Raw genomic sequence first — 72,089 nt, forward strand, 5'->3', positions numbered from 1 at the left:
CAAGGCTTGGGTCGAATACAGGTGAAATGTGGGCCCCATGGTCTCCTCCTCTAGGCACCTTACAGCAGTCTACACAGCACACAAGCATTTGCAGGTAAGTTACACAGCCTCCCCCACTCTTGCTCGCTCAGAGTTCAGAAGATAGGACGAGCAGGCAGAAGGTCCTGGCTGGCTGGTCACGATCACAGACTGAGGACATGGACAAGGGGAATATCCAAGGGGAAGGAGAAAAGCTGGAACCCTTATTCTTAAATGTACCTGTTTCTCTGATTCTAAAACTGGGACACTTGGCAAACAGAAATGTAAGGAAGAAAACAAAATGACTCAATTCTCAACACTATCGTAGTCCACATGTCAGTGTATTTCTCTGTAGAATGTTAGTCCGAGTCTGACAAAGTCTATGAGGTTTCAGAAGAATGAGTTTGTCCATTCCCTGTGCAATGAATCCTGCGCTGGGAACGACCATTGTCAGGAACAGACTTGTCTAGTGAACTATGGGCTCGTGGTTGCCAAGAACAGATCAGATTGGTAAATGTCAGGTATTTCTAGAGCTCACTGGTTTGCATTGTGAGGATAAAAGATTAGAATAGAGTTTGTATACAGTATCATACAAATAATAATTTCACAGGGAAACATTGAAATCATCCTGGGAAAACATTTTTGCTAACTGCTGACCCCTAGTGGTGAAAAGTGACAGGCCTGACGGAGAAGCTACCTCTGCACCCTGGACGGAAGACACTTCCTCCCATGTGATCTTCTCTGGGGACAGCAAGCCGCGGCCCCTGCAGGGCTCCTCCTGGACACTCGCTCGCCCTCTGCTCTGGGTATTTCCATCCTATTGCAGCCACACAATGTGGCCAACGACAGCTACTCAGCTGGCCCGTGTCCTTAGCTCTGGGGGCTGACCTCGGGGAGGTGAGACCTTGCAGCCAGTACATCTGGGCAGGGTGGGGTGGGAGTGGCCCAGGCCAGAGCCTGTGGGGGAAGGAAGAAGCCGGGACAGGCCTGAGCTGGGCGAGGTGTGCTGTGACCCAGTTCACCACGAAGTGACTTGGGGACAGCGGTGTGTGGGAGCCTCTGGTGCCCCCCGCAGAGCCCACCACATGCGTCTCTTCCCACCTGCGTGTTCAGTGCCCTCACACTGGGGGCTTGGAATCAGCCCTGGTGGCAGTATTTGCATCCCAGGAAGCCGGTGCTGCAAATCAAGGCTTGTTTGCCCCCAGCGAGCTGGCAAAGCAGCCCACCCCTGCTCTGGGGGCTCAGGAGACCCACAGCCACACCTTGGGTTGTGGGAACCACCTTCTTACAAAAGGAGCGGCCCCTCTGACTCTGCCCTGTGCCCCGCCCCAAAGTGAACAGGCCAGTACAGCTGCACAGACCTGCCCAGAACTGTGCTGTTGCTTAGACCAATTCTGCCTCCCAGGAAGATGAGGGGTGCATGTCAGAATGGTGGGGAGGGGGTACAGGTAGATGTCACGAGTGCATCTGGTTTACTGTCACCACACCTGCCCTGCTGATCTGATTTTAACATCCGAGTTCTGGGAGTGGTTAAGAAGTTAGTCTGTTTTGATTTAGTTTTATTGTCCTTCCAATCAGATGCTTCATACACTGATATCAAAGCAGTTATTTTTCTAAGCCTAAGAGAGCACAGTGAAGGAAGGTGCCCAGGAACATACTGGAAAAGAGGACAAAGTTGGGAGTTTGCCCAGGATTAAAAAGTCACCACAGATAAACTGCATTTGCATCATGAAGAGTTGCAGCTCCTTCCCTGCTGGGTCTAAATGCATCCTGCCTTGTGCAGAAAGCCTTGTCCTCTCCCTGCTGCTATCTGGTGTCCCCAGATTCTGACAGTGCTTCCCAGTCAATATGCTGAAGTTCAGTCACTTTTGCAAGGAGCATGAAGCTACGTGGCCAGGGGAAAATGTTCTGGAAAAAGGGAAAGTAGAACCCAAGATTCACTGGGGCTCCAAAGAGCAATGCAGTTACCAAACGATATTCACTTAAAAGATATTCAATGTCTAGATATGCCAAGACCTGTTCTAGGTACAGGGGAGACCACAGCACCCAAGTGGCAAGACTCAGGCTGTAAACAAATAAGGAAAATGCCAGTCAGGGGTTGGCAAACAACAGCCTAGGAGCCAGTGCATGTTTTTGTAAATAAACTGTTATGGAACACAATCACCCCTTTCATTTCCTCTTGTCTATGACTGGTTTAGCGACACATGACCGTCATGAGAGAAAACACCTGGTCTATTACAGAAAGGATTGCTGACCTGGTGTAAGTGCAGGAATTCAAACAGGGTGAAATGAGAGAAAGGGGGTGGGGGGCTACTTCCCACTGACTGCTCAGGGGACCCCTCTCTGCCCATGACATTTAAACCAGCACAAGAAGGACAAGAGAGGGGAGGCTGCAGCAGAGGAGGGGCTGAGGGAAGGCAGAGGGAATAGTGAGTGCAAAGGGCCTGGGGCAGTAGAGAGCTGGGTGTGTCACAGGAAACACACCAAAAGGAAGGGGGATAGACCTGGCACCAGGGCTTGAGCATGGTGGTCTGGGGGGAGAACGATGCCTGAGGAGATCTAATCAGAGAGGTAGGTGGCTTGACAAACCTACATCAGGAGATTGGTTTGGTCCAGGTGTGCTCAGCAGGTGGGAGCAAGATGGAACCCCACTTAGGGAATTTCCCTCCCAGTGTGCAGAGACACCAGGTAGAAGGTCATTTCTGAGTTATGATAGCACTTGGATGGGGTTGTCCAGACTCAGTTACTTTGTGAGCCATGGGCAGGAATGCACACAAAGGCCCCCATTCCTGGGTAAATACTTGAAGTAGAAAATTAAAGCAAACAAACAGGGAAATAGCACATGTCCTGCCTCCTACTTATGCAAATACACTCTTCTGACCACCTGGAAGGAGGGACTGGCTTAGAATTCTGATTCCTCTTGTTCCCTGCTGCTCCCACCACCCCTGCCCCCAGCTCTTCACAACACTGGCAGCCACACCTGCAAGAGGCCCACAGCCATGGACACTCCAGCCTCACCTCTGCATCTAGCCACACCAGCCTGCCTGTGAGGGGCGGGTGGGGAAACACACAGGAGAATATTCTAAGGCAGGAGCCATCTTTAGGAAATCCATAGCCCCTGCTCCTTACTCCCAGGCGTTACTACAGGACAGCCTGCCATTCTTAAGGTTGGGCTTCATTTACTTGTTACTACTTCCCTGCCCTAAAAACTTTCAGGGAGCACTCTGGCCCAATCTCCAGGTTCAAATTAAATGCTGAAAGCTGGAAAAAGAATTTAACAAAAGCACCTGAGACCGGCGGTAAGGCCCACTTTAGCCTACCTGTAGGCTCCATCATCAGGCGCTGCAGGTCAGACATTCTTATCCAATGTTCTTTACAGGTGTATCCTACAGCCCCACCACCAAAGAATTGGTGTCCTCTGATCTTTTAAATTATATAGCCCATTGCCTCCACTTTAAAAATGTCCTACAAGAGTGGCACCTGGGTGGCTCAGTTGGTTAAGCATCTGACTTTGGCTCAGGTCATGATCTTACAGCTCATGAGTTCAAAACCTGAGTAGGGCTCTATGCTGACAGCTCAGAGCCTGGACCCTATTTTGGATTCTGTATCTCCCTCTCACTCTCTGCCCCTCCCCCACTCATTCTCTGTCTCTGTCAAAAATTAATAAACATTGAAATTCTTTTCTAAATATCCTACCAGGAGGGCTCTGGGTGTTTCAGTCAATTAAGCATCCGACTCTTGATTTGGTCTCAGGTAATGAGCTCACGGTTTCCTGAGTTTGAGTCCCACGTTGGGCTCTCTGCTGACAGTGTGGAACCTGCTTGGGATTCTCTCTCTCTCTCTCTCTCTCTCTCTCTGTTCCTCCCTTGCTTGAGCTCTCTCTCTCTCAAAATAAATAAATATACTTAAAAAATATATCCTACCAGCTGTGGAGAGAAGTTAAAAATAATGACTATTCACTACCACCCCCCCACTTCACAGAGGAAACAGGACTAAAATTCCCCTAGGCCCTCCTACAAATGATCTGCAAAAGGCCAATATTCAGGGGCTAATAGAAGCCATGTTTCAGTTGGGTACCCAGAAAGATGGCTTTTGTTTAAATGCTTTATACAGACTTTACAAAGGTACAAATCTTTTGATTCCCATGTCAGTGAAAAATCTTTTGATATAAAAACAAAAACAAATCAATTCATTAAAAAGATGGGCCAATCCATGGGACACCTGGGTGGCTCAGTCGGTTGAGCATCCGACTTCAGCTCAGGTCATGACTCGGGATTCATGAGTTTGAGCCCTGGGTCGGGGTCTGTGCTGACAGCTCAGAGCCTGGAGACTGCTTTGGATTCTGTGTCTCCCTCTCTCTCTGCTCCTCCCTCGCTCACACTCTGTTTCTGAAAGATAAATAAATGTTAAAAAGTTAAAAAAAAAAAAAAGATAGGCCAATCCCTTGATATTCAATCTATAATTCAGTTTTGGGAAATTAGAAACAACCATCTGTGTCTTCCAAATCTCCACAAGACCTGAAATACAACCCTAAAAACAAGTCCAAATCCACATATATTTACCAATCCCCCAAACTCACCTATTCCTTTCAAGATATGGATACTATAAAAGATCAGGATATCGGAACAAATTGTCCTGTACTTCAGAAAAGAAAGATCCATTTCCATGTTTTTGTTAACATGTATTTATTTTTGAGAGATAAAGAATGTGAGCTGGAGAGGGCCAGTAAGAGGGAGACAGAAGATCTGAAGCAGGCTCCGCACAGTGAGCTCAGAGCCCGACGTGGGGCTCGATCTCACAAACCATAAGATCATGACCTGCTGAAGCCAGAAGTCAACCACTTAACCGACTGAGCCACCTGGATGCACAAAGAAGGATCCATTTTAAACAGGAATTACTCTGAAACTCTAGAAAAATGTGTACATTATTTTCTCTCTCCTTACAATTATAAAACTTGTTTTAAAATGTAAAGACAGCCTGGATCATCTGAGACTGGGAGAAAAAAAAGAAGGGAAAGTGGCATTTCAAAAAATTTTACTTACTTACTTGCTTACTCACTTGATTTATTTAGAGAGCTTTTTAAAATACAAACTGCTAAAAGGGCTCTTGTGCCCAGACTCTACCACCTCCAATATCAGTAAGATATGCTCTTAATTTCTCCCTTGGAGAAAACTTAAAATACTCTTTCTGCAGCTTTGCGATATAAATTTTCTATCCCCATCTTCTCCAAACCTAAAAGCCATTCTTTGAAATGCAAACACTAGAGAAAATGGTGTCATCAGAAAAATACATGAGATATTTGAAAAATGGGACTTTAATGTCCTCTCCTGAAAGTTAATATTGTTTTTACTATCTCGTCTGTGTATATGTCAACATATGTTGTAAATGTGAGATGTTTTCTGTCCCCCCAGATGGTATTACTAACATTAAGGGGTGAAAGAGGTCTATTTAGTTGAAGGCAAGTGTTTGTAAAATTGGGCGTTCTAAAACTCAAAAGATAAAAACCACCTGAAATGTTTCCAAGTTCATGCGATCTGGGAAAATATTTGGTACTAAAGGTAATTTAAGTTTATTGGTTTAATTAAAACAGACATGTCTTTAGAATTATCAGCATTATTTTTTTATTATTTATTTATGTATTTATAATTTATTGTCAAATTAGTTTCCATACAACACCCAGTGCTCATCCCAAGTGCCCTCCTCAATGCCCATCACCCACTTTCCCCTCTTCCCACTCCCTATCAACCCTCAGTTTGTTCTCAGTATCCAAGAGTCTCTTATGGTTTGCCTCCCTCCCTCTCTGTAATGTTTTTCGCCCTTTCCCCTCCCACATGGTCTTCTGTTAAGTTTCTCAAGATCCACATATGAGTGAAAACATATGGTATCTGTCTTTCTCTGACGGACTTATTTCACTTAGCATAATACCCTCCAGTTCCATCCACGTTGTTGCAAATGGCATGATTCCATTCTTTCTCATTGCCAAGTAGTATTCCATTGTATATATAAACCACATCTTCTTTATCCATTTGTCAGTTGATGGACTGTTAGGCTCTTTCCATAATTTGGCTATTGTTGAAAGTGCTACTATAAACATTGGGGTACATGTGCCCCTATGCATCAGCACTCCTGTATCCCTTGGATAAATTCCTACCAGTGCTATTTCTGAGTCGTAGGGTAGTTCTATTTTTAATTTTTTGAGGAACCTCCACACTGTTTTCCAGAGTGACTACACCAGTTTGCATTCCCACCAGCAGCACAAGAGGGTTTCTGTTTCTCCGCAGCCTCGTCAACATCTATAGTCTCCTGATTTGTTCATTTTAGCCACTCTGAGAGGCATGAGGTGGTTTCTCAGTGTGGCTTTGATTCATATTTCCCTGATGATAAGTGTCGTTGAGCATCTTTTCATGTGTCTGTTGGCCATCTGGATGTCTTCTTTAGAAAAGTGTCTATCCATGTTTTCTGCCCATTTCTTCACTGGATAGTTTGTTTTTTGGGTGTGGAGTTTGGTGAGCTCTTTATAGATTTTGGATACTAGCCCTTTGTCTGATATGTCATTTGCAAATATCTTTTCCCATTCCGTTGGTTGCCTTTTACTTTTGTTGATTGTTTCCTTTGCAGTGCAGATGCTTTTTATCTTCATGAGGTCCCAATATTCCATTTTTGCTTTTAATTCCCTTCCCTTTGGGGATGTGTCAAGTAAGAAATTGCTGTGGCTGAGGTCCAAGAGGTTTTTTTCCTGCTTTCTCCTCTAGGGTTTTGATGGTTTCCTGTCTCACATTCAGGTCTTTTATCCATTTTGAGTTTATTTTTGCGAATGGTGTAAGAAAGTGGTCTAGTTTCATTCTTCTGCATGTTGCTGTCCAGCTCTCCCAGCACCATTTGTTAAAGAGACTGTCTTTTTTCCACTGGATACTCTTTCCTGCTTTGTCAAAAAGTAATTGGCCATACATTTGTGGGTCCAATTCTGGGGTCTCTATTCTATTCCAATGGTCTATGTGTCTGTCTTTGTGCCAATACCATACTGTCTTGATGATTACAGCTTTGTAGTAGAGGCTAAAGTCTGGGATTGTGATGCCTCCTGCTTTGGTCTTCTTATTCAATATTACTTTGGCTATTCAGGGTCTTTTGTGGTTCCATACAAATTTTAGGATTGTTTGTTCTAGGCTTTGAGAAGAATGCCGGTGCAATTTTGATTGGGATTGCATTGAATGTGTAGATTGCTTTGGGTAGTGTTGACATTTTAACAATATTTATTCTTTCAATACATGAGCATGAAATGTTTTTCCATTTTTTTATGCCTTCTTAAATTTCCTTCAAAACCTTTCTATAGTTTTTAGCATACAGATCTTTTACATCTTTGGTTAGGTTTATTCCTAGGTATTTTACAGTTCTTGGTGCAATTGTGAATGGGATCAGTTTCTTTATTTCTCTTTCTGTTGCTTTATTATTGGTGTATAAAAATGCAACCGGTTTCTGTATATTGATTTTGTACCCTATGACTTTGCTAAATTCATGTGCCAGTTCTAACAGACTTTTGGTGCAGTCTGTTGGGTTTTCCATGTAGAGTATAATGTCATCTGTGAAAAGTGAAAGTTTGACTTCATCTTTGCCAATTTTGATGCCTTTGATTTTGTTCATTTTGTTGTCACAGTGGTGAGAGTGGACATCCCTGTAATGTTCCTGATCTCAGGGGGAAAGCTCTCAGTTTTTCCCCATTGAGGATGATATTAGCTGTGGGCTTTTCATAAGTGACTTCTATGATGTTTAAGTATGTTCCTTCTTTCCCGACTTTCTTGAGGGTTTTTGTTAAGAAAGGATGCTGAATTTTGTCAAATGCTTTTTCTGCATTGATTGACAGGATCATATGGTTCTTATCTTTTCTTTTAATGTGATGTACCACATTGATTGATTTGCAAATATGGAACCAGCCTTGTAGCCCAGGAATGAATCCCACTTGATCGTGGTGAATAATTCTTTCTATATGTTGTTGAATTCGATTTGCTAGTATCTTGTTGAGAATTTTTGCATCCATATTTATCAAGGATATTGGCCTGTGGTTCTCTTTTTTTGCTGGGTCTCTGGTTTGTGAATCAAAGTAATGTTGGCTTCATAGAATGTGGCCAGAAGTTTTCCTTCCATTTCTATTTTTTGGAACAGCTTGAGAAAAAATAGGTATTAGCTCTGCTTTAAATGTCTGGTAGAATTCCCTGGGGAAGCCATCTGGTCCTGGACTCTTATTTGTTGGGACATTTTTGATAACTGATTCAATTTTTTCACTAGTTATGCATCTGTTCAAATTTTCTATTTCTTCCCGTTTGAGTTTTGGTAGTGTGTGGGTGTTTAGCAATTTGTCCATTTCTTCCAGGTTGTCCAGTTTGTTGGCATATAATTTTTCATAGTATTCCCTGATAATTGCTTGAGGGATTGGTTGTAATAATTCATTTTCATTCATGATTTTATCTATTTGGGTTCCCTCCCTTTTCTTTTTGAGAAGCCTGGCTACAGATTTATCAATTTTGTTTATTTTTTCAAAAAACCAACTCTTGGATTCATTGATCTGTTCTACTGGGGTTTTTTTTATTCTATAATGTTTATTTCTGCTCTGATTTTTATTATTTCTCTTCTTCTGCTGGGTTTGGGGTGTGTTAGCTGTTCTGTTTCTAGTTCCTTTAGGTGTGCTGATAGATTTTGTATTTGGGATTTTTCTTGTTTCTTGAGACAGGCCTGGATTGCAATGTATTTTCCTCTTAGGGCTGTCTTTGCTGTGTCCCAAAGGGTTTGGATTGTTGTATTTTCATTTTCATTTGTTTCAATATGTTTTTAAATTTCTTCTCTGCCTCATTGACGCATTCATTCTTTAGTAGGATGTTCTTTAATCTCCATGCTTTTGGAGGTTTTCAGACTTTTTCCTGTGGTTGATTTCAAGTTTCATAGCATTGTGATCTGAAAGTGTGCATGGTATGATCTCAATTCTTTTATATTTATTGAGGGCTGTTTTGTGATCCACTATGTGATCTATCTTGGAGAATGTTCCATGTGCACTCAAGAAGAAAGTATATTCTGCTGCTTTGGGATGTAGAGTTCTAAATATATCTGTCAAGTCCATTTGGTCCAATGTATCATTCAGGGCCATTGTTTCTTCATTGATTCTCTGTCTAGATGATCTTTCCATTGTTGTAAGTGGAGTATTAATGTCCCCTGCAATTACCACATTTTAATCAATAAGATTGCTTATGTTTGTGATTAATTGTTTTATATATTTGGGTGCTCTCATACTTGGTGCATAGACATTTGTAATTGTTAGCTCTTTCTGATGGATAGACCCTGTAATAATTATATAATGCCCTTCTTCATCTCTTCTTATAGCCTTTAATTTAATGTCTAGTTTGTCTGATATAAGTATGGCTACTCCAGCTTTCTTTTGACTTCCAGTAGCATGATAGATAGTTCTCCATACCCTCACTTTGAATCTGAAGGTGTCCTCATGTTTAAAATGAGTCTCTTGTAGATAGAAAATAGATGGGTCTTGTTGTTTTTTTTTTTCCATTCTGATACCCTATCTTTTGATTGGAGCATGTAGTCCATTTACATTCAGTGTTATTATTGAAAGATATGGGCTTAGAGTCATCATGTTATCTGTAGGTTTCCTGCTTGTAGTGATGTCTCTGGTACTTTGGGGTCCTTACAACATTTCACTCACAGGGTCCTCATTAGAATCTCTTGTAGGGCTGGTTTAGTGGTGATGAATTCCTTCAGTTTTTATTTGTTTGAGAAAACCTTTATCTCTCCTTCTATTCCGAATGACAGGCTTGCTGGGTAAAAGATTCCTGGCTGCATATTTTTCCTGTTCATCACATTGAAGATTTCCTGCCATTCCTTTCTGGCCTGCCAAATTTCAGTTGATAGGTCTGCTACTACGCTTATGTGTCTACCTTTGTATGTTAAGGTCCACTTATCCCTAATTGTTTTCAGAATTATGTCTATATCCTTGTATTTTACCAGTTTCACTATGATATGTCGTGCAGAAGATTGATTCAGGTTACATCTGAAGGGAGTTCTCTGTGCCTCTTGGATTTCAAAGCATGTTTTCTTCCCCAGATTGGGGAAGTTCTCAGCTATGATTTGTTTAAGTACACCCTCAAGCCCCTTTCTCTCTCTTCTTCTTCTTCTGGAATTCCTATGATACAGCTATTGTTCTCTTTGAATCACTTAGTTCTCTAATTCTCCCTTCGTGATCCTGGATTTTTTTTTATTGCTCTTTTTCTCAGCTTCCTCTTTTTCTTCTAATTATCTTCTAATTCACCTATTCTCCCCCTCTGCTTCTTCAATCTGCACTGTGGCCGCCTCCATTTTATTTTGCACCTCATTTATAGCATTGTTTAATTCATCATGACTATTTTTTAGTCCCTTGACCTCTGTAGCAATAGATTCTCTGCTGTCTCCTATGCTTTTTTCAAGCACAGCAACTAATTTTATGACCATTATTCTAAATTCTTGCTCTGTTATGGTGCTTAAATCTGTTTTGATCAATTTTTTAGCTGTCACTTTTTCCTGGAATTTCTTTTGAGGAGAATTCTTCTGTTTCATCACTTTGGCTAGTTTTCTGTCCCTTATGAGTTTTAAAAGTTTGTTATGTGCTCTGCACCTGTGAGCACTGATGTATTAAAGAGGAGTTATACACTGTCCAGGGCTGGGCCCTTCAGGAGGTGTTTTTTGGAGAGTGTTACTTGCTCTCTGTTGTTGTGACTTTGGTTATTTTATTTCCCTACTCATAGTGATGTTTTGGACCTTCCACCAGGTGTACTTTGATTTGTTCCTTGAAGTAGCCCTGTAAAGGAAAACAAACAAACAAACAGGAAACAAAAACACAGAAACACAAAAGCAAATATAACAAACAAACAAATAAAACAAAAAACTAAAAACAATCCAAAAGCAAAAAACCAGAAACCCCAGCTTACAAGTAAAGAACAGGATGAAGGCGGGTACTGATGGAAGAGCACATACAAAGAGAAAAATGATAGGGCCAGGGAAAAAGAAAAAATAAACATTGACCAAGCAGAGAGACTAAAAGGCTTAATCCATTAAAAGAGAAAAGAAAATAAGGAAGGAAGCGGGGAAAAAGAAACGAAGATAATGTTACCCAGACAGAGAAACTATATGGCTTGATTATTCCCGAGAGAAAGGAATGTAAAGAAGGAGGTATAGAACATGTACTAAGAGAATGGATTAAATATGTTTATTTAAACAAACCAATAACCAGAATAACCAGCCTAGAGTAGGGAAGAGATAAGAAGGAGAAATGGAGGGGAGACTATATCTATATATCAAGAATTGTTCTAGAATTAATCTAGGCAATGCAGCGGTGCTGGTCTGGAGGAGGGTTTCATCTGGTTCCACAGTGTCTATCCTGCCCCAGTAGACACACAGTTACCTGGCTCAGAGGGGTGTAGTTTGGTGTAGGTTGGTCCCACCTCCACTATGGGCCCCTCAGACTGATCCCTGACGCCCCACCTTGGTGGTGGTGGGGAGAAAAATGATGACCTCCCAGTCTCTTCTCCATGGCCCAGTGTCCCAAATCACTCCTTTGATGTCGTCCTCACTGTGCCATGGGCACAGACAAGGCCGTCTGTCTCACTCTGCCAACACTCTTCTGCCCTGGTACCTGGCTGGGAATTAAACTCCTGCTCTGTGCATCCCGGTACTGGGGAAGCATCTCCCAATATGAGATTCTGGCTGGTTTTGTCCTGTGCCACAGCTCTTCAGGGGAGGGGACCAGTTTCTCCTGCTGCGGACTGCACTCTTGATCTACCACTGAACCTGGAGGTGGCTCCCTTCCTCCCCAGATGTGTGAACAGGGCAGCTGCCCCAGTCCCAAGATGGGGTCTGTAGTTAGAGATCCTCTGACTTGCAGTTAGAGATGGGATCTCTCTCCATCCTGGTCCGAGGTTTTTTCTCTTGCCCAGATACAAGCCTACACTTCCCCAGCTGCTCTTTCTCTTCCTTTTGTTTCTCACCAGAAGGGGATCCCTCCCCTCCATGCCTATGTGGCCTGTTTTATCTCCCCCAGTTCGCAAGCATCCACCTATGGTCCCTCAGGTTGTTCCAGTTTCTCCCTGGTAGACTCAGTCCCTTTTCCTCCCAGACTTTTGGGGTTCAAAGTCCTTTGGCTTTAGCCCCTCTTTGTTTGAGAGACATGGGAAGTACGGATCCCCCTACTTCTCTGCCATGTTGGCCATCCATCCCAGAATTATCAGCATTAAATAGGAGACTTGTATTATTGTGTGTTTGCTAAAATTCAAATAAGTTCAGGCTAGCTCTATTGCAAAACTTGTCAAAAATGGTATTAGGATGGAAATATATATTTTTTATTAGAGAAAGAAAGTGGTTTGTCTCTTAACATGAGGCTGATTGTTTGGGGGCAAAAACAAACAAAAAACAACAAAAACTTAAGACAATATCTGAGTAAGAAGGAAAGTTATAAAAGGTTTATGGAAAAGGAATCTTTGGAGAGGAATTTATGTGTGGTCAATACTAGCTAAAATTAAAATGAACTTGGGACACCTGGGTGGATTAGTTGGTTAAGTGCCAGACTTTTAATTTTGGCTTATGTCATAATCGCACAGTTCATGAGATAAAGCCCCACATCGGGCTCTGTGATGATAGTCCTGAACCTCCCTGGGATTCTCTCTCTCCCTCTCTCTCTGTCCCTCCCCAGGTCTTACGCTCTCTTTCTCTGTCAAAAATAAACATTAAAAAGAACTAAAAAATAAAATTAAGATAAATTTAAGTAAGAGGTTTTTTTGAGAGAGAGAATGTGTGTGAGCAGGAGAGAGGGGCAGAAGGAGAGAGAGAGAGAAAGAAAGAGAATACCAAGAAGGCCCCACACATATCACAGAACTGGACTCGAAGCTTGATCCCAAGATGCTGGGATCATCACCTGAGCTGAAATCAAGAGTCTGAGGATCAACCAACTGAGACACCCAGGTGCACCAGAAATGAATTTTGATACTAAAATTACCCTGGTGCAGGGTCCTACTTTGGCTCAGGTCATGGTCTCACAGTTTGTGAGTTCAAGCCCCCATCAGACACCGCACTGTCGGTGGGATACTCCCTCTCTCTCTCCACCCCTCCCCCACTTGTGTGCACTCTCTCTCTCTCACACTATCCCTTTCTCTCAAACTAAATAAATAAACGATATTTTTAAAAAAAGAGAAAGAAAAGGCACTCTCATGGAAAATTTGTTTTCTCTTTGTTAAAAGAACAAAGTTTTCTTGAACTAATATTTGGCTGTTAATTAAAAATTACAAACAAAGGTTTTTCTTTACCTTTAAAGTTACCTGCCAAAAAAAAAGAAAAAAAGGATTCTATATATTGTGAAAATAATTTTTTATGTCTATCCAGTTTTTGAAAACTTAAAGAAAACTGAGTCTTTCTATTAAGGAGCTAAATTTTGCTCATAACTATATAACTTCTGATAGCTTTTTTTTTTCCTTTGGCATCTTTTATTATCACTGGTTAAATTGACAACTATTGTCATATAATGATCTATGATCTGGTTTAATCAAATGTTCCAATCTTTTGATATATATATACATATATATATACACAAACTTGATATATATATATATATATATATATATATATATATATATATCATGTATATATATATATACACAAACTTCCCAAAATAAATTTCTGAAATCAAGTCTTTTGACCACAATCTAACTTAAGATTTCCAGAGAGCTCATGGAACATTTCAAAGATTTTCTGAGAAATTAAATTAATTAGACTTTCTTGGTGTGTTAAAAATGACATAAGTTAAAGCACTGTTGAGTAAGTGATGCTAAATCCTGTTAGACTATAATTGTGTAGAGATGTTATTAAAATGAATGTTTCAAAAATCATATAAAGCCCACAGAGACTTGATGTCCAGGTCTGTTAGTATATTGAAGTGTTGTGTGTCACAGAAACAACCAAACGTCCTTGTCAATTGTCCTTGTCAATTGTATTGTCATGAACTCTCACCAGCTCTTTAACCAGTTTTAAGCTTTTAATGACTTACAGACATTTATGCTTCTACTCAAATACTTTTATAAAAGCTCCTGCCAATGTGTTTCATCTTCAGTAAGGCTCATGAAAAAAATAAAAAATAGAAACAAAACTCTGAGTGCAGATTTCTGATAACCTTAAGGTCATAAAACCGATTTATGTAAAAATATCCAGAACTAGTGGAAAAACTGGATTCGAGCAGAACAAGACTTAATAACATAGGACTGAATGAACCAAGGAGGATTGGTAACATTTTTATGACTTCATGCTCACTTAAAAAATGTTTTGTTAAGGAAATGTTTTTTTTTTAAGCTAACTGACTTCTACCAATTTGATGCATTACACTGTTGTAAGCAGGATTCAAACAGCCATCTTTTCTCCCCACCCGAACCCTCCAAAATTCAGAACTTGAGTGAGTAGTCTTACATTCTTATGGCAATATATTTATTTGCATACGTTCAGGGAGAATCTGTTTTCCTTACAACAGGGACACATTGGAAACACTGGTTACATTACCAAGGCTTTGACGGGAATGTCCTACCTGAGAAAGACATGCACAGACTCAGACCTGACCAGACAGCTTTAAGGAACTAAGGTTGACTTTATGGAGCCTATTAAGCCCCGTGAAGACATCAGCCAGGTACCTTGGTATAGAGTTCCCAGCAGCCTTACTGAGTAAAGAAGGTCACTTCCTGACAGGTACAGGAACCTCAGGATATTTGGGGAACCTTGAGTAGAGAGGAATCCCCCCAAATCTATAGGTATTGCAGGTGAACTCTGAGGGCAAGTAATTAGCTTGGCCTCTGGCCTTGAGAAGCTATTAAAAGTTCAATAGAGAAATTTCTATGAAAAGTTCCATCAAAGCAGCTTTTAAAGAGCCTACATGATCAATCACTATTTATTAAATTTTATTTTACTTTATTTTATTTTATTTTATTTTATTTATTTTATTTGAATTCAAGTTAGTTAACATACAGTGTAGTCTTGGCTTCAGGAGTAGAACCGAATGATTCATCACTTACATATAACACTCAGTGCTCATCCCAACAAGTGTCCTCCTTACTTCCCATCACCCATTTAACCCATCCCCCTACCCACCTCCCCTCCAGCAGCCCTCAGTTTGTTCTCTGTATTTAAGAGTGTCTCATGGTTTGCCTTCTCCTCTGTTGTTATCTTACTTTTCCTTCCCTCCCCTTATGTTATCTGTTGTGATTTCTCAAATTCCACATATGAGTGAAGTCATATGCCAATCACTATTCTTGCTACTCTTAGGTAAATAAACAGGACAAGTATTTTTAAAAACTAGACTTATTTTGCAAATAAATGAATGTTAATTTGAATATCTTTGGTAAAAATGAAGCGATTATATAGAGCATATATGTTCCAGTCACATGGCTTTGTAGATAGTAGATTCTAGTACTGATCATCATAAAAACAAGATTCTGATTTCTACAAATGTTTTCCCATGCCCGGCAACAATTCTCCAAACTACCATTTTAGGGACTGTGCCTAGGGTATGAACTTTGGGGAGGTGGTGGGAGGAAGTGTGACGTCCCTTGGACTGCAGCATAAAACATTATTGTCCTTTGCAATTCTCTTCCATTATCTTAACCAATTATCGGCCATCCATATTGGGTCTGGCACAGCCCTGCGGTGCTACGTGCTGTCTGATCTGGAGTCACAGCTTACAGCTACTGAGGTAAAATCCTGGCTCCCTGCTTGCTTGTTAAGGAAGTTCCCAAAACTCTCTAAGTTTTAGTTCATTCATCTGCAAGATTAGATAAAAGTTATTACGATGATCAAAGGCCATTAGTCAAAACAGAGTATTCCTGAGCAAACCATAAATCCCAGTTGTCTACTGGTTTCATGAGGCCACAAGGAAGTAGACTGGAATTTTGGATCCTTTTTTTTTTTTTAATCTCACCAGAACTTTGTCATATTTTCAAAATGATTATATATTTTTTTAATTAAAAAATAAACAGAAGAAATTGCTGGGAGGACAATGGCCAAGGTCCCTCTGAGAATCCTTTAAAAGAGCCCCTGCCAAGTTGTTCATGAAAGCTCTAATGGGGGGAAACAAGACAGGGAAATAATGCATTCCTGTCCCATCCCCAGGACGACCATGTAAGCAACATGTGACACTATTGCTCACGAGTCAGGTCGCTGGTTTGGTTAGTTGTTTCACTTGATAATTAGACATTCACATACTCTGTATTTTCACAAAAAACAACTACCTTTTCCATTAGATTACAAATAGGTCAAGACCTAGACACCAAAATTTTAAGGCAACTGTCGACTCATGTTTGCTGACAAGCCCAGTTTGGAGAGTGAATCCACTAGAAGTGAAGAAAGTAGTTTTTGACCTGCCAATTATTTTTCTGCGAGCGTGCAAGAAAAGAGGAGAAGAACACCAGCTTGATCACCGATGAGCAAGTCTCACTGAGGTGAATCCAGGAGGCAGCATTGCATTTTGCCCAATAATCTACCCACAGGTGGCCTAGTTCCATGCACCATGACCACTTGGGGGCTCAATAAGGAAAGAAAATCTGGGCAGAAAGCCATGATGATGGAAGCTGGATTGGTTGAGAGAGTCCACGTGCACCTTAATCCTTCATTCTCCATCCAACCTTAAGCACAGAACACACCTGAGGCAGTGTGTTGGAATGGCTCCAGCTGAGAGAGTTGTGGCCTTCTGACCCTAATCTTACGTCCATCTCTGCTGGGTCTTGTGACTTTAGGTGCTCTGCCCTCCCTAGACCTCAAGGGCTTGTCATGTGTCCTAGTATTTTTGGACTGTGATATATCTAAAAATATATCTAAAATCTTCAGTGATATATCTTAAGATATGACCCTAACAAGGGTGTTTTGATGATAATGCCTCTCTTAAATTCCAGAACATCATTAAGAGTAGTAGCTACATGCTAGGGATTGTATGTTGACTGCCATATAACTTATCCTCTATAATCTTTGCAATACTCTTCAGAGGTAGTCATTTTAATCCAAAATGTCACTTCAGCTGAGTTCCCAAACTGGTTCTTAATACAGAACCTAACTGCAGTTTCCATCTACCCCACCAATATAATATTAACCCATCAGCCAGGACCTTTTCAATCTAGTCCAATGAGTCAGCCATTTGGGTTCTCTCCCTCCCTCAAAGAGGTGAGGTGGAAACCACGCTTTGTCCCCTAAAAAAAACATTTCCAGGAACAATCCTATTCCTTTGCTAATAACTTTCTGGACATCCCCTTCTATAAAAATCTTCCATTTTGTTCCACTCCTGGATGCACATCTCTACATGCTCAGTGGGGTCCTGCCTGATTCATGAAAGATTTCAGAAAGCCATTTAGATCTCCCAATTTACTTGGTTGAACTTTGTTAGTTACCAGAAGGAAGAATTTCTTCTGTCCTTTAAGGTCCTTCAAGTTGGGCTAAGAATCTAACTGATGTGAGGCAAAGTTGCAGGAGAAAATCAAATTTAGTTTTGTACATACATGGAATACATGTTGGCATGGAATTCTAATAACAGGTGACATGAGGCTCACTTGACATCCTGAGATGAGGAGAAGGGTGAAGGCTGGGGATACAAAGAGGAGGGAGACCACCGGCAGGCAGGTGAGAGGAGATGTTTGGAAAACAATGTTTGTCTTGTTGTGCAGGTTAATTTCTCAGTTAAGGAGGAATTTCTCTTAATGCCCTCTTCCTACTATAGGCAGATAGTTGAAGGTGTTGGTAAAGAGTTTTTCCTGAATCAGCTGGGTTTTGATTGCTTTTAACTCAAAAACAAATATTATGCCTAGGTTGCCCATGATGGGGCAGCCCGCTCTTGGCACCTACACATTTAAAAAATTTACTCCAAAACGTGATATTTAATCTACTTGTTTTTAACAATTATGTGCAGATTACTTACAAAGCTTTATTAAGCATTAGACAAAGTCAGTTTTATCTTAAGCTATTGTGTTTTTTGTGGATGGGAGATCTTATAAGAGGTAACATAACTTATTTGGCTAGTAAACTCAGGTAGAATAAAAGTCTGTTTATTTACTGTTGATAACTCTAAAGGTGTGTTTGTGTTCATTAAATCATCAACCTCAAAGTACCTTTAATTTTTTTTAGTCTTTATTTTTGAGAGAGAAAAAGAGCGTGAACAGGGGAGGGGCAGAGAGAGAGGGAGACACAGAATCTGAAGAAGGCTCCAGGCTCTGAGCTGTCAGCACAGAGCCTGACATGGAGCTCTAACTCATGGACTGCAAGGTCATGACCTGAGCTGAAGTCAGACACTTAACCCACCCAGGCACCCAGGCTCCCCTTAAAGTACCTTTAATATCAAATAATTTCTTAGATGTTTTGAATTTGAAAGCACTTGGGTTAGTTTCTACCTTTGGAGTTTTAGAATGCCCAGTGCTTAATGTCATTTGCCTTCAAAGCAACTAAATAGAGGTCTTCACAAAATAATTTTAGCAATGCCATCCGAATGTAGAGGCATTTGTCATACATATAAAGATGCATGTGAACATAGAGTCGCAGACCGTATAGCCTCTGTTGTAAAATTACTGTCGTGGAATAGGTATAAAACGGACTAGTTTCAGGGCACCTGCCTGGCTCAGTTGGTAGAGCATGTGGCTCTGGACCTTGGGGTTGTTGGTTCAAGCCCCATGTTGGGTGTAGAGATTACCTAAAAAATAAAATCTTAAAAAAAAACTTTTAAGTTTGGATTTGTTTTTATTTTTCTGCCCGATAGAATAAGTTAAGATTGTTGGTCTAGATGGCTAAAGCTTTTTTTTTGTTGTTTTTAATATTTGTGGAGAAGACACTTAAGATTTTTATTTATCCTTGGCAAATCAAGTTTTAAATGGCTTTGCCTTCCATGTTTGCTTGGTAACAATGGTCTCCCTGGAATCTGCACTGTGAAGAGATGGCCCAGATAAGAAATTCCTGGCGAAGACCAGCAGAACACTGAATGTTTATATTTTGAAGGCAAAGGAAAAAAATGCAAGCACTTTCTAGAAGGACTTTTGATCTCGTTGAGCAAGAACTTTTACAATACTTGTAAGACTTTTGAGATAAATAAGGGAGGTTTTTGGATTAGTAAAAAGGATTGGCATTCTTTGGATTATTTTTGGAACCAGATCTCTGTGCTCCAGTGAAGACTAGATCTGTAAGACAAGGACATCTGTTTTTAGCTTCTCAAAGAATTGGCCTGTTGCTTTAATAACAGTCAAAGGACTGACACACCCATCCATCTGTGAGAAAGTCTTCCTCTGGGTAAATTTTGCTTAACAGAAAAAGCCTAAAAATTAAAAAATGAAAAAAAAGAAAAATGAAAAAATTCCTTAGCAGCTTTTAATTTGGCCAAAATTTTTTACTATAGAATTATTAAAAATTTTAAAAATATATTATCAGGTTTTAGCCAGGAAAAATGGTAACATTTCTGGCAGATTAAACATGGATCCAAAAAGACATCCTCAAAGAGAGTGTAAACAGTACTACTTTGACAAGAGCTAGAGCCACTCCCAAAGATAACTGAAGAGAGAGCCCAGGCAAGTGGAAAGCCAAGCCACCTTCTGAGGATGTAAAACCAGAGGGACAAGAAGGAAATAGTTATTCCTAGGGGAAAAAGGATCCATAACCAATGAGTCTGGACTTGGAAAGGAAGGGATAATGTGAATTTTTATTTGTAACCTGGGCTCAGGAGGAATTGATTTAAAAATGGGACAAACAGGGGCACCTGCGTGGCTCAGTTGGTTAAGTATCAGATTCTTGATTTCAGCTCAGGTCATGATCTCATGGCTCCTGAGAGAGAGCCGCTAGTCAGGCTCTGTGCTGACAGTATGGAATTGCTTGTCCTCTCTCTCTGCCCCTCCCTGAGCTAAACAAAAGAAATGTTTTAAAAGGCAGAGAAAAAAGCATAAAAAGAAGAAGTAAGGAGTTTATTAGTAAGGAATTCGTTGTTTGGAAAAGGTGGCCCTGCTAAGAAGAGCAGAGGTGCTCTTAGTAGATTCCCCAGTATGGACCAGGAAATTCCAGGTTGACTCATTCAAGGTTACCTTGCTGAGTGTTGAACCTGCAGTTGGGTTAGGTATTAAGTCTTGGTTTCCAGACTTGGGCCCTTAACCTAAGTGACATCATTTTGGGCCTGTGGATTTCTTTTCAACAGCCCTCACAAGGAAGCAGTAGTAAATTAGCCCTACTGTATGCTCATGCCTGATATGTATTATCTCATTTAATCTTCACAAGAATCCTCTGAGGAAAACCTAATTATTATTCCATGTCCTCACTGAGGAAACTGAGGCTGAGGATGTTGCAGAGCCTGCCAGGGCCCCACAACAGGAGAGCTGTAGAATGGCCCAGCTGGCCCAGCCCTGACTCAGCCTGTGTACAGAATCCCTTTGATCACTGCTCTCCTGGAACAGAGAAGTGCTGTAGACAATGTGTGAGGAAGATCACTGGGGTGTCTCATGGACGTAGGTCTAGAGAAGGAGGTCCTGAACCACTGTCTAGATGTGTGGAATCCTGTTTATAAGGAGAGCAAAACCGGTCATCAGAGGGCAAATTAATGGTCTCCCGGTAAATAATTTTTTGCTTGAAATAAATGTCTTTCTGAAGCTTTTAAATTAAATCTCAAGAAAAGCTCATTGGATACTGAAGAACATCCATAATGCAGAGAATGGGGAGGAAAAAGCAGTTTCTACATTCCACCTTTCCTCCTTTTATTAAACCATATTTTTCTGAAAAGAACTCCTTTCTGTTGGCTTTGAGAAAGACATAATAAGGGAGAAGAATCCCAGCCTGGAAGACACAGGAAAGGAGAATTACAGACTACCACGCCTTCCCTGGACACCCCTCCCATGTGCCCATTTCCTTCTAAGGATTTGGGAAACTGTTTGGGGATTGACAGTACACTCCAGATTCTTCCAAAATCCAGAAGCATCCCATCCTGAAATAGTGATAATAAATCTGTCTCTGGGCTCTGCCTCCTCCACTTGCACCCATCTTTGCCTGAAATAATCAGGAACTGCTAGACTAGATTATGGTGTTCTCAGTGCTCAGAGAGATTTTAATCCAAAACTCTAGGACGAAAGGACATGTAGGCTGAGGCTGAAAACCTACTTGGGGCTCCCAAGTGACTTCTAATCATGAACCACCTGCCAGCACATGAATTAGGGGTAATTAGTTGATCTGGGTCCCCAGGGAAGATATGGACCTCTCCTCAAGCACAGTCTCTAGTTCCCCAACTTTTCCTTCTCCAGGTCAACTGAGTCACATACAACTTGCCTTGGGCAAGTGAGACCCAGCCTTTTCACTTGCCAGTAGGCAGAACCCAGAGGCTCTGTGCACAGGCAGGCTGAGACAATCACGTTGAGACACACAGTGGGGGGGGGGGGGCTGGCCCTGGGAAAACCAGGGTCTTAATGCATAGCCTGGGACCCTAAACTAACCTGGACCTGCACCTGTGACTGGGCCAGGGTAGCTTCCCCTGCCACAGGTGAAGCATGGAGTCAATCCTGAGGGGCGGGGCCATCTGGAACTGCCGCCAAAAGGTAGTGGCCCCATGATACACCCCTCCAGCTGGGCTGTGGGATGGCAGTGCCATGTGTCCCTGTCCATATGCCCTGGAGGCGGCGGTGGTCTCAGGGCAGGGAGTAGTTCGACAAGTCCCCTGCACAACCCACATCCTCAACCTTCCTCCCCAGCCCTGTGCAAACACGTCAGAGTTTATATTCAATATTTTTTCTCCACCGTGGTGGCTCTAACATCTCAGAAGAAAAGAGGATGGTTTTTTAGATGGTTTGGTTTAATCAGAAACTCATGTGTTTTTCTTTCTTAGGTTTTGAGATAAGCTTCCTTCTCCTCTCTTCCTTGTTGCCCTTTTCTTGGGAATAGCTTCAGCTGCTCCACAACTCAATCAGAGCTCTGATGCACATTGATCCCAGTGGAAGGCAACACATGGGAAGCTATATGGAGTAACATCTAACCTGTCAGAGGGACCCCTGCAGAGAACGTTCCATGTTGGTAGGAGTTCAGAGCAGAGAGTAGCTTCGTGAACCCACTCTTACCAAGGCAATAAGCAGGGCACCATGGCTGTGCACAATGTGGGCATATGTCCTGCTCTGTGGTTGCTGGGGAACAGATCCTGGAAGCATCAGGCCATCTTTGGCTATGTTTTCTCCTCCTCTGTGAGCACATCCACTTGGAGCAGGTGAGTTGGTTTTAAATAGAAATAAAGATCATAGGGAAGGATTTAAGGTGGCAGAACAGCATGGACACTGAATTGTCTTATCACTGAAATGTAGCTACATCACCACCAAACCATTTTGAGCACCTAGGAAATTGATCTGAGGATTAGTGCAACAATCTGCATAACTTGAGCTACAGAACTCAGCAGGTCCATAGTGTGGAGAAGTCAAGTGGGGGAGAGGAAAGCCCTGGAGGGAAGGGAGCCACTTTCATGGAGAGAGAACAGAGAGAGAAAGAGAAATAAGGAGAGTGTTGCACATCGGGATCATGCACTAAAAGCACTCTCCCTGAAAGTAGCTGGAGAGAAAGAAAGAGAAAGTGAAAATACTCGCAGGAGACTGAACAAGAAATCTGTTCCCCAAAATCATTTACAGGGAGAAAGAAGACGGTTTCAATACCACCAGGATGCTATAAAGAGTGGAGAGCAGAGTGAAATTTCAGAGTTCAGTTCCTGGCTGTGCTCTGGAAGCAGGGCAAATCCCTAGGAACAGGCAGTGGGGTCTGACTGATCTGTGTGCCACATGGGAAGAAGAGGTTCCCCTGCTTGGAGTGCATTTGGTAGAGGCCAAAGGTCCCAGTGGACCACAGAGGGTAGCCAAGTTTGTGGTTATTGGGATAAAGATGCCAGACTGCAGTAAATCTGGCTCCTGCTGTGTGTTGTGGTTTGTCATAATCTCTGAACCTCTGTCACTGCATGACTGCACAGACATTTTCTGGGGCAAGGCAGCACCTGGCCCTTGCTCAGCGAGACCCTCCCCCAGAGATTTGGCATGGATACAAACCACAGTGTTCTCTGAATTAGGGGATTTTGAAACACAGCCCCAACTGAGATAAAACTCTAGAGGGAGGTGCCGCCTGGACGTCAGACAGCTTGGACATGGACAAGATAGATACAGGGAGTGGACAAAGACCTGAGACAAAGGAGGGATGCTTAATCGCGGGTGGGTGAAAACACAAAATTCCTGTGCCAGAGACTAGGGAACTAGGTGAAGCTGTCTCACACATGCGCATGCACACACTCACACTGATCCATCCCAGTAAGCTAAGCAGCACCACCTAGTGAAGAAAGGAGCTGTTAAACCAAGTCCTGCCTAACTGACCCCTCCAAGCACACCCTCCAGAAGATCAGCACAAGTCACTCCACCTGGTTAGATTATGGGCTGTTGGGGTACCTGGGTGGCTCAGTTGGTTAAGCGTCCAACTTCGGCTCAGGTCATGATCTCATAGTCTGTGTGTTCAAGCCCTGTGTCAGTATCTGTGCTGACAGCTCAGAGCCTGGAGCCTGCTTCAGATTCTGTGTCTCCCTCTCTCTCTCTACCCCTCCCGCACTCACACTTTGTGTGTGTGTGTGTCTCTCTCTCAAAAATAAATAAACATTAAAAAAATTTTAAAAAGATTATGGATTGTAGAATGCTTCATAGTTTCAGTTCTAGGAGAAACTGGATGTAACTTCATTCAGGTGTCATTCTTTCTTGCTGGTTCCCTTACTTGTTCGTTTTATGTACCTCTGTTTTTGCTTAAGTTGTTTTCTTTTCTCTCTTTTTTGGATATACAAAGAAATTTTTTTTCTCTTTTTACTTTATCTTTTATTTTTAAAATTTTTTCTCATTTTCTTTATTATACTTTTTTTAACTTTTAAATGTTTTCTTACCTTTTTTTCTTTCCTTTCCCTTTTTTCTCTATTCTCTCATGCTTCTTTCAACAATCTGACTGAAAGATAGCTAGGACCTAGCTTTCTTTATTTGTTTTTTTGCTTTGTTTTTAATTTTTAATTTTTTTTTTACTTTATTAATTCCTTTTATCCCTTCAAAATGATGAAATGAAAGAATTCATCCCAAAAGAAAGAACAGGAAGAAATGACAGTCAGGGACTCATCAACAAGATTTCTGAACTAGAATTGAGAACCATAATAATAAGAATACTACCTGGGGTTGAAAAAGGTATAGAAGATATGAGGGAATCCATTTTGTAGAGATAAAATAAATAAAATATAAAAATACTATAACAGATACCATCTCAAATGGGTGCAACAATGGAAATAATTGACAAAGCAGAGCAGTGAATCAGGGATAGAAAAGATAAAATTATGGAGGGGCACCTGGGTGGCTCAGTCAGTTAAGCGTCCAACTTCAGCTCAGATCGTGATCTCACAGTCTGTGAGTTCAAGCCCTGTGTCGACCTCTGTGCTGACAGCTCAGAGCCTGGAGCCTGCTTCAGATTCTGTGTCTCCCTCTCTCTCTGCTCCTCCTCTGCTCATGCTCTGTCTCTCTCTGTCTCAAAAATAAATAAAAACATTTAAAAAAATGTTTAAAAAAAGATAAAATTATGGCGAATGGTGAAGGAGAAAATAAGAGGAAAACAAAGGCAAAAGATCATGATACAAGATTAGAGAACTCAGTGACTTATTAAAAAGGAATAACATCCAAATCATAGGAATCCCAGAAGATGAAGAAAGAGAAAAAGGGGAAGAATGTATATGTGAGAAAATTATAGTGGAAAACTTTCCTAATCTGGGGAAGGACACAAACATCAAAATCCAGGAAGCACAGAGATCTCTCATTAGATTCAACAAAACCCACCATCATTAAGACATACCATAGTCAAATTCACAAAATAGACAAGGAAAGAATTACGAAAGCAGCAAGGGGAAAAAAGTCCTTAACATATAAGGGAAGACATATCAGGTACACAGCAGACTTATCCACAGAAACTTGGCAGGCAAGAAAGGAGTGGCAAGATATATTACACGTGATGAATCAGAAAAATATGCAGCCAAGAATTCTTTAACCAGCAAGGCTCTCATTCAAAACAGAAGGAGAGATAAAGAGTCTCCCAAACAAAAACTAAAAGAATTTGTGACCACTAAACCAGCCCTGCAAGAAATTTCAAGGAGGACTCTCAGTGGAGAAAGATAAAACAAAACATCAAAGACCAAAAGCAACAAAGACTAGAAAAGACCAGAGAACATTACCAGAAACACCATCTCTACAGGCAATATAGTGGAACTAAATTCATATCTTTCAATACTCACTCTAAATGTAAATGTACTAAATGCTTCAATCAAAAGACATAAAGCATCAGAATGGATAAGAAAACAAGACCCATCGATAGGTTGAGTCCAAGACACTCATTTTAGACCTGAAGAAACTATAAGATTGAAAATAAGAGGATGGAGAGCCATCTATCATGCTAATGGTTGTCAAAAGAAAGCTGGAGCAGCCATACTTATATAAGACAAACTAGATTTTAAAATAAAGACTGTGACAAGAGATAAAGAAGGGCATTATATTATATTTAAGGGGTCTATCCACCAAGAAGATCTAACAATTGTAAATATTTACGCACCCAACATGAAAGCACCCAATATATAAATCAATTAATCACAAACATAAAGCAACTCATTGATAATAATACCATAATAGTTGGGGACTTCCACACCCCAATTATAGCAATAGACAGATCATGTAAGCAGAAAATTAACAAGGAAACAATGACTTTGAATGACACACTAGGCCAGATAGACTTAACAGTTTCATTCAGAATGTTTCATTCTAAAGCAGCAGAATACACATTCTTCTCGACTTCTCATGGAACATTCTCCAGAATAGATCACATACTGCCTCAGAAATCAGCCCTCAACAAGCACAAAAAGATTGATATCATGACTTGCATATTTTCAGATCTCAATGCTATGAAACTCAAGATCAACCACAAGAAACAATTTGGAAAGACCAGGAATACTTGGAGATCAAAGAATACCTTACTAAAGAATGAATGGGTTAACCAAGAAATTAAAGAGGAAATTTAAAAGTATATGGAAACCAATGAAAATGAAAACATGACACCTCAAAACCTCTGAAATGCAGCAAAGTCAGTCATAAGAAGGAAGTATATAGCAATCCAGGCCTTCCTAAAGAAGGAAGAAAGGTCTCAGATATACAACTTAACCTTACACCTAAAACAGCTTGAAAAAGAACAGAAAATAAAGCCCAAAACCAGGAGAAGAAGGGAAATTAATGAAGATTAGAGTAGAAAGCCATGATATAAAAAAACAAAACAAAACAAAACAGTAGAACAGATCAATGAAACTAGGAGCTGGTTCTTTGAAAGAATTAACAAAACTGTAAACCTGTAGCCAGATTGATCAAAAAGAAAAAGAGAAGGGCCCAAATAAATAAAATCATGAATCAAAGAGGAGAGATCACAACCAACACTGCAGAAATACAAACAATAATAAGAGAATCTTATGAGCAATTATATGCCAACAAATTGGGCAAACTGGAAGAAATGGACAACTTCCTAGAAACATATAAACTACCAAACTAAAACAGGAAGAAATAGAAAATTTGAACAGATCCACAACCAATAAAGAAACTGAGTCAGTAATCAAAAATCTCCCAACAAATAAGAGTCCAGGGAAGGATGGCTTTCCAGGGGAATACTACCAAACATTTAAAAAGAGTCAACACCTATTCTTTTGAAGCTGCTCCAAAAAATAGAAATAGAAAGAAAACTTCCAAACTTGTTCTAGGAGGCCAAAGGTACCTTGATTCCAAAACCAGACAAAGACCCCACTGGAAAGAAGAACTACAGACCAATTTCCCTGATGAACATGGTTGCAAAAATTCTCAACAAGATACTAGCAAACCAGTTCCAACAATACATTAAAAGATTTATTCACCACAATCAAGTGGGATTTATTCCTGGGATGCAGGGCTGGTTCAGTATCTGCAAATCAATCAATGTAACATACCACATTAATGAAAGAAAGGATAAGAACCACCTGATCCTCTCATTGATGCAGAGAAAACACTTGACAAAACACAGCATTGTTTCTTGATAAACCCTCAAGAAAGTAAGGATAGAAGGAACATAGGTCAATATCTTAAAGGCCATATACAAAAGACTCACAGCTAATATCATCCTCAATTTGGAAAAACTGAGAGCTTTTTCCCTTAATGGTCAAGAACACGACAGGGATATTCACTCTCACCACTGTTCTTCAACAGAGTGTTGGAAGTCCTAGCCTCAGACAACAAGAAGAAATAAAAGGCATCCAAATTGGCAAGGGGGAAGTTGAACGCTCACTCTTTGCAGAAGACATGATACTCTACATGGAAAACCCAAAAGACTCCACCAAGAAACTGCTGGAGCTGATACATGAATTCAGCAAAGTCACTAGATATAAAATCAATGTACAGAAATTGGTTGCATTTCTATACACCAATAATAAAGAAACAGAACGAGAAATCAAGGAATTGATACCATTTACAATTGTACTGAAACCCATAAAATATCTTCTGAGGGGAATTCTTCCGTTTGGTCATTTTGGTTAGTCCCTGGAGTGGTGAGGACCTGCAGGGCACTTCCCCTGTGCTGTGGTGTATAACTGGAGTTGGTGGGAGGGGCCGCAGTCAGACCTGATGTCTGCCCCCAGCCCACCGCTGGGGCCACAGTCAGACTGGTGTGTGCCTTCTCTTCCCCTCTCCTAGGGGCGGGATTCACTGTGGGGTGGCGTGGCCCGTCTGGGCTACTTGCACACTGCCAGGCTTGTGTTGCTGGGGATCTGGCGTATTAGCTGGGGTGGGTAGGCAAGGTGCACGGGGGCTGGAGGGGCAGGCTTAGCTCACTTCTCCTTAGGTGATCCACTTCAGGAGGGGCCCTGTGGCAGCGGGAGGGAGTCAGATCTGCTGCCGGAGGTTTGGCTCCGCAGAAGCACAGAGTTGGGTGTTTGCGAGGAGCGAGCAAGTTCCCTGGCAGGAACTGGTTCCCTTTGGGATTTTGGCTGGGGGATGGGCGGGGGAGATGGCGCTGGCGAGCGCCTTTGTTCCCCGCCAAGCTGAGCTCTGCCGTCTGGGGGCTCAGCAGCTCTCCCTCCCTTTGTCCTCCAGCCTTCCCGCTTTCTGAGCAGAGCTTTTAACTTATGACCTCCCAGACGCTAAGTCGCGCTTGCTGTGGGAACACAGTCTGTCTGGCCCCTCCGCTTTTGCCAGCCAGACTCGGGGGCTCCGCTTGGCCGGCGAGCCGCCCCTCCGCCCCGGCTCCCTCCCGCCAGTCCGTGGAGCTTGCACCGCCTCGCCGCCCTTCCTACCCTCTTCCGTGGGCCTCTCATCTGCGCTTGGCTCCGGAGACTCCGTTCTGCTAATCCTCTGGCGGTTTTCTGGGTTCTTTAGGCAGGTGTGGGTGGAATCTAAGTGATCAGCAGGACGCGCAGTGAGCCCAGCGTCCTCCTACGCCGCCATCTTCCAGACTCCCTCAGAAACCCATAAAATATCTAGGAATAAACCTAACCAAAGAGGTAAAAAATCTATACAATGAAAACCATACAAAGCTTATGAAAGAAATTAAAGAAGACACAAACTAATGGAAAAGCATTCCATGCTTGTGGATTGGAAGAACAAATATTGTTAAAATGTCGCTACTGCCCAAAGCAATCTACATATTCAATGGGATCCCTATCAAAATAATGCCAGCATTCTTCACAGAGCTAGAATAAACAATTCCAAAATTTGTACAGAACCAGAAAAGACCCCTAATAGCCAAAGTAATGTTTAAAAAGAAAACCAAAGCCAGAGGCATCACAGTTCTGGACTTCAAGCTATAATACAAAACTGTGATCATCAAGACAGTAGTATGGTACCGGAACAAAAACAGACACATAGACCAGTGGAACAGAATAGACAACCAAGAAATTGACCCACAAACATGACCAACTAATCTGACAAAGCAGGAAAGAATATCCAATAAAATAAAGACAGACTCTTCAGCAAATGGTGTTGGGAAAAGTGGACAGCGAAATGCAGAAGAATGCACCTGGACCACTTTCTTACATGCTACACAAAAATAAACTCAAAATGGATGAAAGATCTAAATGTAAGACAGGAAGCCATCAAAATCCTCGAGGAGAAAACAGGCAAAAACCTCTTGGACCTTGGCCACAGCAACTTCTTACTCAACATGTCTCTGAAGGCAAGGAAAATAAAAACAAAAATGAACTATTGAGACCTCATCAAGATAAAAAGCTTCTGCACCGCATAGGAAACAACCAATAAAACTAAAAGGTAACTGACAGATATTTGCAAATGACATATCAGATAAAGGGTTAGTATGCAAAATCTATAAAGAATTTATCAAGCTCAACACTCAAAAAACAACTAATCCAGTGAAGAAATGGGCAAAACACATGAATAGACACTTCTTCAAAGAAGACATCCAGATGGCTAACAGACACATGAAAAAAATGCTCAACATCACTCATCATCAGGGAAATATATATCAAAACCCCAATGAGATACCATCTCACACCAGTCAGAAATGCTAAAACTAACAACTCAGGCAACAACAGATGTTGGTGAAGAGACAGAGAAAGAGGAACACTTTTGCACTGCTGGTAGGAATGCAAAGTGGTGCAGCCACTCTGGAAAACAGTATGGAGGTTCCTTAAAAAATTAAAAATAGAACTACCCTACCATCCAGCAATTGCACTACTAGGCATTTACCCAAATGATACAGGAGTGCTGATTTGAAAGGGCACATGCACCCCAATGTTTATAGCAGCACTATTGACAACAGCCAAAGCATGGAAAGAGCCCAAAAGTCCATCGACAGGTGAATGGATAAAGAATAAGTGGTATATATCTATATCTATATCTATATCTATATCTATATCTATATCTATATATATATGTGTGTGTGTGTGTGTGTGTGTGTGTGTGTACACACACACACACACACACACACACTGGAATATTACTTGGGGATCAAAAAAATGAAATCTTGCCATTTGCAACAACATGGATGGAACTGGAGTGAATTACACCAAGCAAAATAAGTCGGTCAGAGAAAGACAAATATCATATGATTTCACTTATATGTGTAATTTAATAAACAAAAACAGATGAACATAGGGGAAGGGAAGCAAAAATAAGATAAAAACTGAGAGGGGAGACAAACCATAAGAGCCTCTTAAATACAGGGAACAAACTGAGGGTTGTTGGTGGGGTGTTAAGGGTGGGGATGGGCGAAATGGGTTCAGGGCATTAAGGATGGCACTTGTTGGGATGAGCACTGAGTGTTATATGTAAGTGATGAATCACTAAATTGTATTCCTGAAATCATTATTACACTGCAGGTTAACTAACTTGGAATTATATAAAAGATAATTAAAATATAAAATAAAATTAGATCTTTAGCACACACACACAAGAAGAAATAAAGATGATAGGGTTATTTGTTTTTCTGCAGGATGAAAAAGGGTGGAGAGGAGTGAGTGAGAGGAATATAAAAATGATTGAACAGCACAATCAGGAATGTGACCAAGGGAAACATAGCTTCATGATGACAATGAGTGACATTGGTGACATGGTGAGTGTGGCATGAATTGCTGACCATTTGTGCTTCATCTCCCTGGTACTATACCAAAAAAAATCTCCTGCTTGTTAACATTCTATTTCCTTTTTCTTGAAGACCAATGAAGAATTCAAGCATGTGACGAATGGCCCTCAAATCCAGAAGCACAAGAAGGGGAAAGTATTCTGAGCATCTCTCTTTGCTGAGATCCCTTCATCTGTGGACTGGAGAGAGAAAGGCTATGTAACTCCCGTGAAGGATCAGGTGTGACAATATTTAGCAGGTTCCTCTCAAGAATAAAGGCAAAAGGAATCAGTGTCCTTGCTATGGTAGACTGAGAAACAATGTGCAGTTCGCTATGTTGGTTTTTTTTTTTTTAATTTTTTTTCAACGTTTTTTATTTATTTTTGGGACAGAGAGAGACAGAGCATTAATGGGGGAGGGTCAGAGAGAGAGGGAGACACAGAATCGGAAACAGGCTCCAGGCTCCGAGCCATCAGCCCAGAGCCTGACGCGGGGCTCGAACTCACGGACCGCGAGATCATCGCGGGGCTCGAACTCACGGACCACGAGATCGTGACCTGGCTGAAGTCGGACGCTTAACCGACTGCGCCACCCAGGCGCCCCGCAGTTCGCTATGTTTTAACAGAGTTTCAGATGTGTGGGATGCTCTCAAATCTTACTATTTATTTTGTTGACTGAGAGCTTTATAATTAGGTTTGTGGCTTATGTTGGATTTTTAGTGCAACTGGTGCCCTTGAAGGACAGATGTTCCGGAAAACTGGCAAACTTGTTTCTCTGAGTGAGAAGAACCTGGTGGACTGCTCTCTGTCTAAAGGCAATGGAGGCTTCAGTGGTGGCCTAGTGGCTTGTGTCTTCCAGTGTGTTAAGGAGAATGGAGTCCTGGGCTCAGACAGGTCCTATCCTTATCCTGCACAGGTAAACAGAGCTCCTGATCTTCCTATCAAAGTTGAACATTTTAAGGAAGCAGAGATATCATATTTAATATTCTCATTTTAGATTGTAGTCTTAGTATCTGCAAACTTTCAGAACTGTCATTAAAATTTGTTAGCCTTGCACAGTTCTCTGCTCATATCATTACCATATTACTGTTCCTACATCTCTGCTATGTGGTGATATACATGCTGTCTTATATATAGTACAGATTTCTCCAGAATGAAAAATTTCTCAGGGCAGGTAGACCATGAATTTCTTATTTAAATAGACACCTTCTACTGTTCATTTCAAAACAACCAATAGCATATCAGGTCCTGGGATTCTTAATACCCAACTTGAATTGAAAACCATTCAGCTACAAACTGTCTTGCACTCATTTTCTCCTGGAGGTGGATCATAGTGATCAGGTCTCTTTCCCTTTCCCTTTGAAAGGATGAATCCTGCCTTTCACACAATCCAGAATATTCAGCTGCTGATGAGACTGTCTCCTGGGAGTCTATGGGCTGGGAGATTATGATCACAGAGGCAAGTGTGGGGCCCATCTCTGTTGCTATCGATGCAACTTTACATTCTTTCTAGTTCTAGAAAAAAGGTAAACATTTATCTATGTAGAAATGTGGGCAGAGAAGTGGGAAAACCACCATGATATATGACAAGATTGACTCTTTGGTATGTAGAATTTAATGTAGAATTTTTCTGGGTTTGGATTTAACACAATTGTTCATTCTACATGTAATATTTGTGCCTGATGTATCCATTGACATGACTGGATCTATATTCCCCATATTTTCAGCACTTCATAAGTATACTTAAAGATGACATAATTCTATCAGTATACCTTACCTTACTTTCCATTTTACAAATTATTACATATTTCAAATTTTCTGAATGATTTTACTACAAAAAATTGGAACAAAGCCCTTGGCTCAGGTAATTTTGTGTTCTGTGCTCTTCCTTAGGCTGACATCCTCAAAGTAGAATGAAAAGATTTTCACAAATGGTTTTTTATGCCTCTTGTCTAGTTGTTTATTTTTAAATTTGTTAAATTAATTTATTTATTTTGAGAGAGAGACAGCACAAGTGTGGGAGGAACAGAGATAGAGGGAGCGAGAAAGAGAATCCAAGCAGGCTCCACACTGTCAGTGCAGAGGCTGATGTGGGGCTCGAACTCACGAACCATGACATCATAACTTGAGCTGAAATCAAGAGTCAGAGGGCTTAACCAACTGAGCCATCCAGATGTATCTATTTTTTTTAACTTTTTAAAAATGTTTATTCATTTATTTTTGAGAGAAAGAGAGAGAGAGAGATCATGAGCATGTGAGAGGCAGAGAAAGAGAGGGAGAGAGAGAATCCTAAGCAGGCTCCACGTTGTTAGTACAGAGCCTGATGTGGGACTGTATCTCATGAACAGTGAGATCGTGATCTGAACAGAGACTAAGAGTCAGATGCTTAACCAACTGAGTCACCCAGGTGCCCTTATCCACTTGTTTAAAAACGAGAGTGCACCACTTTGTATTTATTCCAGTATTAGATGAGAACCTAAATTATTAGCATAGCTCAAAAAAGATGTCTTTTAAGTATTATCTGCCTTTGTGTCATTTTAACTAGTTTTGAAATGTTTCCCATACTATGGTTGATAGGTTGAGTTACTATCACGTGTATCTGGGGTGTTCTCAACCCAACATTGAATTTTCCTTTTCCAGGTATCTACTATGATCCAAAGAGCAGCAGTGAAAACCTGAATCACAGTGTTCTGGTGGTTGGCTATGACTTTGAAGGAGAACAATTGGATAACAAAAAATATTAGGTTGTCAAGAACAGGTATAAAATGCCAAAAATACTTCTCTTTGGAACTGAAAAGATTTCCCTTTATAAATCAGTGCTTGGATGCAGATCCTCAAACCCTTTGAGCACAATTCTGAAATCCCAGCAGTGTTTACCTCACTTAGGGGGAACACAGACATTTTCATCTCATGATAACATTAAGATACTGACTCAGGGTGCCTGGGTGGCTCAGTCTGTTAAGCATTCAACTTTAGCTCGGAACAGAATCTCACAGTTTGTGAGTCTGAGCCCTTCTTTGGGCTCTGTGCGGACAGCACAGAGCCTGGAGCCTGCTTCGGATTCTGTGTCTCCCTCTCTCTCTGTCCCTTCCCTGTTTGTGCTCTGTCTCTCTCAAAACTTAATAGACATTAAAAAAAATTATAAAAAAGGATACTGTCTCAGTCTTTCTAGGGTATTGATATAATTATGATACCATTATATTTCTAAATTGGAAATGGAAATTTTTTTCTTATTTTGGAAACACATCTGGCCCCAAGAGTTTCCTTTTCCTGCTTATGTTGCAGTCCATTAAAGGTTTTGGGATAGAATTCTGTGCAGGGTTAAAACCCAACCATGAACAAGAATGGCCTCTCCTGATTCTTCCTAAATCTGTGTTGGCATGTGGTGCACTGCTCAGTATCAGGTACTAATGTTCATGAAGATAAATGTGTTTGATTGTTTGAGTAAAATGTCAAACCCTGTGTTCTTTCAGCTGGGGTACATCATCCGCTACATACTGATGGTCAAGGACCGGGACAACCCCTGTGGAACCAGGGTCTGCTTTCCTACAGTGTGAGATGATAGTGTAAGAAAAGGCTTGACTCGGGACAGAATTTGCTGAAGAGGATTTTATCTTAACAGTGACCAGACCTTACTGTGTGAGATAAAATACTTGAACGGTTGAAGATCCAAGTTGTGAATTGATTTTGTGACAGTTTATGCCAGTAATGTTCCCAACTCTCTCATTATTGCTGTAAATAGCTTTGTATGAACTTATCAAATAACTTGTAAAATTCATCTTTTATTTTTATTTACTTATTTTGAAAGATTTATTTATTTTAGAGAGAGTGTGTATGTGCAAGGGGATGGGCAGAGGGAGAGGGAGAGGAAAGAATCCTCAAGCAGGCTCCCTGATGAGTGTGAAACCCAATGGACATTGGGCTTGATCCCAGGACCCTGAGATCATGACCTAAGCCAAAATGAAGAGCTGGACGCTCAACCATCTGGGACATGCAGGTGCCCCAAAACTGCATATTTTAAAATGATGTATGAAGTTTTTCCTTTTAAAATAAAGACATTTCAAAGTGGAAGTAGGGTAAGTTTTTAATTAATTAAATTTTCATAGAGTTAAAAATGCTATTGGTGTCTAGGAATGTAATGGAATGTGCCAGTGGCCCACTAGGAGAATGCTGGATGGTGTCTGGTTCTTGTAGTGTAAATAGGCACATGTCATGGCAGCTGCCCTTTGGCTGTGTCCATCCCAACACTTCAATAGAGCAAAATATGAACAATGATCTGTAAGGACAAAGGTACATTCTTTCAATGAGGAAAAACTTGACATGTTAGAAAAGTGAACATACATACATTGAATTTCCAAGGTAGAATAGTGCCTTAAAGATCATGGTCATTTGACCCAAATGGTTACAACCCACCCAAGTACAGGACAGATGTCACGGTCAGTTTCAGGTGCATCTTCCCCAAATGCCAGAGAAGATCATGTAACCTCTTTGCGGGTGAGGAAGAACCGGACGCAGTGGGTTACAGGAATGTGTACCTTGGGTCCACAAGGGTTAAGGGTAAACCCCAGACACGAGGCCAGCTTCAAAAATAGAACTGGGCCTCAGAGGTGGCAGACAGGTGAGGACATCCAAAGTGATCATCTGAGGCCTCATTTACACCCAGCTACTCAAGCCCGGAATTGATTAAAAGAAGACATTCTGCCTACTGTTCGCAGGCTAAAGAAGCACATAGTTCCATTTTCTGTCTGCAGGTTGACTCATGTTCCCACTCAGAAAGCATGAGGAGAAGACGTAAGGTTGTAGTTAATAGACCCCGTAACCGGTCATGAGCACATGAGGTGGAAGACAGCAGGTCTCAGCCCACAAGACCTCCAGCACCTTGAGACAAGTCCCTTTGGACTGGGCCACTTGTCATGCCGGAAGGACCCTCCATGAGACTTCCCTCCTAGACACTTACATTTCCAACTGTTTAACCTAAAATGACAAATGTGGTGTGTGCAGGGAAATTCTGTGGGCTTCCTGACAGTGCTGTCAGGGGCAGTCACAGGAGAGGTGGGGACTCCCCAGCAGAATCCCTTCTGTCAGGGGGAAATTGTATTGGAACAACCAGAACTGATGCAGCACCTGCTGGGTCTCAGCCATCACCTGGTGGAAGGCACATCCCCAACCGCCAGGAGGAGCAGGTGCTGGGAGGGGGAGGAGGTGGCTCAGAACAGTAGGAGGAAGAGGTGTCTGATGAGAACCCAGAGGAGCCAGTCAGGGGGACAGGAGAAAAGAGGGGTGTCTGAGCAGAGGCTCGGGCTCAGAACCCCGGAGAAAAGAGACAGTGTATCTAGAGAACATGGAAAGAGAGTGAGGTGAGGGTGCGGGGGGATGAGGCTGGGTCCACACGAGGGTTTTAGGACAGGGGGGCACCACTGGGGAAGCAATGGAGAGACTGGTTATCTGTTAATGTAAACACACTCTCGGAATCCTCGCAGCTCTGTGATTTTGTCAAAAATCGTCTCTCCCATTTCCCACCTGGGCTCAGGGGCATGGTTCTTCCTGGAAGTCTCTCCAAGAGCTGGAACCCCCTGTTGCTTGGGAATGGCTGGTGTCCACGCAGGCCCACTGGTGGGATGTCCTAGATGCAGGTGTGGGCGGGGCGTTCAGCCTGGGCTGGTGACCAGAGCGATTGCCCAGCCCTCCCCATTGCTTGGACTCCCACAGTTTGAAGGCGTCTCTGAGTTCAAGTCCCAACAACAGGTGTGCCAGGATGCTCACAAGGAGCTCCAGACTCCTATGGCCTGACCTTACTCCCTGGTGAGACTCTGCTCCTGCAGGTATTTGGAGCCTGTCACCAGGGATGGCCCAGGGACCCGGAGACAGGCTGAGACCCTACCTCATGATGGGGAGAGCCAAGGCCACTGAGCAGAGGGGCGTGTGGGATGAAGACAAGGCTGGGGCCGTCTTTGGAACATGCAGTCTGCCACAGTTGGTCTCTGAACATCCCTTAGGAAGGACTCCTTGTGATTTTCATCTTGCTTCACCATGCCAGGCTCGCTCAGCCTGCTGTCCACACTGTCCTGGGAGTTCAGACCAAGACTCTGAGAACATGTGCAGGTGCCGATGTGAGGGAAACCAGGAAGAGCTGGCTGATGTGTGAACTTCAGATATTAGAAGCTTGTGTACTTTTCAAAGTTATGTATATTTTTTAAACTTGTGAAAAGTTCCGAAGTGCATCTTCGGAGTTTTCAGAATGGTTGTGTTTTCTAAGTTTGTCTCCCTTTGGACTGAGCAGCTTTTCACCAGCACTGCCTTCAAGGTCATTTGAACGAGTGAGCTGGAGTCAGTGGAGGACAGCGCTGGAGTCAGTGGAGGACGGGGCACAGACATGCCCTCCCTCACCTGCCCAGGAGCAAGCCAGCCTTGCGTCAGAGAGGCTTCTGGAAGTTCTCTGGGGCTTCAGCAGTGTGCCATGGCTACCATGCCTCTAGGGTCTTCAGAGTGCAAGGACCAGAGGGGCTCAGGTGGAGGGGATCCCCTCAATCCTGCACACCGGACAGAAGTGCTGGCCAAAGTCAAGGTGCCAAGATCAACAGCACACAAAACAGAAAGGGCCACAAGTCAATTATTGCACAGTGTCCCCCGGCACCTGGTGGTACAATTATAGCCAGAATTAGGTTTCTGCCTTTCCCCTGTCACAGGAGAAAAGGACACCAGTGCCCTCAAAAGATTTGGTATGTTAGTAAGCTGTGTGTTACAAACTAGGGGGAGAATGTTCTATTCCACCTGGTGACATACTCCTAATGGATGGTGTTGCTCACAGCACATGGTGACTGCAGTTCAGATGCTTTCCCTGCAGGGGAGGGGGAACCAGGGACTGACTTAAAGGGAAGGGGAAAGGGCAGGCTTTGAAGGTTAAATTAGAGGGTTGGGAGGCAGATTTGCTCTGGGGTCAAGGGCTTATCTGCAATACTACATGGCAACAGGGAGAGATCCAGCCAGCGCCCCATTTCTTCCCGCCTGGTGGGCAGCTCTGGGATGAGTGACTGTGTCACAACAGAACATCTTCAGCCTCTGCGCTGACTTGGGTCACAATTCAGGGGAATTACTGGCAGGCTCCCCCAGCCCTTTCCCTCCCCTGCAGGGCTTTGTGTCTGAACCTATTGGAATTTGCGGCTAAGGGAGAAGCTAGAATAAGGACAGCGTCAAGTTCTACAGAGCACTGGGCAGGGGGAGGAGTTCACAGATGACAAGTACCTGCACAGATTATGTTAAATGTGAATGGAATGGCCTCCCTGTGACATACCAGAGACATCAAAGGGAATATCTGTAGTGGAATATAATGTGTTGCAGTGTATAAATGCTGGGGCCCAGGGCATGAGGGTTGTAGTGAAATTGGCAGGTATGGGGACCCGTGCACGGTCACTATGAAGTGCCTGCAGACACCCATGCATCCTGGAGTGCTGGGATGGCACGCGGACACTGCAACAGCATGCTGACCTGATTTTCATAAGGGCAGCGACAGAATAAGACATGGGTAACATCGCTGACCAGATTACCACCTCCAGGTGTAAAATAAGTAAGTCCCAGGATGTACTGTACAGGATGGGACCACAGTTCATTACACTCTATTGCATATTTGAAAGTTCCTAAGGGAGGAGCTCTTAAAAGTTCTTAACACAAAAAGCACAGACAAGGCAGGAGTTCTGAACCTGGAGCAAAATTTAAAATCTGCTCAGGGCCTTGCCTTTTTCTGTAACACACCTTCTGTTACCTGTGTTCAGGATAAGCACTGAGGACCCTTCCTCCAGTAGCTGTGACCCTCACAGAACCTCCACGCTGGAATCAAACTGCAATTGTTGGGCCCCTTGGGGTCTGGGAAAACCACCCTGGAGGGATCTGTCAAGTGTGGGCTGCTGAGAAGATTTCTCAGAAAACACTGGCCCAGACTCTCCTCTGCCAACTCCACCAGGTTCCCGCCCTCACCCTGTCATCCAAGCCAAGAGGTAGGTGCTTCATTCTTGGTTCCGGTCTCTCAACTCCGTGCTTGCTTTGTGCTGTCTCCTGTCACAGTCTAGGAGGAGTGCTGGCTTTGTTTTGGTTGCTTGGCTCGTGTCACCTGGGTCCCCATACCTTGGTGACCTTAGGTATGGTCAGCCTGGCTGTGGGTCCTGTGTCTACCCCCTTCCTGGCCTGCCCTTGCAGATGTCCCAGCAATAGTAAGGACAGGCCTCACCGAAATCAGTGTCAAATATCCAAAAGTGCAAATCACAAATGTCAAATTGTAGATGGTGTTGTTTTCTACTTGGGGAGCTACTTGGGGGGCTGGGAAGGGTTCAGCCCTTGAAGACACAACGAGTTTGGATGAGCATAGCTTCCAGATTGCACAGACCAACATTGGGCACAGGATGGTACCTCCTCTTAGGCTTTCTTCTTGGAATGCTAAGCACACCCAGTGACTGGAGAGCAGAGAGCAGTGCAGTTGGGTTCCTGTGGAATCCCGTTCCTGTGCATCTCAAAGTTGATTCTCTTGGAATGAATGCTTTGTAATGAGGTTTCAAGTTGGGATTGTCCACTCACACGGAGCCTCATTGTAGACAAGTTTTGCTACATTCCTCTACCTTCAGCAGACAGTTATGTGTGGATTCACACCCAAAACTGAGGGTTGCCTGTCCTTCCCCAGGGAGAGCCACCTGAGATGAGCATGTGGAAATTGTGTCATCTGGGATGTTGTTTCTGCTGAATCACACCGAGCAAGGGAATTACATCTGGGAAAATAAGAATATAGCCTATCATTGATTTTCCATAACAGTTTCAATTTTGTACCTCAAATTCACTTGTGTACATGATATCACATAGTGTCATATCTGTAGCCACATCAAAAACAATGGTATTATACATGGTGTTTCTATGTGACCCCTCTCTCCATGAGGAAGGACATCTGGGTTGAATTTGTCGGGAACGGGGGACAGTTTACTGAGGTTAACATGCCCTTTCAACTTATTTTTTGTGAACACAGGAGAAGAATTGGTACTTTGGGAAGAAATAATACCAAAGTGGATTGATGTCTACACTGTTGCTCATACATATTGCTACTACTTTCTGAGCACCAAGTGTGTGCACAGCACTGGACAAAATACAGTACATGTGATACCTCATAGATGTCCACATGAGAGCCTACAGGGTATCTCTCCACAATTTCACTGAGGGCTGGAGGGGCCAAGCGGGCTGACCTTGCAACACAGCTGGCAGTTCATGAAGCATCTGGTTCTTTTGCCAGTGCCTAGTGATGACTTCAGCATAAAGGCAATCTCATACACGCATTTTTCATTTTCTTCTGTAGTTTTGATTTGATTTATAAATGTAGGATGGGTTACACCCTCTCTGAGGGCAGCAGTTTTCCTGATTTAATGATTAGGCTCAGACTCTGAATATGGACCAGGCCAGTGTTTCTAGTTTTAGGTCAAGTTCCCTCACAATTCCTGCTGTTGCCCCTAGAGGGAGCCAACTCCTTGCTGTGGGGTTAAATTTACTCCAGTCCGAACCACAAGGGAGGCAGGATAGGATGAGAACTTGTGTGCCTGAGTGAGAGACAGAGAGAGACAGAGAGAGAGAGAGAGAGACCGAGAGAGACAGAGACAAGGAGATTGGTGACAGAGAGATAAGGATAGACAGAGAGAGAGACAGAGAGAGAGAGAGACAAAGAAATCTATTTAGATCTGTTACCTGGAAATTGCATAGGTCCTCATAGATAATGAAGATTATGCCCCAGAAGCCCAGGAGTTACCCTGAACCAGCCACACATCAAGTGACACATGGTTCCTGGGGAGGGAGAAGTGTTATTTGCTACTCACCACTCACCCCTCAGAAGTCGTGTCTCCATTCATCTTCCTTCTCACCGATTTTCCCTAACTTGAAGAATCTGCAAGTAGATTCTTGATTAAATGCAGCTCAGGGTGGAGGGATTATCTACAAGTGTCAACGTGTGCGGCAGCATCCTTCAGCCACTGCTTAAGGAGACTTGGGACTTGGGGCCCAGTGACAGAAGATTCTGTCAGGAGGATGTGCCCTTTGGACCCAGGAGCCACCCGAGCTGCAATCAGCACAGCGATGCAGCGGGTCTCCCGGGGAGGCTGCTGACCTGGTCCAGGTGCCACACACGTGTCATCTCACCGGATTCTCTGGACTTGGTGAGCTTGTGTGATAAACCCCCTTCGGGGAGAAGTAACCCGGGGCTCAGAGACATAATGTGCCTGTGACAAAGGCAGAGGCTGAAACCCAGGGTCTGGCAGTGCTGTGTACATGGGTGAGGGAGGGAGGAGGAAAACTGGATTTGCTTCCAACATTCACACTTGAAGAGATGTCACTGGACAAGTTGGGTATTTGGGCTTCTTGCAGAGGGCTGCTGCCCTCTGTCCCCAGAGAGGAGCACAAGGAAAGGTCTTCTGCCCAGCTTGCAAAGGGGCTTCTCCATCAGGCCACTAGGGGCCAGCAGTTAGCAAAAATTAATGTTTTCCCTCTGTAATTTTAATGTCTCCACATGAAATCATTATTGTTGTAATACTGTGTACAAGTCTGTCGTAATCTTTTATCCTTCCGACAAAAAATTCCTGCAGGAGGTGCCAGAATGCCTTTCATTTGGTAAATCTGGTCTGCTCCTAGGAAGCCGGAGGCCGTGGTGCCACTGAGACAGTCCATCCCTGACGGTGCTTGTCTAGGACACAGGTTTGACAGCACAGGGAGTGGACAGACCCCTTCTCGGGAAACCCGAGAGCCACTTGGACTAAGAGTCTGCAGAGAAGCGCACTGCGACGGGGCCCATGTTGCCAGTGAGGGTTGCATCATTTCTTCTTTACATTTCTATTGGCCAGGTGTCCTACTTGTATAATCAGAGAGACCTATTCACTTAAGAGTAACTGTTCCTGCTTTTCTCCTTCCTGCCTTGAATTTTCCCATTGAGCTTGTCCTCAGTCTGAAATCTTTGCTCTTATGCAAGGGCTCACTTTGTGTTTGGCTCACCGACTGTGAAAGCCAGGCAGCCCGGGGGAAATGGTCAATTCTTCAGGACTTTGCAATGTGTGTTACTATTCCCTGCAAACCTAAGGTGCTACCTACAGCTGTATCTCAGCTCCCCGGGTCCCTCCCCCAGTGCACTTATGGGGAACCGCCTCTCACCGCCCAAGTCCCAGCCCTGAGGCAGACAGACTAGCTCTGCCCTCAGGGCAATGGAGGAGAGACAGGCAGGCGCGCTAGTAATGGGGCCGTGGGTCCATGGGCACCACTCCTGGGCCTCCAGGCTCTAGGTGCAGACACAAGGGACCCAAATCGTGTTTCCAGCTAACCTCACAGGTCTCACCATAAATGTCCATGCGATATTTCAAAATTGACCCATTATTTCCATTTACTAACAGACGTGGACTTGAAAGTGGATCGTTAATATCCCTCCCATAACGGAAAAGCACTACTGCTGCCATTGATAGAAATATTGCGTGAACAGCCAACCACGGGGCTGACATCTGGTACGTGCAGTTGCTCAGTCCTGCTTTCTCAACAGGGGAGATTAGCCGGGATGGACTTCAGACCACAAACCGAGACCTGCCCCTAGAGCGACCGAAAGCCCTGGAGGGGATTCCATAAAGGAAGACCTTTCTCACTGGGACTCTCAGCGGCACTGAACACCACGGACAGCTCCTGTGGGCACTTATTGTTGCCTTTGACAAAAGACGGTCTCTCGGACCTGAGTGGTAGTGCTTGATCCACATCAGTCAGGATCCTGGTGGGGACATTAATGAAAGGCAGAGTCATGGGCAAAAGTCACAGGAAGACCCAAGAGACAGTGAAGCATCTGGAGGCTGGGACAGAAGGAAGCCATTACCTCCCCTGGGGCAGAAAGACACAGGGATAAATCCTTTCCTGGGGAAGCTGGAGCCCAGGGGTGAAGCTGCTCAAGAATTTAGAGTCACAGACACACAGCTGGAGTCAGAGAAGCAGCACTGAGTGATGGGGGAGGAAACACGTGAGCCTAATCTCCCCCCAGCCCGTGCAGTGCCCCCCATTAGCCGACCCTAAGTAGAAGCCCAATGACAGGCAAGCCTGGGAGAAGCCGTCCATGGGGTCCACCTTTCGGGGCGTCCCTTCCTTAGGAGAGTGGATGCTCTTTTCTCATGGCAACATTCTCCTGAATGGCGATGGCTCTCTCTCTTATTTCAAAGAGACCCTCACGTACAGGGATGTGGCACCACACTGCCCGAACCCAGAAGTCAGGGTTGTCTCTGTCTTTCTCTGTGTGCAGAGCTCCACAGAAGTTTCTCACTGGCCCAGTGTGGGTTCTGGAGCGGGCCTGCATAAACATCAAGGGGTGGGGAGATGGAGTTCCCTGGTGGCCTGGCCCCAGGGCCCCAGGGCCCAGGGGCAGTGCCGGGAAAGGAGCCATCCTCCCCACGGGGAGAGTTCTGTTAACAGGGAAGGGACCAGAAGAGCTCTGGACAAAGAAAAGCAATGGATGGCAAGAGTCTGTCTACTTTTCTCAGATGCAGGTGCCGGGACTGGCACGTGTTCATCAGAATGTGGGGCTGCCTAGGCTCCGGGAATGTTAAAGTAAAACAGCGAGGCGTATAACCCAAATCCGAAGGGCTTAAGGACCACTGCGCTCACTGCCCCATCCTGGGAAAGGCCTCGGGGGACAGGCCAGGGGGCCTTTCAGGGTGTTCTGTTCCTGAAATCAGGTGAGGTGGGAACTGTCTGGTGAAGTCCCACCATGCGTGGCTGGCTCCACCCCCTGCAGGAGGAAGAAACCAGAACATGGCTCAGCCCCTGCAGCCAAATGAGACTCATCAACATCCAGAGTCCATGGGGCTGTCACTAAGCCTGGATGGCGTGACCCTGGGAGAGCCCCTCCAACACCAAGGGCAGGCCTGGCTGTACCTGAGCAAGCAGCCGCTAGATGGCAGGCAGGCTGCAAAACCTGAGGGAGGTTGGGAGACCTGAGGCTGAAAATGACTGCCTTTGTAAGGAGTAAAAGATTTCCAGGTTTGCAAGATGAGAAACGTTCTGGATATGACTGGTGCTGAGGGTGCACAGGACTGGCTGCCCCTGCACCCCGCAGGTAAATGTGCTAAAACGACTAATTTTGAGGTTTGTCTCTCTTACCACAATTTCTTAAATACAAAGTAAAAAAAAACCCATCAAGCTGAAAGTTAAAAATAACGAGGTAAGAGAAAACTTGCAGAGGAATATGCAAAGTTACCCAGTGTGTTTAGAGTATGCAGAGAAGCTGGGCTCCCAAAAAGGGCTGAGGTAGAAAACATGATCCAATGCACTTTGTAAGAATTTGAGATTTGTTACTTTAGGGAAACATCTAAAGTGGTATCAGAGGAGGAAGAATTAAAAATTTTGTTTGACTGTTTTCTATTTGTTTTTCCATTTTTTCCCCCAGTTTGAATCTATATGTGGGGTGGCATCATAGTCTTGTCCGGACTTTGGATTTTTGAGGACTTAATTGAGCCAAACTGTTTGTTAGGTGCACGGTTATCATACTCATTGTCTCCAGACCATGGCTGAGCAGGTATCGTGAGTGCCAGCCCCCAGCTCACAAGAGGTCACAGAGACAGATTCGCCCATGTGCCTGGTCACCCAGGGGGATCACCAGGCTCAAGTCAACAGTGCCTGAAAAGTTGGCCCTGGGGTGTTATTTTCAGGGATTGGAGCTATATTTTGGGTGACCACCTGAGAGTAAGATCAGACTTCATCTTTGCAGCCAAAGGCCCTGTGCTGCTGAGAAGTGGGGTCAACCCCCTCAAGCCTGGAACTCAGCAGCTTCCAGACACAGACCAGGACCGGGACGGGAGCGCAGGTCCCCACTGAACACCCTGGAGGAGGGAGGGCCATGGAGGAGAACCTGGAAGGGATTTTAAGGAGTGATCAGTGTCTTGTCATGGGCACTTCTGGAAATTTGTGTGGCAGGAGCAGGAAATGACCCAGGGGACAGTTGCTAATCTTCCAGAACCCCAGTCTCAGATGCTTGCTGGTTGTGACTATTGCTCATAGGACCAAGTTGCTCCTAAAGAATGAAGAAGAGTGTAGGTGTAGGGAGGAGGGGAAGGAAAGAAGTTGCACAGGTTTCTACAGCAGAGGTTCCCCCGAGGTGGGACTGTGATGTGCCCTCCCTCTTGGGGCTGATGTTTGGTGAGGGGGTCTGGCCGGGTGCCTGAGGCTGTGACTCCACCCTGTGGGACTCCTGTCAGGGGCACAGAGAGGGTACTTAGGCAAGCTCTGAGGAGGATAATGTGCCTTGTCCCCTCTGAAATCATGGAATTTACAACAAAGAGACTTCGGAGGGTTTGATTAAGCCATTCTCTCTGTGACCTGAAACTAGGGTTTAAGATTTTAAACAGAATTTTACCTTCAATTATTACAATTCAGACTAATTGTCAGGCTGTCTGCCCACACTTGGGGGCCAGTTATTCTCCTGTGCTAAGTATTTACAGTATAATATAGTATATGAGCATGTGTGTGTTATGAGTGTACATGTATATTTGTCTACTGTGAAAGTGTGTATGCATACGTGTGCATGTGTGTGTGCATAAGTATATATATATGCATGTGAGCGTATATGTAACTGTATGTGTGCATATGTGTAAGTGCATATGTGTATATATATGTGTGTATATATGTGTGTGTGTGTGTGTTTACGTTATTGTGTGTGTATGTGTGTCTGTTTTCCATGAGGTAAAGGATTTTCTGGCCCTAAAAAGTTGATCTCCTGGGCAAGAGCCTTGAGACTCACTGATTCATCCATGAATGCCCGTTTGCCACATTCAAGGGGATGGAAAGAGCATCCTGAGAACTTTTCCTAGAAAAATATGAATTTATTAATGAACTGTTGACATACCTTGTAATACTTTTTTACAACATATAACAACTTTTATAATATCACATTTTAGCAGGAATGGAAAGAAAGTTCAATCTTCCCACTATCATGAGAGACAAAAATGTTGGTCAACATTATAGTTATTATTAGTTTAGAAAACCTTCAACTTCAAAACTCATTATGGGTGAAGTGTTAAGAATTTTTTTCAAATCTGGAAAACCTCTATCAAGTTAGATATTTTTTATTGAAAGGTAAACTTTAGAATCTTCAGACATGTGGAGTTTTCTCACTTGCTGATTCATTTGAATGCTCATTGAATTGCAACAATATTAGCCAGTCCGTGGAGGTCTGCCTCTTTAATCTGGTTTGAGGGGCTGAGATCATCTGCAGGCTCCGCTTGCTGGGGACACAACTTCACTAGTGCTCTGGGCTCTTCTCCCTGTGAGGCTCCCCTGCCACCCAGCGCAGGTCCCCACTTCTCCAGCTTCCTTATATCTCTGCTCCTGGGAGCCGGCTGTCCACTGGGGCCCTGCCTGGCCTCCCATTGGGAAAGGACTGGGGGACCGTATCAGTCAACAAGGGCTGTACATAGCAAGGAAGCCATGAAAGACCCTTCTGTGTAGAGAATACCCAGCCCCAGGGCCAACATGCAAAACTGGTTATCTTATAGAATGTTCTGATTTGTGGCCATATCTGATTGTTCCTCCTGGTGACATCTAACTTATGCACTATAAACTGGACAAATGTGGACTTCCAGCTGGATTAGCTTCCATTCATCGTTTTGACAAGATACTGTCCTTAAAATAAAAATAAGCTTTACTACCTCTGTTCCCAAAATGTGTAGTTTGAGACTGATTTAACATAGATGAGCTTCTCATTTGCTGACTCCAGAACCCGAGCAGCCCTACTGTGTGCCCCAGATTCCCACACTGTGTGAATTTCACGAAGAACATGGAGACTGACACTCTGTTACACAGAGTAAGACCCCTTAGAAACAGCAACAGCTTCCCAGCGCAATCACCAGTCATGGTAAAATAGTTTTAAAACATTGTATTGGCTATCAAGAGAAACAGAAAGAAAGAAAACAAGCGTTTAAAAGAAAGAAATCTGAAATCTGGGGAAGTCAGAGTCTCAAAGTTATGGACATTTTTTCAACTGAATAACTTAATCTTAGAAAAAATCGTCCCATGGTCCTATTTCTTCTCCATTTCACAAGACTAGTGACCACGTTTTGTTTTTGTTTTTGTTTTTGTTTTTGAGGTTTATTGTTGTTTTGCTTGTCTAGAACCATTTGTTCTGTGCTGTGCATAGAAATGCAGGGAAAGCCCCACAGGCCCTGCCCATGAAATATATTGTGGCCACGTGGATGCTGTCCCCTGACACTATAAAACTCATCCCGTTTTCCTCAGGAAGGGCCTCACTTTGGGAAGACCAGCGATTCTGGTTGCTCTTGAAATGCGCTCACAGATCCCAGCGTTAGTAGGAAACCTGGAGTCATGCACATGTCAGACCATGGCCCTGTCATGAAACACAAGGGTCAGTGCATCTCTATTCCATAGACTCTGGGATGGAGAATGGGAAGAGCAGGTTTTACTTCATAAGAGTGTTCATGTTCCCACCTGAACTTCCCATCCCTGTCCTTCTTTCCACGTGACAGAGAAGCCTGGAATCCTCATCCACGATAGCCATGTAAACATTTCTAAGACAACTAGTTATGATGCTGCCTGTGGATTCCTTTGTCTCTTGAAGACGTGCACAGTGGAAGACAAGGTGATTGTGAATCAGAGTGTCCTCAGTGCCACCCAGCTTCTCCTGAGCATCTGGCATTGGAAGGACAGTGTATCTATCTATAAAGCCTGGCTTATTAATGAAAGCCAGGAGCTCAAAACTCTGGTTTTTCACGTTAAATCCTGAACATTTGACTTTTATTTTCATGTCTCCTTTACTACACTTCCCAAGGCAATGGATGCTTCTGGTGAATCAAGGGTGTGTTGCCTATACAAATGTGAATAAAAAATGAACATAAACCTTCCAAATATATTATCCTCATCACATTTGAAATTGAGGGGCTGGGAGGAGAGGGTAGTGGGTATTAGGTTTTCATGGGGACAGAGTTCAATGTGAGATGAGGAACATTCTGGAAGTGGGTGGTGGTGAGGTTTGCAAACAGTGTGACTGCACCAAATGAAAATATTTAAAGGGATCAATTTTGTCATGTTATGCATATTTCACCACAGTAAAAAGTAATCCAGCTTGCTTCCCAGTGAGCAGGTGAGTGTGGGAAAATTTCTCACCCCTACCTGGAAAAAGAACAAGGAACAAGTTGGGCATGATGGTGGTGGGTGGGCTTAGAAGGACAGTGCTGACCCCTGGGGTCCAGCTGCCTGGTGCAGTCCTGTGAGTGTCACCAGCTTGCAGGGACCCTGTGCCTGCCCCCACCTGTCTAGATCATGAGCTCTGAACAAGCAGGGGTGCAGAGGGCTGGGCATCTTCCCTGCAGCAGCATATTTCCTGTCTGGCCTTGCAAATGCTTGTGTGCTGTGTAGACTGCTATAAGGTGCCTGGAGGAGGGGGCTGTGGGGCCCACATTTCACCTGCATTCAACCCAAGCCCTGTGCACCTGGAGTGGATCTCTTTCTGTATAGGGGACTGTTGGCACCAAGCTTGACCTTTCTAGTAACATCACGGCAGAACACCTGTTGGATTTTTGCCCAGACTGCTTGGATTCCTCTGACTCAAGTGCTCACTGAGCCTCTACTGTGCAAATCATGGGGCAGCGACCTTAGAATAGTTCCCCTCTGCAACAGGGATGCACACAAGTCAGGTGGAGGACAGTGGGGCGTGGGGAACGAGTTCCCAGCCAGGATGCAGAGGACGCACACCTGAGTACACATGGCTGAGAAATGTTTTCCTGTGTTCTTAAGATCTCTGGTCTAATGTAAGATTAAACTGACATAAGGCAAATTCGTCAGAGGAAGCATCCAAGTTGTATTAAATTTTTATATTGACATGGAGGCCTTCACAATTGAATTAAATACCCCAAGGAGTGACCACAGCTGGAAGCTTCTATAACTTTAGAGGAAGTCTTGATAATTTGTAAAGACATGACAAGGCAAAGCATAGTAAGTTTTGGGGAAGTGACAAGGAGATACTTTGGAGGGCAGGGGATGAAACTAGTGGAAGAACAGGATTATTTAGGAATTGTGTTTGCATAGATGTGTTAGGTGTTGACTCCCAGCCTCCGTTGGTCAGGATGCTCTCTTGCTGGATCCTTTCTCAGGGGAGAACACCTTTCTCAGGGAAATTTTACGACCCGCTTCTGGAAAGCGGATGTCAGAGAGTCCTTCCTGCACCTACTGCTTCTCAAGTGCCTGCAGCTCAAAACAACAAATATGTTACAGTCACTTACTTTGGGGGAGTGTGTCCCAAACCCCTGCAGCCTCAGCGAATAGTAGAATGTCTTAGGAACAAAACTGAGGTTTCTGCGGAAGAAGGAATGCTGCATCTAGACTGTGACACAGTGTGTGTGTGTGTGTGTGTGTGTGTGTGTGTGTGTGTGTTTACGTGGGATGGAGGGCTTAAACTCTGTTCTGTTTCTCTGGGGACCTCAGACTGATACACGGACCCATCTTATAGACCCACGCACCATCTCCTACTTTCCTCCATATTTTTCTCATGCCTTTTCCCTTCTTTGCAAATAATAATAATAATAATAATGATAATAATGATAGAAGGTAATTAGTTTCATTACAGGAAGTGAATACAGAGAGTAAAGACAGTGTTAATTGTCATCAGGTTAGGTGGAAGAAAAAGGCCTTCGCATGGAGCCAATATATTTATTTCTTCCTCAATTTCTCTATTGTGATGTGAAGAATGCCTTTGTATAAAACCAGGTAAGGGATTGATTTCCAAGCTCATAAAAGCTGGAGTGGGTTTCTAAGTAATTCCCAACTTTCTCAAACCACTGAAGAGCTTTCCACAGTCAACCGTCTCCCTACTGCTGGACACTTTGATCCTTCCCATCTTTTTGCTCTTACAGACAATATGTAACCTTAGAAAGGCTCATCTAGGTTTCCCTGCTGACCCCCAGGTCAGAGGGCCTGCTTATCTAAACTTCTCAAAGTCCACAGAGCTGCCACATTGCCATCCTGTGGCCGTCCTGTGATCTGTCTCTCCAGCAGGCAGAAGAGGGCCGTGTCCCAGCACCTGAGGACATCTGAAAGGATCAGTCGCGGCTGTTTATTGTGCATCTGCTAAGTGAGAATGGATGGGCCATGTTCTTCTCATTTCCTGATCCTCAGGGAGGCTCACCATCTCTCATGGCTTCATCTACTATTTGTATTTTCTCCTCACAAACTGTAATCTTATATCCTTAGTTTATCTCTCTGAGGTGATTTATCTTTTCCTCCTTAATAGGTATGATCCTGATGTGCCCTTTGTGTTACATATTACAAACATTTTCTCCTGTGCTGTAGACTGTCTTTCAACTTTGTTTGTGGGGGGTAATTCCCATTTTGACATAATCACATCTATCTTTTCTTTACACCTTGTACTTCTGTGGCCTTGTGCCCTGCCCTTCTCCCTCTTGTCTCATTCAACTAAGCAATGGACACTTCATTCCTTGATGACAGACACATTATAGGAGGTATTCTCTCTCCCTGCAATTAGGAAATCTTTTGGTTTTGTTTGTTTGTTTGTTTCTTGTTTTGTCTTCAAAGGTTGGCTTTCAGAGCCCTTGGACTCAGGAATTCTTATTTGTATGTCAAAGGCTGAAAAGTGACTCTTTTTCCTCTTTACATTCCTGCTGTTGAAATCCTCATTTTCCATGAGACAAGGATGTCCCTGGCCATAGAGAGGACCAGTCCCTAGAAATGGAATGCAAACGGGAAAAGAACACTGACATTTCAGACAGTACCACTGTCCTGTGACACACATGACACAGGTCTGCAGGTGGCTACAGGGCCCCTCTCAGCATCTGATACAGTCTCCCCTCAGCCCTGACAACAGCACCCAGGACCTGCTCTAAAAGAAAGAACTTAGGAGTGGGAGGTCTTCTGCTAGGAGAAGAGAGTTGTGGTTCCTGGGGGGAGAAAGGAAGATCTCCCCATGAGGCTGTGCAAGTCACAGACACAGGAGGCACTTTCCAGAAATGTTGAATGGACACAGTGACAGAGGGTTCAGGACTGTGCCTGGGGTAATGATGTGGGGCCCCAGGGAGGACTGTGGTGCCTTGGTTGCTGTCTCCAGGACTACAGCATAAAACATTGGCTATTGTACTGTGCAATTGTCTTTAATGATCTTTACTGATGGCCAGCCTTCAATCCCGGGTCTGGTACAGCCCTGTGTGCTGCCTTGTCTGGAGTTACAGCTCCTGAGATCAAACCCTGGCTCCCTGCTCACCAGCTGAGGAAGTTGCCAACACTCTCCAAGCTTCAGTTCATTCATCTCTTCAATGCAATAGGAGTTATTATGGTGAAAAGGCCATCATCCAAAGGAGAGTGTTTGTGACTATTCAGTTGTCCACTGGCTTCAAGAGGCCACAGGAAAGTAGTCTGGGATTTTGGATGCATGTTGTTTCCATTTCGCTTATCTCTACTTTATAAAGTCTTCATAATTATTGCTTGTTTTATTAGTCTTCTAAAGAAAGAAAGAAAGAAAGAAAGAAAGAAAGAAACTGCTGGAAGGACAAGGGCCATGGTCCCTCTGAGAATCCTTCACAACAGCCACTGCCAGTTTGTTCATGAAGGTTGTAATGCAAGGAGACAAGCCAGGGCAACCTTGCATTACTGCCCCCCCCCCCAGGGACATGACATAAGGAATGTGACATTGTTGCTCATGAGCCAGGTGACAGGTTTGGTTGGTTGTTCCACTTGGTAATGAAACATTCATGTACTCTTCATTTTTATAGCAAACCACTGCATTTCCATTAGATTATGGATACGTCCAGGACATAAAGACTGAAATTTTAAGGTAATCCTTCACTCATGTCTCCTGGCAAGTCCAGTTTTCCTGGACCGTTGTAGGTCCTACAAAGTCATTTTCACTTGTTTTTCATTTTTCTGACAACACGCAAGAAAAGGGGGGGGAGGAACACCAGCTTCCCAGATGGATCACTGATGAGCAAAGTTCACCAGAGTGAAGCCTGGACTCAGCATTGCATTTTGCCCAAAAATCTGCCCACAGGTGACCTATTTCAGTGTGTCGTGCACATTTGGGGGCTCAACAAGCAGGGAAATGCAGGGCAGAAAGCTTTGATGATGGAAGCCAGTTTGACTGAGAGACTCGAAGGGCACCTTAGTCCTTCACTCTTCATCCAACCTCGAGCACAGAGCACACCTGAGGCAGCCTGTTGGAATGGCCCCAGGTGAGTGTTTGTGGCCTTGTGTTGCTAATCCTCTGTCCATCTCTGCTGGTCCTATGACCAGGTGCTTTGCCCTCCTCAAACCTCAAGGCTTTGTCACGTTCTGTTCTTTCTCTGCGTTGTCAGATAATTCTATAATCTTCAGTGATATATCTAAAACATGTCCGCAATGAGAGTGTTTTGATGGTTTAAGGGCCCTAATAAATTCCAGAACATCATTAAGAATAATAGTAGTAGATACATGCTAGGGATTGTATATTGACCAATATATAATGTATCCTCTATCATCCTAACGATACCAGTAGACAGGTATTTTTAATCCCCTTTTGCTGATGAAAATGGAGGCTCTGCGAGGTGAAGGGACTTGCCCAAGGTTATACATGGCTAGTAAGAAGTAGAATCAAGACTTGAAACTAGAAATACTCAATTTCAAAATCAGCAGCCTGAATGACTACATATTCATTTGATTATTGTCTGCCTTTTCCTGCCGATCGATCATCACGTTCATGTAGTTCGTAAATAAGTACTTGTTAAATGAATGAACACTATCTCACGTCCACACCTAAGGAATGAAGGCATAATGGTTGAATGGCAGATCATTGTTTTGTTTGTAGTTTATTGAAAGATCAGAGTTGCCTGTGGCCCCAGCCAGCTCTGTGGTACCCTGGTGCACAAGTGTGAATTCCTCATTTCACTCCAGAAACACTTTGTGTTGAGACTTTTTTAAGATTCCATCATTTTTTTAAAAAATATTTTAAAATTTTTACATGTTAAATATTTTGAATGCTAAATATTTTACATGCTAAATCAGACCACTTTTCTTGTTCTAAAGCCAGGAATACTAAATTAAGAAGAGAACATGAACAAAATATTTTTCATCAGGAGAAAACTAATTCTCGCCTCACAAGGGAAATTTCCTGGATAAAATATAAGTCTGAAAAACATGGCTAACACTATTTCTTCTGCAGAAAACTAATGTTAGTCCTCCCTTTCAGCAGCAGTGTTCAAGGTCTAACCCTCAGTGTGACTATATTTGGATATAGAGCTTTTAAGAATTAATTAATGTTAAATGAGGTCGTAAGAGTGGGGTCCTAATTTAATAAAATTGGTGGCACTATAAGAAGATATAGAAATACTGATCTCTGTCTCTTTCTGTCTCTCTCCAAACACATTACCAAGGAATGGCCATTTTAAGACAGAACAGAAAGGTGGCCATGTGCAAGATAGGAAGGGATCTTTCACCAGAAACCTAAACAACCATCACCTTGATCTTGAACTTCCAGCCACCGGAACTGGGAGAAATAAATTTCTGTCCTTTAAGCTTCCCAGTCTATGGTATTTTGTTATGGCATCTGAGCAGACAAAGAGAGGACCTATCCCTATTTCCCCTCTTTGCTCTAGCAAAGACAGTGGTCTATTGCATTGATGACATTATGCTGATTGGAAATTTTTTGTTTTAGAGGGTGAGAAATAAACCACACAAAAATTTAAGGGCCTTCTATTTCTGTGAAATTTCTAGGTGTCCAATGATGTGGGCCTGGTGGAGAGATCTCTTCCAAGGAGAAGGATACCTTATTGCATCTGGCCTCCTTCCCCTGGCCAACCCCAAGAAAGAGTTACAAGGCTTCCTTTGGGTTTTGGCATCTTTGATTTTGGAAACAACCTATTCCTCCTGTGGATGTTATGTCATGTCTATTTACTGAGTAACCAAACACACTGCTGGTTTTGAGTGATGTTCGGAAACAAGAGAAAGCTCTGTAGCAGGTACAATAACTATGTGGCTGTTGTGCCACTTGGGTCACATTCAATGGTGCTTGAAGTCAGTGGCAGATAGAGGTGCTCTTTGGACTCTTAAACAGGCCCCTGCAGGTGAACCAGAGCACAGACACTGAGGATTTTGGAAGAAATCCATAGTCTCCTTTTGAGAAAGAGGTCTTAGCCTGCTGCTAAGCCTTAGTAGAGTCTGAATATTTAACCACAGGACATCAGTTCACAGTGTGACCTGGGCTGCCCAGCAAGCATGGATGTTATCTGATGAACAAAGCCATGAAGTTGGACATGCACATCAACACCCTTCATCAGATGGAAGTGCTATATGCAACAGTTAGGCCCAAGTGGGCCCTGAAGACATGAGTAATTTACTTTGGAGAGCAGCCAAATGTCCATGGCCCCCACCCTTGCCTTCTTTTGCCCAGCCTGCATCTATAGCCTCACTGGGAGTTCTCTATTAACAGATAAGATTCAGGCCAGGTTTACAGGTGGTTCTGCACAATGGGTAGGGTTCACTTGACAGTGCACAGCTGTGGCACTATAGTCTTATCTGAGACCTCTGTAAAAGACAGTGGGGAGGAGATAGTTTACCCAGGGGCAGAACTTCCAGTTATAGACCTGGTGGTTCACTTTGCTTGGAAGGAGATACAGCCAAACATGCAATTATATTCTGATTTATGAGCTGTGTCCCATTATTTGGCAGGATGACTAAAGACTCGGAAAGACCATGATTGGATAAGTGGTTCCAAGGAAATTTGGGGGTAAGGTGTGTGAACAAACCTTTCTTAATGGGTAGAAAGTGTGAAGATATTTGTGTCCTGTGTGAATGCTCACTAAAGGGTGAACTCAGCAGAGGAGGATTGTAATAATCAAATGGGTAGGGTGACCCGTTCTGTGAATACTAGTCAGCCTCTTTCCACAGCCACCCCTGCCATCGCCCAATGGACTCATGGACAAAGTGGCCATGGTAGCAGGGATGGAGATTATGCATGGGCTCAGCAACACAGGCTTCTTTCACAAGGGCAAGCTGGCAATGGCCAGTGCTGAGTGCCCAATCTTCTGGCAACAAAGACCAACACTGAGTCTCAGATATGACACCATTCTCCAGGGTGATCAGCCAGCTACCTGGTGGCAGGTTGATTACATTGGACCACTTTCATCATGGAAGAGGCAGCATTTGTTCTTCCTGCAATAGATAGTCGGATATAGATTTGCCTTCACTTTATACAATGCTTTTGCCAAAACTACCACCCATTCAATATAATTATGGTATCCCACACAGCATTACCATATTCAAGGACCTCACTTGACAGCCAGTGAACTAAAGCAATGGTCCCATGCTCATGGAATTCCCTGGTCTTCTCATGTTTCCAAACATCCAAAACAGCTGGCTTGATAGAATAGTGTGATGGCCTTTTGAAGACTCAGTTACAGCACAAGCTGCATGACAATATCTTGCAGGACTGAGACAAGGCTCTCTAGCAGGCTGCATGTGGTCTGAATCAGCATCCATATGGTGCTATTTCTCCAATAGCCAGACTTCCAAGGTCCAAGAATCAAGAGGTGGATATGGGACTGACAGCTCTCACTATTACCCCTAGTGATCCACTAGTAAAATTTATGCTACCTGTTCTTATCTCCTTATTCTCTACTGCCCTAGGTTCCTTAGTTCCAGAGGGAGAAATGTTTCTGCCTGAACATACATAATGATTCCACTGAACTGAAAGTTAAGACTGATGCCTAACCGCCTAAGTTCTTCACACCTTTGAATAAACAGGCAAAGGAGGGAACTATAGTACAACCTGAGGTGAATAATCCTCACTACCAAGGAAAAATTGCACTGCTACTCCACAATGGAGGTAAAGGAGAGTATGTCTGGAGTACAAGAGATACCTTAGGTTTCTCTGTGATTAAAGTCAAGAGAAAATTATAGTAATGCAATCTAGCAGGCTAGTTATGGCCTAAGACATTTCCAGGTTGAAGGTTGGGGTCCTGTACCAGGTAAAGAATCATGACCAGCTGAGGTGCTTGCTGAGGGTCAAGGGAATGCAGAATCGTCCATCTTCAGTATTCACAGAGCCAGTGGAAGAAAGTAGTTATAAATACTAGATATGTAGTACCATGTGGCCACTTCCAGAATGAGGGCTGTCATTATCATGAATGTTTCCTTCCTATTTTGTCATGAATACGTATGTGTATGTATGTGCATAAAATATCTTTGTCTTTTTCCCTGTCTTATTTCTTTATCATGTCACATAAGATGTGCTGACTTTGCGTCATAACATTTAGGTATTGTTTATTTTACATCACAGTATTTTAGTTTGGGGGTATCAAGGACAAGAGTAAATATGACCCAAGAACCTTATTTCCCCTGGGGCACCTGGGTAGCTCAGTCGGTTAAGTGTCCAACTTCAGCTCAGGTCATGATCTTGCAGTTTGAGCCCCACGTCAGGCTCTGGGCTGACAGCTCGGAGCCTGGAGCCTGCTTTGGATTCACTCTCTCTCTCTCTCTCTCTCTGTCCATCCCCTGCTCATGCTCTGTCTCTCTCCTCTCTCTCAACAATGAATAAACTTAAAAAAAATTTTTTTTAAATCTTATTTCCTCTGTGGGAAAAGGCATTAGTCCATTTTTGGTTGTAACAGCTTAGTTGGATCATTTTAGGAAGAATTATGACCGTGTCATTGTCTTTGTGTGGAGATGAAGTATGGTTTGAGAAGATGTGTGAGTATGTCAAGTGGAAAAGGACTTGAATTGTGAGAGTTAAATTTATGTGTCAACTTGACTAGGTCAGAAAATATTTGAACATCTGCTTAAACATTCTCAGTGTGTTTGTGAGGGTGACTTGGAATGAGAATAACATTGGAATTGGTATACTAAGGCAGATTGTCCTCCCTAATTTGGGCAACCCTCTTCCAATCAGTTGAAGGCCTACATAGGTTTAAAAAAACAACTGACCCTCTCCTGAGTAATGGGGAACTCCTCTTGCTACCAGACTTCTAGCTGGGACGTTGGTCTTTTCCTGACCTTGGACTGGAAGTGAAGCACTGTCTCATCTTGGACCTGGAGCCTGCTAGCATTTTGAGTGGAACTTGGACCATTGCCTCTCTGGGTCTGACACCTGGTAGTCAGGTCTTCCCAGTTGGACTGAACTACACCTTGGGATCTTTTGTGTTTCCGGCTTTTTGGCTGTAGATCTTGGGAATTCTCAGCCTTCCTGAGCATGTGGACAAATTCCTTATCATAAATCTCATTCTGTATATATACATCCTGTGGTTCTGTTTCTCTGGAGAACCCTGATTAATAAAGGCTGCCTGAAGTCTATCCATGAACCCAAGATATCAATGGGCATCATTTTAAGAAACCCTGCCCTAGAGGATTTTAGGTCTCAGGATTTGTCTACAAGGCATAGAATACACAGAACAAATCTGGTCTCAAGTCTTCAGGACCCAATGTTATTTTGCCCTGATCTTGTTTGCGTACATAGCCTTTACCAGCTTTCCTTTTTTTACCACCTTTCCTCATAGTCCAAGCAACACTCCTACGCAGGGCACATATTTCAGGTCAGAACTACATGACCTCAAAAATCTCATACTCCACAGGGGTAGCAGATGCTTACTTATGATGTTACAAAGCTGCAGAGAAACTGGCTCTGGGTACCATGTCATCCTGTGCTGCCACCATGCTATCCTCTGGTGACTTGATGACCCAGCTGACAGCTCCCAGTCTCCTCCTTTACTGTAGGCTCCATATCTAGCATCTGGGAAGGTTACAGAACCTGTTTGACAGGCCCATGGTGATGACAGTCTTCATGTGACTCTCATTGCTGCCTGCAGATGTGGAGTTACTGCTGACAACCTGATTTGTGGAGACATCACTGGGGGAGTAAAATAAAAAACCAATTATATCATGTGTTTGGGATATCTGGAAGAATGATCCCAGCTAATATTTTCTTTAGAGAGTTTAAGAGTTTGTCTTCATTACTTTCTTACACCATACACAAAAATAAACTCAAAATGGATGAAAGACCTAAATGCAAGACAGGAAACCATCAAAACCTTAGAAGAGAAAATAGGCAACAACTTCTTTGGCCTCAGCCACAGCAATTTCTTGCTCTCCATCTCCAAAGGCAAAGTAAATAAATACAAAAATGAAAATAAAAAGCTTCTGCATTGCAAAGGAAACAATCAACAACACTAAAAAGCAACTGACAGAATGGGAGAAGATATTTGCAAATGACATATCAGATAAAGGGTTAATATCCAAAATCTATAAAGAACTTACCAAACTCAACACCTGAAAAATAAATAATCCAGTGAAGAAATGGGCAGAAGACATGAACAGACACTTTTACAACCAAAACATCTAGATGGCCAACAGACACATGAAAAAATGTTAAACGTCACTCGTCATCAGGGAAATACAAATCAAAGCCACACAGAGATACGACCTCACACTGTCAGAGTGGCTAAAATCAACAACTCAGGAAACAACAGATGCTGGTGAGGGTGTGGAGAAATGGGAACCCTCTTGAACTGTTGGTGGGAATGCAAACTGGTGCAGTCATTCTGAAAAACAGTGTGGAGCTTCCTCAAAAAATTAAAAATAGAACCACCCTATGATCCAGCAGTAGCACTACTGCTGATACATAGGGGCACATGTATCCCAATGTTTATAGCAACGCTTTCAACAATAGCCAAATTACCAACTGATGAATGGATAAAGAAGATGTGGTTTATATGTACAATGGAATACTACTTGGCAATGAGAAAGAATGAAATCCTGCCATTTGCAACAGTGTGGATGGAACTGGAGAGTATTATGCTAAGTGAAATAAGTCAGTCAGAGAAAGACCTATATCACATGTTTTCACTCATACGTGGAACTTGAGAAACTTAACAGAAGACCATGGGGGAAGGGAAGGGGAAAAATAGTTTCAAACAGGGAGGCAGGCAAACCATAAGAGACTCTTAAATACAGAGAACAAACTGAAGGTTGACGGTGGGGCCGGGGAAGGGGGAAATGGGTGATGGGCGTTGAGGAGGGCACTTGTTGGGATGAGCACTGGACGTTTTAAATAATCAATGAATCACAGGAATCTACCCCCAAAACCAAGAGCACTCCATATACACTGTATGTTAGCCAACTTGACAATAGATTATATTAAAAAAAAAAGAATTGGTCTTCATTAAACCTGTATATACAATAAAAGAAAGATAAGGCAGAAGAAAGGGAAAATTTTTTTCTATTTACTTAAACTTATTTGTACATGGCTACCCATGGAAAAAAACTGAAATGTCACATGATTCTATTTATATGATTACCCCTACAGATTATTACAGACAATACTAAAGTATTTCCTAATACTAAAGACAAAAGCAAATACTGTCATAAAGAACTGATATCTACAATAGAGATCTCCCCATAACAATTTGAATCTGTAAATTCTCAACTGATATATCCAGTGGGGCTAAGATGGGTGTGTGTGTGTGGCGGGGGAGAATTCTCAAACACTGAGTGACTATAAGTTAGCTTAGTTTTTTGTAGGGTATTTGAAAATATCTACAAAACTTTTGATGGCCATACTAATGGATGTCTTAAGTTTCCAAATAATCTAGAGGAATATATACACAAATGTACAAAGATAATCATACAATACTTTTCATAGGAAAAAATTAAAAACAATCTGAAGACAGACCAAATGTCCCTCTATAGATATGTCCCTGTGGTAGAATTCCATACAGCCATGAAAACAACCACATAGATCTACATGTACTGACATAAAAGGATGAATTGCTATATTTTGAGTGAAAGGAAGTAGTATATAAAATGTTATCTGATATACATAAAAAAAGGAAATCATAGAGTTTAGCTTTTCTTTACTTAGGCAATAAATGACATAGAAAGAAGCTTCAGACATTGTAGAAAGTATTTTCATCTTCCAGTAATTTCTCTGCTACTCCAAATAAATATTTGGTATCCAGAATCACTTCAAATACCTTCTATTCTACCCTGTCCGGTGGAGAAGAGCAATTATCTTCACTTCTCAGGCAAAACAGGAAACCCAGTTTCCTTAAAAAGAAAACCTAGAATAGAAATGTTATCTGTCCACCCAGCCCTACAGAGACTTGCGTCAACCTGTGGAAAACAGGACTCAGCTCTTTGCCATGCATAAATGCTGTCTTAGTCTGTCCCGGCTGCTATGACAGAGCAACATAGACTGGGGGCTTGTACACAACAGAAAGTTTATTTCTCAGAGTTGTGGAGGCTGGAAGCCCAAGATCAAGGCACCAGCAAATTCACAATCTGACAAAGGGCTATTTCCTCTTCATAGGTGGCCATCTTTTGACTATGTCCTCACAGGGCAGAAAAAGGTTAAGGAGCTCCCTGGGACCATCTTTGTAAAGGCACTAATCCCAGTCCTGTGGGCTCCAATCACTTCCCAAACACCCTGCCTCCTAATGCCCTCACCTTGGGCATTAGGGTGTCCATACATGAATTGGTGGAGGCATGAGCCTTTAGTCTACGGCAAATGCCCAATGGTTCTCTGCTGTGTCTCCACCCCAATGCCTATCAGCCACCACCACCTTTATATGAGTCCGTATGTGTGGAGAGCTTTCCCAGAGCCAATTCCAGTGTTTCGTGTGCATGAGCCCAGCTTACCCCTCAGAACAAGCTTCGCCTTCCTGGTTCACAAAATAAGAAAACTGGAACCAAGAGAAGCTAGTGGAGCCCACGGTCACACCCTGGGAAGCTGGCGGCCTACACCAGAATCTGCACACTCTTCTCACTTCACCCCCTCACCTGCCTGGGAAAGGCACAGACAGAGGTGATCTGAACTCCGGCTGTGGAGCTTAGAATTGGGAGGAAACAACGATCTTACTAGCCTCTCACCACCTCAAGTTGTGACCACAGCTAGGTCGTGAAAGAGACTCGTGTTATTAGAGAATGTGACTAATGTGTACTGACATCACCCAGTGAAGCTGTGAGGGTGATGGTTTTATACAAGCAGCCATAAGTAAATAAATAAACTGTAAACGAAGCCCCTGACAGTGGAATCGGAAAACTAGAGTTTGTTGGAACAGCAATCTACTATCTCCATGCTTGTGGTGCATTTTTCACAAAACATTTTGTAAAACCTTGCAATGAAGCCTTTAGAGCTTTCCTGTTGCTTCAAATAAAGCAAAGTGGCTTGCTAGTATAGCAGAAGGGCTATGTTTTAATACAACCCTTATGCATTTCCGAGCAACGTCAATGCCTCCTCTCGCTAAATGCCACGAAGAGCCCAGAACCGCAGAGTTGCAGAGACAGCCTCCTTGCAGCAGGAACACCCACAGTCCACACTGGGTCTGAGAAGCTCGTCAAAGTAGCCATGAGGGTCATGACAAGTTTATGTTAAGAGAGAAAGTAGACACTCTGCTGCACTCCTCTATCGGATGACACTGCTGAACACCCAGTACTCGTCTGCAGACAGGATCAAGGAGCCATTTTCGCGCGGTGCCTGTGGATGACCCTGGACAGAAAGAACATAGGCAACGACAGCAGCCCTTTTGTTTGGTGCTGAATGAGCTCCATACATCTGTGCACTATGTGCATGAGGTAAGAGTGATGGAAACATCTTATCTTCGCCAAGGAAGATATGCAGAAGGCCAATGAGCACATGAGAAAGTGTTCACCACTATCAGCCATTAGAGAAATGTCAGTTTAAGTCAGGATGATCATCTTTACACACCTATTAGATTGGGTAAAATACAATAGAGGTAAAACCTAATACTGGTAAGAACGTGGAGAAACTGGACCACTCAGCCATTGCGGGAGGGAATGCAACATGGTATAGCTATTCTAGAATATGGTTTAGCGTTTTCTGCTTTTCTCAGTTTTATTGACATATAACTGAGATATAACATTGTATTAAAGTGTACAGCATAAAGATTTGATATGTGTATAACACGCAAAATCATCCCCACAATAACTTTAATTAACATCCATCACCTCCAAAGTTATAATTATTTTTCCTTGTGATGAGAACTTATTTTTAAAGTTCATTTATTTAGGGGTGCCTGGGTGGCTCAGTCGGTTAAGCGTCTCACTTCGGCTCAGGTCATGATCTCACAGTTTGTGAGTTCAAGCCCCGCATCGAGCTCTGTGGTGACAGCTCAGAGTCTGGAGCCTGCTTTCGATTCTGTGTCTCCCTCTCTCTCTTCCCCTCCCCTGCACATGCTCTGTCTCTCTGTCTCAAAAAAAAAAAGTTCATTTATTTAGAGAGAGACAGAGAGAGAGTTGGGGAGAGGCAGAGAGAGAGGAGACAGAGAATCTCAGGCAGGCTCCGAGTGTCAGCGCAGAGCCCGATGCAGGGCTCGAATTAACAAACTGTGAGATCATTGCCTGAGCCAAAATCAAGAGTCAGAGGCTTAACCAACTGAGCCACCAGGATCCCCTGTGATGAGATCTTTAAGTTTTACTCTCTTAGCAACTTTCAAATATACGATACAGCACTGTTCACCATAGTCACGACACTGGACATTACATGCCAAGAACTTATTTATCTCATAACTGGAAGCTTATACCTTTTGTCTTCCTGTCTCCACGTCCCCAACACCCAACCAGTTTCTTATGAAAGGAAACATTCTATTATGTTATGACCCAGCAATTGCACTTTTTTTAACCCCTTTTCAATCACCTCCTCCTTCTTGAGAGTGTTTCAGGTGTCACTGACCAAACCTATCTCCAGGACCAAGCCCAACATCTCTTCCTTCATCTACAAGCCACAGACATGTATTTATTTATTTATTTATTTTTTTTAATTTTTTTTCAACTTTTTTTATTTTATTTTTGGGACAGAGAGAGACAGAGCATGAACGGGGGAGGGGCAGAGAGAGAGGGAGACACAGAATCGGAAACAGGCTCCAGGCTGCGAGCCATCAGCCCAGAGCCTGACGCGGGGCTCGAACTCACGGACCGCGAGATCGTGACCTGGCTGAAGTCGGACGCCTAACCGACTGCGCCACCCAGGCGCCCCGCACAGACATGTATTTAAAATTAGCACCTGCAGCAGGCTCATTAGAGCAAATGGAACAATTCCAAGACTGTCTATGCTATTGAACAAGATCCTTTCTTTTTTTCTGAGAATGCCATCCTTAGAAATAGATAAGTCTGTAATGTCAAGAGGAGTATAAGAAGTCGGAGAGTGAAGCCAATAGCCAGAATCAGAGTGGATGGGCGTCATCACATTGGGGGTGATGACATCACTCACAGAGGTTCGCCGCACACCTACTAAGCTTCTGATTAAATCCAGCTGTGCTTGAAGAGAAACTTACTAAGTAAGCTGAGAAGCTGGAAATGTCTGTTACAAGGTGGTTGACCTGTCACCTATTGTCCCTAGGGGTATAGACAATGCCTAACCAGGCTGGAATATTAGGAAACTTGGCAGAAAAATGTGAGAATGTAGGATGTAGTGGTTACTACTTGCTGCCTGCACTAAACTCCAGCAAGAACCATACTTCCTTTACAGAGAAACTTCTATGCACACCACCCACCAGGAAACAGGGAAGAGAAGGAGACCTTGTTAAGAGAGACTAGTTCTGTGCACAATAATTGAAGACGTTTTAGATTCTGTTCATCTTTTTACCTGCAGAGTTAGAGGCACTAAATTCTCTGCCCCAGAGTAATGTTGGAATTGAAGATGGAACAGAAGGTAAGATAGCAGAAGGAACCAACAGCTTTTATCCCCTCAGGATTCTTTTTTTTTCTTTTTGTAATATCCTTTACTTTTTGACCCCCTTCCCATTTCTCCCACTCTACAGCCCCTGTGTTTGCCAACCACTAATCTACTTTCTGTATCTATTAGCTTTGTTTTTTTGTTTATTTGTTTGCTTGATTTTTGTTTTGTTTGTTTTTCTTTTTTGCTTTTTGCTTTGATTCCACATTTGACAGAGATTATATAGTATTTATCTTTCTTTGTCTGACTTATCGCTCTTGGGATAATAACCCTCAAGATCCATCCATATTGTCACAAATGGCAAAATTCCATTCTTTTTTATGGTTGAGCAGTATGTCAGTATATATATATGTCACATCTTCTTTATGCATTCATTTATTCATTCATTGACACTTAGGTTGTTTCTATATCTTGACTCTTTTAAATAATACTGCAATGGATATGTAGTACATATACCCTTTCCAATTAGTATTTTCATTTTCTATGAATAAATACCCAGAAGTGGGAATTCTGGATGTTATGGTAGTTATATATTTAACTTGGGGGAATCTCCATGCTGTTTTCCATATGAACTGTACCAGTTTACATTCCCACAAAGTGTGTATACAAGGGAGTCCTTTTCTCCACATCCTCACTATGTTTTTTATTTCTTATCTTTTTGATAATAGTAACACTAACAGGTGTGAGGTAACATCTCAATGTGATTTTTATTTGCATTTCCTGGTAATTAACAATGATGAGCATCTTTTCATGTACTTTTTGGCCATCCATGTGTCTTCTTTGGAAAAATATCTATTCACATCGTCTGTATATGTGTGAGTTCATTTCTGGGCTTTTTCTTCTGTTCCATCCATCTATGTATTTGTTTTCATGCCAAGGACATGGGTTTTCTCTGTATTATTTCTTACAACTGCATCCGACTATAATTATTTCAAAAGAAAAGTTTAATGAAAAGAAAAAGCTTATCTGTATGTTGACAAGCTAAATGGGGGCTGCCATGTTGAACAAAGGCTATTTCTTAGCCACTAGCATCCATTTCCTCTTGTCTTGGTAGGAACAGTGTGCTCTCATTTGTGGTTTCTTCTTCCCCATCACATGCAGTCTTGTGGGAGAGGGGGCTCTATTAAGATGCCTTTCCCTCCCTTAGACACGGGATGAAATATTGGCAGACATTGTCTTCCAGGTTTTTCAATCTGGAAGCAGAGTGGATGCAAGGATGGAGGAAACAATATGAATTCTTTTATTACAGCAACTAAGCCCTGACCACATTGCTGACTAGTTCCTGCTGCTTAGATGCCAGATTTGCCCTGGATTCCAGGTGTTTTGGTCCTGACATCTATTTCTTAGCATTGCTATGAACTCTGTCAATATCCCAATATCTTCTCCAAAATTCTATTTAAAAAAAAAAAAGAATATAATTGGTTTGGATTACCTGTCTTTTGCTCTTCAAAGATACCTTAAAATACCTGAGCTGTCAATTACCCTAGTTTCACATCATGTCAGTTTTCTTACTCTTTGCATGTGGACTAACTTAGAGTTCGCCAACTCCAAATTTTCATCATTGGGACATGCAACAAGGATTCCAAGACTCTCTTAGACAGAAGTCACTGTGAAAGGAAATGCAGTGATATATTTAAGCCATGTAACAATGCCTAACATATCACAAGTTGTTGACAACTACTACAAAGGTGGTGATGACTATGATAGTGATGATGTTGGTTTCCTGGACTGTAGAATGTCTGAAGCAAAAGTTGCAAGTAACTTGCTCTTGTTGTTGATAAAGTGAAACCAAGTAGACTGATGATCTTAATAAGTAGCTGATATACTTGTAATAATCTGGCCATCTGAATGCAGATAAATACTAACCATGTTATAAGCATTTTTTTCTACTAAATAATTTAAAACATTTTCTGTACTTGTTTGAACATTAATTTTTTCGTGAAATTCTTCCTTCACATATAGTGTGGAAGGAAAATTTGACTGCCTTGGATGAATTATCACAGATTAAAGTTGGAAAAAGAAACAGAAAAATATGTAAACATAAATGTGAATATTTCAGCTCCATTTATTCATTTTTAATGTGACCAAAATGAGAGCAACTTTATGCATGGATGTACTTTGCAAATAAAAAAAAAAAAAGTCAAATCTAAAAGAATTGAAAGTCATCATTTGGCTCTGCTGCCCACATTTTTAGTGCAACATGCAACTTTCTTATTAATCAAGCACCTGCTTACCCAATCATTGAGATACTGGGTTCAATGGTGTAATAGACATGAACATGACTTTGAGGAGTTCAGCCTAGCCAGGATTACCAAAAACTTATAAACACTGTAACAGGCACCTGAGCACTCTGAAGTCTAGAATCTGTGGAAACACAAAGAAAAAATCCATTTACTGGCTTTTCATTAGGGGACTGGAGGGAAGAGCAGGATTCTACCAGGCACTTAAAGAGGTAGAATGGTAATAAAGAGCATTCTTTAATAAAGGTAAATAAAGGTAATAAAGGCACAGCTTGCCAAAGGCACTGAGGCACAGGAGAGCCCCTCGGGCAACATCAGGTCATCACAGTAGCCCACTGACGGAGTACACCATTCATTGCTTTGTGACAGGGATGAGAGATGAACCTGGAAATGCCATTTAGGGCCAGCAGTAAAGAATGGCAGAAAACAAAGATAATGATGAGAGTGATGGTGCTCCTTCAGAATGGGATAAAAGGATGAGCCCAGAGATAACACTGTGAAGGACTAAGTAGTCCAACAGTCACGGACAATTAGAAACCATTTGCTATGACTACACCACGCAAAATAAAACATTTAAAATGTGATACCTCTAGCATAATGGGTCAAACGTGAGACAATATGTATTTTAGGTTCTGTGAGTATAGTTAGGACATGTATGCTTCATTTATCAGTTTGGGAGTACAATTTAAGAATGTTAACCAGATGTAGCTTGGCTTTTTTAGCGTATACGCTTACTTATTTATGGTTCATTTCACTAATCTGGTAACCTGGTTCACAGGAAGTAAAGAAATAGGTAGGTATTGCCTATGTATCAAATTCTCAAATAAATATTTTCTGAATGAAGCAAGGCTTTTGGAAGGATTCTCTGTGACCTCACAAGAAAGCAGTATTAAATTAGCCCTACTCTGTGCTCATGCCTGATGTGTATTATCTCATTTAATCTTCACAAGAGTCCTCTGAGGAAAATCTACTTATTGCCCCATGTCCTCACTGAAGAAACTGAGGCTGAGGACATTGGGGAACCTACCGGGGACCCACACCAAGAGAACTGTATAATGGCCATGCAGGCCCAGCCCTGACTCCAAACCCCTGTACAGAATCCCTCTGACCACTGCGCTCCCAGAGTACAGAGTGCTGGAAACAACATGTGAGGAAGATCACTTGGGTGTCTCAGGCATGTAGTAGGTCTGGGAAAGGAGGTCGTCAACCACTCACTGTTTAGACATATGGAATCCTGTTTATAAGGAGGGCATAACCAGTCGTTAGAGGGGAAAATCATAGACTCCTGATAAATAATTTTTTGCTTGAGATAAATGTCTTTCTGAAACATTTTAAATTAAATCTGAAGAAAAGCACGTCAGATAGTGAGAACCATAATAATCCATAACACAAAGACTGGGGAGGAAAAGCTGTTTCCACAATCTGCCAGTACTCCTTTTATTAAACCATATTATTCTGTAAATAACTCTTTTCTGTTGGTTTTGAGAAAGGCTTGAGAGGGAAGAACAATCCCTACTTGGGGGAGGCAGGAAGGGAGCATTACAAAATAAGACACTTTCCCTGGACACCCCTCCCATCTGCCCCTTTCCCTGAAATGACTTGAGCCTTGCCCAGTGCATACCCTGTTTGGGGGACTGACAGCCCTCTCCAGATTCTTCCATACCCAGGGGCATCCCATCCTGACACAGTGATACCTCTCACTGTGGGCTCTTCATCCTTTACCTGCCCCACCTTTGATCAGAATAAACAGGAACCACTAGACTAGATTATCCTGTTCTCATTCTTCCAGGAGATTTTCACCAAAAAACCTAGGACTAAAGGACAGGCAGGGTGATGCTGAAAACCCAGCTGGGGCTTCCTATGAGGTTCTTTTCATGAACCACCTTCCAATGTATAAGTGCATGGTAATTAGTTGATGTAGGTCCCCAGGGAGATGCAGGACCCTCCCCCTCCAAAGGGCTGTCCCTGGTCCTCCACCTTACCTCCCCTTGGGGCCACTGAAGCAGGCACAAATTCCCCTGGGATAATTAGGGACCCAGGCATCACATGCCCCAGCAGCCCAGAATTCCAGGGCACAGAGGCCCCTCCCACAAGATGGATCAGCCAATTGCAGTGCAGGCAGGTGGGGCACAAGGCTGGTAGGGCCAATCTCAGACCTTAAATGAGCAGCCTCCCAACCATTGCCAGGCCTCCTGGACATCCCCTGACCTAAAGCTGTGACTGAAACTGCACAACTACATCTGCCACAGGTGAGATCCCCAGAACTGGCATGAAGGGTGGGCCACCTCTGAAAACACTGGGGACAGCTGCTTTGGGGATCTGGGGTTTGGGGCTCCCAGGAGGCACTTTTCCAGGACCTGACCCTCCAGACATGGCAGCTTGCCCCCACACACCAGGACTCAGGACTCCTCACTCCCTGCACTGCCATTTACATGTTCTGGAAGCAGGAGGCAGGTCACAGGGCAGGGAGTGGGAGCACTGCACATCCCACATCCTCAGCCTTCCTCCACGGCCTGTGTAAACACTCAGGAGGATAAATTCAATCTTTTTGCTCTACTTCAGTGGCTCTAACATTTCAGAAGGAAGAATGGCTTTTTAGGTGGTTTGATCTAATCAGACACTCATTCTTTTCCTTTCCTAGGTTTTCAAACATGCATCCTGCCTTCTTCCTGGCTACCCTTTGCCTGGGAATAGCGTCAGCTGCTCCACAAGTCAATCAGAGCTTAGATGAACAATGGTCCCAGTGGAAGGCAACACACGGGAAACTATATAGCATGGTTGGTAACATTTAAACTTTCCAGGGGGACCCCTGAAAGAACATTCAATGCTGGTAGGAGTTCACAGCAAAGAGTAGCTTCTTGAGGCCGCTCTTACCAAGTCAGTAAGCAGGGCACTGGGACTTTGCACAACATGGGCATATGTCCTGCTGTATGGTTGTGGAGAACAGTTCCCAGAAGCCTTAGGCCATCCCTGGGTGTGGGATATCCTCCTCTCTGTAAGCACATCCACTAGGTGTAGGTCTTTAGGTTTTTTTATTTTTATTTTTTTAACATTTATTTATTTTTTAAAGAAAGAGAGAGACAGATATTGAGCAGGAGAAGAACAGAGAGAGAGGAAGACATAGAAACCTAAACAGGCTCCAGGCTCTGAGCTATCAGCACAGAGCCTGACACTGGGCTCGAACCCCGGAACCACGAGATCATGTCCTGACCCAAGTTGGATGCTTAACTGACTGAGCCACTCAGGCATCCCAGGTCATTCCTAGGATTTAAATAGGAATATAGATGATAAGTAAAATATTTATCTCCAGGATGAAGAAGGACAGAGGAGAGCAGTGTGGGAGAGGAATATGCAAATGATTGAACAGCACAATCGGGAACACAGCCAAGGGAAACACAGCTTCACAATGGCAATGAATGGTTTTGGTGACATGGTGAGTGTGACACGGATTGCTGAACGTTTCATGCTTCCTCTAAGTACTTTTTCAAAACATCTCATGCTTGTCAACATTCTGTTTCCTTTTCCTTGAAGACCAGTGAAGAATTCAAGCAGGTGTTGAATGACCTTAAAATCCAGAAACACAAAAAGGGGAAAGTGTTCCAAGCACCTCTCTTTGCTGAGATCCCTTCATCTGTGGACTGGAGAGAGAAAGGCTATGTGACTCCTGTGAAGAATCAGGTGGGACAATATTCAGCAGATCCCTCTCAAGAGTAAAGCCAAAAGGAATCAGTGTTGTTGCTTTGGAAATTGAGGCACAATATGCAGTTTTTTATGTTTTAAAAGAGTTTTAAGATTTATGGGCTGTTGTCAAAGCCTTGCAATTTATTTTGCATGCTAAGAGCGTTTGCATTTTGTTTTCAGGGTGACTGTCATTCTTGTAGGGATTTTAGTGCAACTGGTGCCCTTGAAGGACAGATGTTCCGGAAAACTGGCAAACTTGTTTCACTGAGTGAGCAGAACCTGGTGGACTGCTCTTGGACTCATGGCAATAAGGGCTGCCATGGTGGCCTAATGGATAAAGCCTTCCAGTATGTTAAGGACAATGGGGGACTGGACTCAGAGGAATCCTATCCATATCATGCACGGGTAAGTGGAGTTCCTTATCTTTTATCAAAGTTGAGCATTTCAGTAGAAACAGATCCTGTACTTAGAATTCTTGTATGTGATTGTAGACTCTATACCTACAAATGGTCAGAACTGCCATTAAAATGTATTAGCCTAGCACAGCTCTCTGATCACCTCATTACCATATAGCTGTTCCTACAACTATGTTACATGGTGTCACAAACACCATCTTATATACAGTACAGGTCTCCAGAGTGAAAACTTTATGAATGAGTAGACCCTAAGAGTGTCTCATTGGATAGACACTGCTAATTTTTCAACTTCAAAACAATCAATCCCATTTTATGTCCTGAGATACTTTATAACAAACTTGACTTGGAAATCATTCAGTTGCAAACAGTTTTGCACTCCTGTTCCCCTGGAGGTGGATGGTAGTGATCAAGCCTCTCCCCTTTTACCTTTGAAAGAACAAATCCTGCAAATACAAGCCTGAGAATTCTGTTGCCAACGTGACTGCCTTCTGGAGTGTCGTAAACAAGGAGGATGGCCTAATGACCACAGTGGCAACTGTGGGGCCTGTCTCTGTTGCTGTAGATGCAAGCCTGAATTCCTTCCAGTTCTATAAAAAAGGTCAGCATGTGTCTACGTAGAAAAGTAGGCAGGACAAATGGGGAACCACCATCATATAAGGCAAGATAGACCCTTTGCTGTGTACAGATCAGGAGGGTATGGACTTCACGTAGTTGTTCCCTTCAGCACATGTGATTTTGTGCCTGTTGTTCAGCATGTTGACATGACTTCACCCAAATTCCCCTGCTTTCAAGCACTTCATAAATATATTCAAATGGCTACATAATTTGATTGGTATAGTTTAACTTACTTTAGTTCTTCCCACCTGTTAGACCTGGAAGATTTCCAAAGAGTTTTACTAGTGAAATGGACGCTGGAAAGAACCCCTTGGCTCAAGTGATTGTGTGTTTTTCTGCTGCTTCCCAATGCTGACATTGTAGAATAGAATGACAAAGTTTCAGCGAGTGTTCTTCTATGCCTTTTGACTGTTCTTTACAAAAGAGATTGTGATGATGTGTGTGTGATGATGTGCATGAGAGCCTTGCTAAACAAAAAGAACTGATTTCTAAATCTTATTGGATTTATATTCCACCTGAATTCTGAGATGCCTCCTTTACTGCGGTGACTCGGTTATTGTTAGATGTTATCATGTTGCTTTGATGTCCCACCTTGGAATTGAAATTTACTTTTCCAGGCATTTATTATGATCCAAAGTGCAGCAATAAACGCCTGAATCACGGTGTTCTGGTGGTTGACTATGGCTTTGAAGGAGAAGAATCGGATAACAAAAAATACTGGATTGTCAACAACAGGTATAAAAAGCCAAAAATATTTGTCTTTGGAATTGAAAAGGAAATCCTTTTGGCATCAGTGTTTGGATACAGATCATCAAACCCTTGAGCCCACTTCTGAGACCCCAGAAGTGTTTGCCCTACTTAGCGGGAACAGAGACATATTCATTTGTTGACATTAAGCTACTGTTTCAAACTTGCAAGGGTCCTGCTATAGTTTGAGTAGTACTGCATCTGAAACACATCTGACCCAAGACTTTCCTTTTCCTGTCTCTCATTTTGCAGTTTTGTGAAAGGTTTGGGGATAGATTTCTCTGCTGGGTTGGAACTCAACCATGAGCAAGGATGGCCTCTCTTGATTCTTCCTGAATCTGTCCTGGCCTCTGGGGCACTGCTGAGTATCAGGTGTTATTGTCCATAAGAGAAATGTGTTTCTTCCTCTGTAATATATGAAAAACCCCATTTTTTTTTCATCTGGGGTGCAAATTGGGGCAAACACGGCTACATACTCATGGCCAAGGACCGGGACAACCACTGTGGAATCGCCACCATGGCCAGCTTTCCTATCGTGTGAGATGATGGTGTAAAGAAGACCTTGACTGGCAACAAATTATCCAGAAAATGGGTTTTATTTTCAAGCCTACCACACTCTGCTGTGTGGAGTGAAACACTTGAATCATTAAAAAACCAAGTTGTGATTTGATTGTGTGACATTTTTCACTGTGAATGTTACCACTTCACTCATTACTGCTGTAAATACTTTTGTATGAGTGACTAGTCTAGTAGCTTTTGAATTTTCAAGTTTCTTTTAAAAATGTATGAAATTTTACTTTTTAAAAGTAAAACAACTGCAGGAGTGCCTGGGTGGCTCCGATGGAGAGTGTCCAACTCTTGATTTCAACTGAGGTCATGATCTCATGGTTCGAGGGATTGAGCCCCTCGTTGGGCTCTGTGAGCTGACAGTTTAGGATTTTAATTTCTTTAGAGAAACCCACAAACGTGGCCTAACTACCATTAATGTTTTCTTCCACCATAAAATGTTGGAACA

The 72,089-nt window shown here is 43.0% G+C and overlaps 1 protein-coding gene and 1 pseudogene across 3 annotated transcripts in view; both read left to right on the top strand.

Moving 5' to 3' along the window:
• The first annotated feature begins 21,944 nt into the window (after positions 1-21,944).
• LOC109251631 (procathepsin L-like) lies at positions 21,945-44,522 on the top strand (annotated as a pseudogene).
• A 23,740-nt stretch (positions 44,523-68,262) lies between these two features.
• Positions 68,263-72,089, top strand: part of LOC109251630 (procathepsin L-like) — a 3,945-nt gene continuing 118 nt past the window's right edge. Inside the window, exons 1-7 of one of the 3 annotated variants that reach the window (XM_053907852.1) lie at positions 68,263-68,396; positions 68,933-69,048; positions 69,147-69,281; positions 69,477-69,701; positions 70,148-70,310; positions 70,945-71,062; positions 71,516-72,089. The exon at positions 71,516-72,089 is cut by the window's right edge and continues 118 nt beyond it. In XM_053907852.1, the coding sequence (XP_053763827.1) occupies positions 68,267-68,396; positions 68,933-69,048; positions 69,147-69,281; positions 69,477-69,701; positions 70,148-70,310; positions 70,945-71,062; positions 71,516-71,615 (987 nt within the window). In that variant the 5' untranslated portion in view covers positions 68,263-68,266 and the 3' untranslated portion in view covers positions 71,616-72,089. Of the gene's footprint in view, positions 68,397-68,925; positions 69,049-69,146; positions 69,294-69,476; positions 69,702-70,147; positions 70,311-70,944; positions 71,063-71,512 lie in introns of all 3 variants that reach the window. The other 2 variants (XM_019423401.2, XM_053907851.1) reach the window with 2 other exon arrangements.

This window comes from Panthera pardus, unplaced genomic scaffold (genome assembly GCF_024362965.1).
Source record: "Panthera pardus isolate Hobbes unplaced genomic scaffold, ASM2436296v1 HiC_scaffold_20, whole genome shotgun sequence".
Classification (NCBI taxonomy): domain Eukaryota; kingdom Metazoa; phylum Chordata; class Mammalia; order Carnivora; family Felidae; genus Panthera; species Panthera pardus.